This window comes from Diospyros lotus, chromosome 7 (genome assembly GCF_014633365.1).
Source record: "Diospyros lotus cultivar Yz01 chromosome 7, ASM1463336v1, whole genome shotgun sequence".
In the NCBI taxonomy this organism is placed as follows: Eukaryota; Viridiplantae; Streptophyta; class Magnoliopsida; order Ericales; family Ebenaceae; genus Diospyros; species Diospyros lotus.
In genome coordinates, this window is record NC_068344.1 from 17,607,260 (window position 1) to 17,679,348 (window position 72,089).

At 34.4% G+C, this 72,089-nt stretch overlaps 2 protein-coding genes across 3 annotated transcripts; one reads left to right on the plus strand and one right to left on the minus strand.

The window, feature by feature from the left end:
• Positions 1 to 43,714: 43,714 nt before the first annotated feature.
• LOC127806809 (protein RETICULATA-RELATED 6, chloroplastic-like) lies at positions 43,715 to 50,520 on the plus strand. Its single transcript, XM_052344332.1, has 7 exons — positions 43,715 to 44,381; positions 46,012 to 46,141; positions 46,567 to 47,091; positions 47,928 to 48,035; positions 48,432 to 48,980; positions 49,693 to 49,806; positions 50,068 to 50,520. The coding sequence occupies exons 1-7, from the start codon at positions 43,780 to 43,782 to the stop codon at positions 50,212 to 50,214; spliced, it is 2,175 nt and encodes a 724-aa protein (XP_052200292.1). The 5' UTR covers positions 43,715 to 43,779; the 3' UTR covers positions 50,215 to 50,520.
• A 4,171-nt stretch (positions 50,521 to 54,691) lies between these two features.
• LOC127806736 (putative 4-hydroxy-4-methyl-2-oxoglutarate aldolase 2) lies at positions 54,692 to 59,400 on the minus strand. Of its 2 annotated transcripts, none has more exons than XM_052344213.1 (2): positions 59,233 to 59,400; positions 54,692 to 55,429 (listed from the first exon to the last, which is right to left on the minus strand). In XM_052344213.1, exon 2 carries the CDS (start codon positions 55,412 to 55,414, stop codon positions 54,914 to 54,916), a length of 501 nt encoding a protein of 166 aa, XP_052200173.1. In that variant the 5' UTR covers positions 55,415 to 55,429; positions 59,233 to 59,400; the 3' UTR covers positions 54,692 to 54,913. The 2 variants fall into 2 exon arrangements, with proteins under 2 accessions (XP_052200173.1, XP_052200175.1); XM_052344215.1 differs by lacking the exon at positions 59,233 to 59,400 and adding an exon at positions 59,061 to 59,222.
• Positions 59,401 to 72,089: the final 12,689 nt, after the last annotated feature.

The window sequence follows — 72,089 nt, forward strand, 5'->3', positions numbered from 1 at the left end:
ACCCGTCACAGATATTTTTAAATATAAAAAAAATAATATTAAATAAATAATTAATATTTTATAAAATTAATATAAATAAAAAAATAATTTTGGAAAAAAAATTAAAGTAATATTAATATTTTAAATCAATAATATATTTTTAATTTCAAAAAATATATTTTTAATTTTTAAATTCATAAAATTAAAATTTATATTTATTAAAATTAAAATTAATATTTTCTTTTATAAGAATAAAAAAATTTAAAATAACAACAATTTTTTTAAAAATTTAAATAAAATATTAAAAATAACATTAAATAAAATTAATATTACTCACATTCACATTAAAAATAAAAGAAATTTAACATTAAAAAGAAAATTAATATTATTTTAAATCATAATATATTTTTATGAAATTAATATATTTTTAATTTCAAAAAATATATTTTTAATTTTTAAATTTATAAAATTAAAATTTATATTTATTAAAATTAAAATTAATATTTTCTTTTATAAGAATAAAAAAATTGAAAATAACAACAATTTTTTTAAAAATTTAAATAAAATATTAAAAATAACATTAAATAAAATTAATATTACCCACATTCACATTAAAAATATAACAAATTTAACATTAAAAAGAAAATTAAAATTTAATATTAATATTAAGATTACCCAAGTTTACTTCAATGTTTACAACATTCCACTACAATCAATCGTCATTATTATTAGCATTTTCATCTTCATCATTGTCACTCTCATCTTGATCAGCTACCGGGTCAGATCCACCTGGAACAGTCGACGGTCCAGCATCTGCAGTAGATTGTTTTGTCAATCTACTTATTACTATATTCATTTCTGACTGCCACACTGTCACTTGTTCTTGCCACTGTCGTAATTGCCGATTCTCAGCCTAGGATTCAAGCAACTCATCAGTTAATTGGGTGACTTTAAGTTTCATTTGTTGAAACTCTGGTGACATATGTGAAGATGATTGGCTAGATCGATTGGTGGTAGATGGATATAACAAATTAGCTTGGGAGCCCAGCCCGTATATTCGACCCTTTCTATTCCAACCACTAACAGCTTGATAGAAGATGTCGTGTTCATTAACTGTAGGCGATGAGGACTCTCCAGTACTTGTGGATGATGAAGATGCCTTTGCACTCAATCTTTCATATTTTTCCTATAAAATTAAAACATTCATGTAAATGAATTAAAAAATTATTTTAAAATAAAAATTTTAATTTAATTTATAAAACACACTTATAGCGATGGCCCTAGATCTGTCATCGACCCACACTTCTTCTCCTTGATTATCTTTCCTGGTGTGGGTTCTCCTGAAGAATTCAAACTTATTGGGCTCACGATTCAATTCAGTTGCCTGTATAAGAAATTAATAAATAATATAGTAAATAATATAGTAAACTTATAATTTAAATAAATTAAAAAATATATATAACTTAGCATAAGTAATTACCAGCCTTCTTCGAGTCAAGGAGAATGGAATGGACCCGCCAGTGTGGAGCGACCCACCGGTCTCGGAAGCACGATTTTTTTTATTTTGTGTGGCAATTTTTTTGTTGCTTTCTTCTGCCCACTTTGCATCAAGTGCCTTACGCACGTCGGGATCCATCCACATTGCTTCGTCTTCCCTATTTCTAATTCGATGCAAATGGCTCCTAAAACTTCGTCTACCAGACTTATTCCATGTGAGCCATATGCGATCATTCTCCTCGGCTTGCCAAAAATACGTCTTCTACATTAAGTTAAGAAACATATATATATATAAGAATTTAAATACAAACTTATATTAATAAAGAATTATAAATTAACTTACGTTAAATTCTTCAAGCCACATCCTTCGTATTATTTCTGGCACTTCATCCCAATGAATCCACGGTTCGGTGTATCGTGCCCTCCAAATCTTTCCTAATTTGCTTGGTGGGCCACTCTCAGGGATAAAACTGTCAAACACAATATATATATATATTCATTTGCAAGTAATAAGTTTAAAATAATAAATACGATACTCACTGATTACACTGTTCATCGCAAGATAAGTATTTTCGACCGTCTCCTTGGCTGATGCCAACCGGGTCAGTTGGAATGGGCTCAGAGTGTTGTGCAGAAGCAGATGATGAATTGAGTCCTTGCGGTGTCGGCATGAATGTGTATGGGGAATGTCTGTCTGGCATATAAGAAGTTCCCCCAACATATTGGCCACTCGGTGGTACAACATCTGGTGGGTAGAAAGTTGGTGGAACACCATAATAACCCCATGGCGGCATCGTGGTTCCAGGATATGGAAATTGATGAGGCATGGGAGCAAAAGGTTGTGAGGGTGGTGGTGGGGGTGGTGACTGGAGATTGAATTGTGTGGATTGAACAACAGGTGTGGAGTCAGGAGAAGAATATTGCGAACCAGAATTGGCATCTGGAGAAGGTGTGGTCCTATAAGATGTTCTACTTCTACCTCTTCCCCTACCCGAAGGTGTTGAATGTTCTGACATCTATTTCGATAATTATATATGTATGAAAAAAAATTACATTAACATCAAAGTCATCATACTAAAAGTACAGGTACACAAATTATAAATATTCATATTTCAAAAATACAAAGGTTATTAATTAGCATGCACAAAAAAAAAAAAAAAAACCATAAAACTATCAGTCATCTTCTTCTATATATTCATCAATGTCTTCTTGGTCACTATCTCTGTCATCAGATAATATATCTTCCTCGTCTTCTTCTGAAACAGATTCTTCATACATATCATTTTCTTCTTCCTCAACAATATTGGAGACATCAACTTCCTCTACTAGCCCATTATCATCTTGTAAAGTGCCTCCAAGGTCAATATTTACATCAATTACAGGCCGTTGCAATATTTCATCCTCTTGAAAAGGCTCTTCCATGTTAGCTTCAGGAGCATTTATTGTACCTCGTGCCTTTGTTTTAATTACAACCATCCAACCATTTTTTTCACGACAGTAATCAGGATAAGACGCGTAATACACTTGTTCAGCTTGTTGGGCAAATATGAATGGATCATATTTCCTATATCTTCTTGATGATCGAATGTCTACAATTCCATATTTATCATGAATTTTAGTTCCTCGTGGACTTGGATCATACCATTCACATTTGAACAAAATTACTCTTTTTATTGGTAAGCCTGCATATTCTAACTCAAGTATGTCTATAAGTTTTCCATAATAATTCATATGTGAAGCTCCACCTCCTGACGCAGACACGCAAACACCATAATTTTCTGTCGACCTACTCTGACTCCATTCAACAGTATGAAATTTGTATCCATTGACGAAATACATTGGCCAATGTTTCACGTTGGGAGTTGGCCCCCACCCTATGCTCTAAATTAGTGGGTCTGCAATAACTTCGCCACTCAAATTCACCTAACTAAATATTTTCATCAATTTATGTATACATAATTAATATTAAATTAAGAAATATCTTAAACTTTACAAACTTACATGATTATGGAACCAAACACAAAAATGCTCCTCGATTTGTTTGTTTAATTCTTCGTCACTAATTATTGGCGATAATTCACGTAATATGTTTGTGTACATGCTGAAACATTAAAATATATATATCAACATAATATGAACAAAATTATTAATATGAAGTCATAAATATATTAATATAATTAAGTTTGGGTTCTTACTCAATATAAGGTTCGACCTCTGGCGTATTTAGCAAGACATATAACTTTGCTGTTTGGAACTCATTCACATCCAACCATCTTTTTTTCATTGGACCAGCTGCACGACCCGGATAATTGAAGATAGAAATTTGTGGATGCGTAGATTCTCCCCCATCATCATTTCGAGGGGCTCTCGTCCTCCTTGATTGAATATTTGATTCAAAATAATATGAACCAAATGTGGCTGTCTCCTCAATTAAATATGCCTCACAAATAGATCCTTCTATGCGAGCCTTATTCCGAACTTTCTTCTTTAAAGTATTGAGAAACCTAAATCATTTTAAAGTTATCTTAATTTATGAAAAAGAACATAATAAATTATACGACAAAATCAATAAATTATATGAATATAAAATTTATTACCGTTCAAATGGATACATCCATCTGTATTGGATTGGCCCTCCGACCTTTGCTTCATAAACCAAATGTACCGGGAGATGTTCCATTGAGTTAAACCATCCAGGCGGAAATACACGCTCTATTTTGCATAGAATGATTGGGATGTTCTGTTCCATAACTTCCAAATGTTCAGTTCTTAACATTGTTGAGCATATTTCTTTGAAAAACTGGCATAATTCAGTTATTGGACTCCAAATTCGATCTGGTAATCCTGAAAATGCCGTTGGAAGTAACCGCTCCATAAGAACATGACAATCATGACTCTTCAAGCCAAACAATTTTCCATTCTTCATATCAACACATCTGCCCAATCTAGATGCATACCCGTCAGGGAGTTTAAGTTCTTTTATCCATTTCAAAATACTTAACTTTTGTTCTCTTGTGAAAGTATATTGAGCTTTAGGTTTCCAATATTTACCCCCACCACGTTCTACTAATTCCAACTCCTTCCGCCTGCAATATTCTTTCAGGTCCATTCTAGCTTTGCTATTATCTTTAGTTTTACCTTTCACATCCATGATTGTATTGAAAAGATTATCAAAAATATTCTTCTCGATGTGCATGACATCTAAATTGTGTCGGATAAGATTATCTTTCCAATATGGCAAATCCCAAAAAATACTTCTTTTTGTCCAATTGTGTTGCACACCATATCCGATCATAACACAATTTTGTTGTTCTAAGATAGACGGGACATTACATACTCTACCAAATACGTTTTCTCCACTTAAACGAGGAGGTGGACAAGAATTATCAACTTTATTTTTTCGAAATGCAGTTGTATTCCTTCGAAAAGGGTGATCCATTGGCAAAAATTGTCGGTGACAATCAAAATATGATGTTTTCCCACCGTACTTGAGATTAAAAGCTTTTGTGTTTTCCATACAATACGGGCATGCTAATCTACCTGATGTCATCCAACCAAATAACATTCCATATGCAGGAAAATCATTGATAGTCCACAACAGAGCTGCTTTCATCATAAAGTTTTGCTTTGTAGATATGTCATAAGTCAACACTCCTTCGTGCCAAAGCAATTTCAATTCATCAATTAAAGGCTGTAAAAATACGTCTATCTTACTTTTGGGATTTGAAGGACCCGGAATAATAACCGTTAAAAACATAAACTCTCTTTTCAAACATAATCCAGGAGGCAAATTATATGGAGTCACAATTACTGACCAACAAGAGTACAGGCGACCCGATTGACCATATGGAGTGAACCCATCTACACACAAACCAAGCCTTACATTTCTAGGATCAGTAGAGAAGTCAGGATGTGTCCGATCAAAATATTTCCATGCTTCACCGTCAAACGGGTGAGACAATACCCCAAACTCTCTCCAATTTTCATAGTGCCACCTCATGTTCGAAGTAGTAATGGTTGAAGCATAGATTCTTTGCAATCTTGGTATGAGGGGCAAATACCACATTCTCTTAAAAGGAATTTCTTTAAATTTTCCTATGCCACTTCTTGCAGACTTAAAACGAGGATGACTACAAAACTTACAACTCCTCTCAAATTGATCATCCTTATAATATAACATACAACTATTTGGACAACAATCAATCTTCTGACAACCAAGTCCAAGCTTAGAAACCAACTTTTTAGTATGATAAAAGTCATCGGGCACACGATTACCAGTTGGCATTGTATGTTGCATAAACTGCATGATTTCATTATAACAACCTTCAGGCATGTTGTAATCAGATTTAATGCTCAACATCCTAACTGCAGTAGAAAGTTCACTCTCTGCATCACAACCCGAGTATAATGGGGATTGTGCAGCAGATAACATCTCATAAAATGATTTTGTATTTTCATTAGGTGGTTCCTCAATATTGTACGACTGATGACCACTTTCGCTAAACGCTCCTTGCATTGTAGCAGGCGCATGTGACGGTCCTGCTGCATCCATTACCATTTGTTCATACGGATTAAACTGATCTCTAAAATTATCTTCTCCATAATATTCATTTACAATAACATTTTGAGGCATTATTGGTATTTCTTCCCCATGGTTCGTCCAATAATAATATCCTTTCATAAACCCATGCTTACAAAGATCCCTTTTCACCTCATTAACTGGTTTAAACTTCAAACACTCACATTTCATACAAGGACATTTCAACATTCCTAGCCTTATGAAACTTTCTTGAGAAGATGCAAGTTGAATAAACTCATCAACACCAGCATAAAATTCAGGAGTGATCCCACCCCTTCTTGGCATACACCGATTATCAATCCATCGACGATGCAACGGAGCTTCCATTTTCAATTCAAAAAATTGTATAACAATCACGATTCCTAATAGATATTTTATCCTGAAAACTAACCAAATTATATTTTATCATTTCAGACTGTCATAAGTAATTGATAAATATGAACAAAAAATAAATATAATAATAAATAATTTATTGAGATAAATTTTGCATCTTTTTTATAAATTAAGATAATAAATAATTAAGATAAATTTTAATATTTTTACTTAACTCTACATGTTTGAATTGAATTTTTTTTAAATATTTATTTAAATTTGTATTTCCTTTAATACTTAAACAATTATTATAATTTTTAATTGTTACATTTTTTATTTTATTTTGATTTGAGTAATTAAGAACAATATGGTTAAAATAATGTATCTAATATATTTTCTAAGTTAGCTATAAATGTCTCACTTTAAAATTTAAAATCCATTAGTATACTTATTTTATTTTATAACAACAAATTATATTACTCATTAATAATATTTTATTTTTAATATTGTAATAAATAAATATTTCAATTTAAATATTTATCTAATTTATTTCTCATGTAATTTTTAATTTTTAGTGTTTAATTTAAATAAAAAATTAAATTGTATACCTTTTTAAAGTCATTTTAATTTTTAAAATAATTATCTAATTTATTTCGTACATTATTTTAAATATTCTAATTTTACTTTTATTTATTATTTTTAATGTTTTAAACAAAAAAAAAATTAATTTTAATGTCTATACTTAATCTTATGGCAACAAAATATATGTTTTCATAAATATTGTATTTACTTTTAGTATTTTATTTTTAACGTATTTTATTTAAAATTACAATATTTTAAATTAAAAATCTGTTTTAAATTAAAAACAAAAAAATAAATATTATTAATATAATTACATAACAAAATAACTATAGAAATAATTTATAAACAATTAATAAAATTCACATTTTAATTTCTAAACATTACAAATAATATAAACAATTAAAATAAAACCTAAACTAATTTAAATAAAATAATCATTAAACTCAACATACATACTAAAAACAAAAATAAATTACCTATTAAATAAAACTAACGCAATTTAAACTTTTATTTCCTTTACTACTTAAACAATTATTCAAATTTTGATTTGTTACATTTTTTATTTTATTTTCGTTGAGTTATTAAAAATATTAAGGTTAAATTTATTGTTATAAAAACTAATAACTTTTCATGGTAAAATTTTATTTTGTATTTTTAGTCCTTAATTTTTAAGAAAATATATTCGGTAGGGTATTTTTAGTGTTTATTTTTTTATTGTATTTTATTTTTAATATTGCATTTCTTATATATTTTAATTTAAATATTTATCTAATTAATTTCTCATATTATTTTTCAACTTTAGTGTTTTATTTTAAATAATAATCTTAATCTATACCTTTTTAATTTTAAAAATAATTATCTAATTTATTTCATATGTTAGTTTTAAAATTTTTAATTAAAATTTTATTTATTATTTTTTATTTTTTATATTTTAAATAGAATTCTTTTATATTTTTAATAGAATTTTTTTAATTTTTTAATGTATACACTTAAATATTTTCTTATGACAATAAAACATATACTTTCTTAAATAGTAAATTTATTTTTAGTATATAATTTTTTATGTATTTTATTTAAAATTACAATATTTTTCATTAAAAATATATCTAAACTTAAAAAAAAAAATAAACATTATTTACACATGACGGGTTTGCTAGTCACATATCTAAATAACTAAATAATTAATTAGTTGTAGTTTAATTATTTAATTATAGTTATTTACATTTTAATTTTTAAGCATTACAAATAATATAAACAATTAAACTAAAACTAAACTAAAACTAAACTAAACTAAACTAAACTAATTAATATAAAAATAAAATAACTACAACTAAACTAACACAAAAATAAAATAACTACAACTAAACTAACACAAATAAATTATAATTAAACTAACAGAATATAATAAAAACTAAAATAAAATAAAAAAACATAAAATACTTACTTGAGAGCAACGAAATTAACTGAAGAAGAAGAAGAACCAAGGAATGTGAAGAGGATGAAAATGGGACAGTGAGAGGGAGGGAGGGAGGGGGGGCGTTAAGTGTGGAGAGTGGGGAAGGGGAAAGAAGAGGGGGGATTTTTAAAGGCGAGATTGCGACGGGACGTGTCAGTCCCGTCGCAGTCGCAGTTCTGCGACGGGACTGACGCCCCGTCGTAGATTGCGACGGGACGCGTCAATCCCGTCGTAGAACTGCGACGGGTTGTCTGTTCCCGTCGCAGTTCTGCGACGGGAGATTATTTTCCGTCACTATTTTGTGACGGGATACATATCCCGTCACAAAATAGTGACGGTAATTTTTGACCGTCACTAAACCACTTTAGTGACGGCTTTCCATCACTAAACCCGTCACAAATTAGTGACGGGAGCATCCCCGTCACAAAACCTGTCACTAAAACTGATTTTTCTTGTAGTGAGGCACTCCAAGAAGTTACTCGATTATTAGAAAATATTGCCCCACAAGTGGCACTGCCTTTAGCCCTAAGAAAGTTTTATGTCCAGCTCGATCCCTTTTGAGGGGGCACAAGAGGAAAGTTCTGAGACTACCTCAAAACCACAAAGAACTAGATCACAACCTACTCCTTCTCAAATAACTTGTACTCGAGACCCTTCTCCATCTCGAATTCGGGATAAGGAAGTGGAGGGAACATTGAAAAGGCACAAAGGAACCCAAAGGGATGCTTAAAAAGGGAAGTACCTCGAGATTGTTGAAAACACATCTACTGACAAAGAATAAGCTTTTCCAAGGGGTCTTGTGAAAAAGATCCACGAAATCGAGGACCTGGCAGCATTTAGTGTTCGCGAGGTTGTGGATATGAAAAGAATGATCGAAGAAGGTCTAAAAGCAAAAGAAGTTGTTGCCTACATTAGAAGATCAACCTAGGAAAAGAATTCCTTTCACCCTGGTCATCATGAAGAAACCTTTGCCAAAAAAGTTCAAGATGTCCCAGATTACTGTGTACTTGAGCAAAGGCGACCCCTCATGACCATATTCAGAATTATGAATCCCTCATAGTGTTACATTGATGGGAAGTTGAAATTATCTGTCGAGCTTTCCCTTTAACCTTGACAAATCACGCTTGAGCATGGTACAATAGTTTTCCTGAATGCTCCATATTCACTTTTGAACAGCTAATATCTAAGTTAATTAAGGCATTCATCATCAATAGTCAAGAAAAAAAGATGTAACTTATCTTCTCAATATCAAATTAACAAGCTAACAAAGAGACTCTTCAACAATATGTGGACAAGTTTTGCAATGCAACTCTAGAAATATGAGACCTGTAACTCGAAATAGCAATGGTAGCCATGCTTCAAGGAACTAGGTTCACTTCTCTATAAGAATATTTGGCCTTAGACTAGCCAACTACCCTAATAGACTTGTTTTCTCGAGCAAACAAGTATATTTTACAGCTGAATGAATGCAAATAGTCAGAAGAAATGAAGAAAGAGACCAGAAAATAAAAGAAAAAGACTTTGACGTAGAGATAAGCTAAAGGAAAGAGGAGGCTAAAAGACACGATGGTACTCTTCAACCCTAATTCACATAATATACTTTGCTCACACAATCATGCTCTAATATCTTGGCAGCTGTCGAAGGAATAGGCCTCATTAAGTTCCCTAAGAAGGCTAACAAGCCTATGGGAGGGGGGGGGGGGAAGGGACACATTCTACCAATTCATAGTACTCATGGTCACTCCACTAACAAATGCCAAGACTTGAAAAATCAGATAAAGACATTAATTAAGGACGGAGAACTAGTAGAATTTGTGGACACAAGAGTCTAAAGGGAAGAACATACTGACTACCATAAATGTTAGGGGCATAATTCAAGGTGAGAAAAGCAATGAAGGAACAAAAGGTTTTGTTAACAAATTTAAGAAACATGTTTTATCGCTCGAAAGCCAAAAGCTCGTAAAAGAATTCAAAATCCATGTGCCCTCCTCAAGAAAGTATCATGGGCAAAATTTAATGTCTTAGCCTTCATATAACTTCACAAACACAAGAAACTAAGGTGGAAGTAGCGAGTTTAACTAAAATTCGCTATCAGGGTAGCGAGTTTAAGTGTACCATTTCACTCTAGTTAAATGTACTTCTCGAAGCTCTAGTAAATGACACCCTTAATTAAAGATTACTTTAATCAAAGGTAATAGCTACTCCAAATGAGTGCAATTTTGTGCACCTGCTTCAACGCAAGTGCACAACACCTCCGTTGATTTGGAGGGCAGTTTTGTAAATTTTCCCTCCAAATTAACAGAAAATAAGGAAAATTCTATTTGTAACCACATTTTTTGCTCTTTGCAACTCATTTTTAATATTCCTAAAATATCTTGATATGAAAACTCATATTTGCCCTTCATTTAAATTGTTGACGGTCAACCACCCACCATTGCCACAACCACTTTACTCTATTATTCAAATAGTAGCAGCTATAGTGGATTGATATAAGACAGTAAAAAATTATTAATATTTTTAAAAATTAAAATAATTTCTCAATATTATCAAATAGCATGCATCTATATAATTTATATTTAAAAATAACATAATTTATAACATCGATCATTAGTTAAATCATATAATTTACATACATGACGGATGAATTAAAAAAATAAAATTAATTAAAAATTAAAAATACCCTTTGGGAGTGCCTTGAACCTTGGGGTTTAGGACATTCTCCACCCCAAACCTCAAAATTCGAGAGGGTTAAGGAATCCCAAACCCATGGATTCGAGAGAAATCAATTCTCCTGAACCCATAGGTTCAGAGGAATATATACATATTTTATATATTATAATACGTATGTATATAATAGTTTATATAATATAAGTATGTGTAATTATATATACATAATTATAACTATATATGTAATATATAGTTATAACTATACATATTATACATATAATATGTATGTGTATATATATAATAAAATTTTAGTTTTCTCATAAAATATGGTTATAATATATATAATTATAATATTACAAATTTAGCAGTATTATATGAAAATGACTTCATATTACATAGCCATACATATATATTACATACATATATATGTTGTGTTTCTCTCGAATCCATTGATTTAATTCATTCGTACTATATGTAAATTATGTTATTGAACTAGTGATCAATATTATAAATTATGTTATTTCTAAATATAAATTATATGGATGCATGCTATTCGATAATATTGAGAAATTATTTTAATTTTTAAAAATATTAATAATTTTCTGCTATCTTATATTGATCTAGCTATAGCTGCTACTATTTAAATAATAGAGTAGGTTTGCTGTGCATGGGGTGTATTTTGAGATATAGTGTTTGGAGAGTATGTTTGAAATATAGATGATTGCAAAAAATAATCACTCTGATTGTAAATAGCAAAAATTAAAATTTTACTTACGCTAGTTGTGGAGAGTAAAAATTATGGTTACAAATAGAATTTTTCGAAAATAAGACACTTTGGAGGGCAAATTTACAAAACTGCCCTCCAAATCAACGGAGGTGCACTCACTCCAAATGGTAGAAATTTTAATTTAAAAATCTCCCAATGTGATGCTAGAATTTCCCGCTTTAATACATGCTAAAATAATATATATATATATATATTATATAGGTTAGTGGGGGTGGCCACCCCTTCCTTTCCTGCCTCGGCCATGCAAAAAGTATATTTTTTTATATATTTTTTATTCTCCCACCTTCATCTTCAGCTTTCTCATTAACTTCACCTTTCCTTAGAAAAATCATTCTACCAATTGTCTTGATTTCATACAATTCTAACAAAATAGTTCATTCGCTCTAATTAGTGAATTTGAATCATTCCAATTATTATAAAATAATTACTTAAAAGTAATCCATTCACGCACGGCATTTAATTTAGTTCGATTACTTTTCTCCTTCTTTTTTGATGATTCGACTTCATTTGAATACTTTTTGAATATAAAAAATATGCGTGACATATGCTATGACACGAACATGAGAGTTAAAATTGTAACTAGAGATTCATAACCCACTTTGAGCTTTTTATCCTTAAAAAAATTGAATAACTTGAGGCTAAAAGTAATTAAAAAGAAACTAAAAAAATACAACATACAGGATATCCTTCTGTAATGGTTCAGTTATGCCTACTCCACTATCTTGACCCCTCACTGAGGATTTTGTCTAACTAACTTACTTGTATAGCTTTTAAAATAGGTTCTATTTCAAACCTTTATAACCAATGACTTTTAAATAGGATCGGTCACAACTAATACCTTTTACTATTTATACATATTTTTTTTACTTAAAAAAAAAAAAAACTAATGTCTTTTACTAGGGTAAGGTTTAACCTTTACAATCTCACAATGAGAATGTGAATAAAGGATGGAAGAGAAGGTATAGAATGAATAGGAATACAAACTCTTCTTTTGGGTTTACAAAGAGTCGAAAGAATGTAAAAGTATAATCTCAATCTCTCTTTTTCTTTTTGATGGATGTGAATAGTAGAGCACTTCTTGAAAGCTTTTGAATATTTGAGATATCAAGTTAATTACCAATATTCTTCTTTCTCTTCATGCTTTAGATGTTCTTTAATGCATATGCTGAACTATTTATTAGAGTGAGAAAATATTCTTAGTATTTAACTGTCATTTTTTATCTCTACAACATCTCAAAATTTAGTTAGAATCATCAAAGTTTATGTACAAATTGTTTGAGAAGTATTTAATGTTCTAAAAAGTAAAGACATATTGCATTTAATGCATTATAACAGTTATATTTTTCAAATTCTGTCAAACATTACTTGAGTACAAAGTGTTGTTTAATTGACTAAGTTTAATCCTTACTCAAGTACACATATTTTGTAATAAACTATTTTTCTGACTTACTTGATTACAAATTTACTTTTACTCGATTAAATTTTTGAGACAAAAAATTACAATATATACTCGATTAAAAAACTATATTTACTCGAGTACACATAAAACTTTACTTGATTAACATTTCAAGTACTCGATTACACAAAGGGTCTAGAGACTTAACACATTTCTGGAAGTTACATACTCGATTACTAAATAACTTTATTCAAGGACACTTAAATCATTACTTAATTACAAAAATTAAATACTTGATTAATTTTTGTACAACCAAAAACTTATATTATATACTCGAGTACAAAGCCTATTTAGTCGAATACACTAAGACTTGTAATCGATTATTTATTACACAATTTATACTTACTTGATTACAAATAATATATACTTGATTAAAATAACATACCTTAATTGATTTGGTTTCAAGACTTATCTAATAAGAACATTACTCAAGTATATAAGATTTTTACTCGAATATAAGAGTTAGGTTACAAAATCATTCGGCTATATGAATCTTTTTACTCGATTACAAAAATCAACCCTTTTAACCTAATAAGAGATATCACTATATTACTTGAGTAACACATATTTGTACCCGATTAAGAGACTTTTTTTACTCGATTGATTTATATATCTTACTCGATTTTTTTACACTTATATATTAACTTTAACACATTGTTTTCATCACTGTCACTTAATAAAAATTTTCCTATTGCCTCGTTAAATCAAAACTTTAACAAACTAACAAATTACTCAAACAATTAATATCAACAGTATATGTCTCGATGGACCCGCAAGTAACAATAGCATGTCATGACCACTAGAAATGATGCTAAAGAGTATGGCATGATCATGTAGATTACACATATTCTATTATGATGTTGTATGATGCTAAACATAACAACCTTTAGTATAACGATTATGTGTCATGTAAGCAGGTAATCAAACAATGTGGGATGAAGATAGGAGAATGTATAAACACACTCTAGTCATGATGTCAATGCATGTTCATAAGCATCTAAAATGGCTAAAGGCATACCCAGCCCCATCACCTTTCATCATTTAATTATTTTACCCCCTTAACTTAAATAAGGACATATTAGCCCCCTCAACTTCCAATTTTGAATCTTACAGACACCTGGGTCAACGCGTGTATTACACACGCGATTGAGGTGTGTGCAGCACATCACCTCTTTCTTCTTTTTTCCTCCTTCCCAGACTTTCTTGTCTCCGACTACCTCTCGCTCACTGCATCTCTCCTCCCACTTCCTGCCTCTCTCTCGTTCTCTCTATCGGTGGTAGCTAGCAGTGTCGGAGGCGTTGACTGAGGTTGAGGGGCCATCAATAGCAGCAACCAAGTGTGGGTGGGCAGATCTGGGCAATGGTGTCGATTGGGGTCGGGGAGCGGCGTGGGAGGTGGGTCGCGAGCAGATCTGGGTGTTGGGTGTCGATTGGGGTCAGGGGGCGGCGATGGCGTTGGGGGGCGGGCGATCATCTTCCCCTTCCGCAGTTGTCTTCTTCTTCGTTCTGTCTCTCTCTCTCGCTCTCTCTCTCTCTCTCTCTCTCTCTCTCTCTCTCTCTCTCTCTCGTTCTCTCTCTGTCGGTCTCTCTCGCTCTCTCTCTATTTGTATCTCTCGCTCTCATTATCTCTCTGTCGTTTCAGGCGGCTATTCGCTGTCGACGACCGTCGGCCCTATTCCTCTCTTGCAGATAGAGACACGTGGCACACTTTCATTGGCTTGGTCAATGTGGGGCTCATATCAGACTGCATGTGTAACTCACGCGCAATGTTTGTTGTAGTAAGGTATGTAGCCATTACAAAATTAATAGTTGAGGTACATAATAGGTTTAAAATTGAGAGTTGAGGGGGCTAATAGGTCCTTGTTTAAGTTAAGGGGGCAAAATGATTAAATGGTGAAAGGTGAGGGGGCTGGGTATGCCTTTAGCCCATCTAAAATTGTGGTTCATGTAGTCATGTAATAATGGTAAATACTATAATTCTTATATTCATGTGAATGGTAAAAGGCATAGCGTTTTTCCTTTTCTAGTGGATTAAAACTATTCCATGTTATGGAGTAAGCATTTTCATATAAGCATCTAAGTCATGGATAACATATTGTAACTTATAACAATTTTACTAGTTAATGTGGAAATAAAAAGTTTACACAACATGACTAGCTAGAGTACTTACTTGGGATATCTCTGGATGGAAGCTTAATCCTGTCCCTCATTGTGGTGCACCTTAATTAGATCCTATAATAATTGTTAAATTATTATTAACATCATGTTTTAAAACTGGTACAATAACTCAAATATTCAATCTCGCACTTGAGCAATATTATTAGTTTCTTGCGTTGTTATAAGGTCAATAAGCCCTGAGGCTATAGTCTCGATTCTTTTTATATCTTTTAAATAACCCATACTTGGGAATATGTGGTATACCCTTATACATATTTATATACATGTATTTCAATTTAATATTGTTAGCTTAATATGTTGGAGGTTATATAATAATAATCCAAACATCACACTATGATGTGGAATCCATTAGAAATTATAAATTTCTAATTATAAATGGCATACATCTCTAGTCGTCATCATATGTCAGACCTAGTAACTATTTGGTGATAAATAGTAACCCACTAGTGATGGATTTGGTGCAGAAATGTATGTTAAATAAAACTCTAGTTTGTTAAATAATTTAGTCTTAGTCTGTAACGGCACACCTCCTAGAGTCTTCGCGTGCATAGAAGATCTGTGAGATGGTCATTATTGAGTGATACCGAACAATAACACAACTACAACTCGCAAACAACCATTATTTAAATCATAATCCATTTTTTCATCACATAGTATCTCATAGTCGTTCTTACATAAACATTCATACCGTGAGCTCATTTGGCTTACAAAATACACATATATCCCAAAACATAAAGCATTAACCTTAAGACAAGTACAATGACACCCAGATCTAGTTTTGGGAGAGCTCTGCGCTTGCTATCCTGACTAGACGATCTGGACCCAACTCTATCGTACGCACATGCGATCTCGAGATACACTTACCTAGAAAGATGGAAATCAAATTTTGAGTCGCGAGACTCAGCAAGCTCATGAAAGAAAGGCTATAGGTTTAAGATTGGACTCTTCCCGAGACACCCTATGCAATTTATGCCAATGCAACCACGCCATTTCATGAGTCATACGTGCTTTACGTCTAAATGCATAACATAAAGTTAACTGCACATAAAGGAACTAGGGGCCCATATAAGTCACACGTTGGCACCCAGGTCCCGCATACAAACCTGTTGTAGCCTAACATAGGCTATCATTTCATCATTCTCTTGGACCCGCATTTTCCTGATATGGTCGGCTTTTCCTGACATTCAACATTTGACTTTTCCTGATACTCGTTACATGTTCTTCCTGATACCCATTATACCCTCATATGCTCTTCCTGTCATCCATCACATTGTCATATCCTTCCGCGATCTTGGTCTTCCCTTGGGCCACCCTCGAACTAATATCTAAGTCGAGTCGAAGCTCATCGAGTCGGTACTCCCGACACCTAGGCACTGGTACTTCCGCCCAGAATAATAGTAACAATAGAACCGTGCAATGTAACACATAAGAAATGCAATGGCTTTTATAGCATAAACGTGATGACAAGGCCCTTATAAACTAAGCATCGGGCCATGCTACGCCCACATAGGAATACACACATGCGACATGCTCTAAATGCATATGCTTACCTAGGATACCCAAATTGGCTCTTAGACCAACCGGATCATGCAAATGCTCACGCATCCCATTACACATAAAGCATGTTCCCACGTGAATGCAACCCAGTCCCCTGTAGCACACATCGTGATATGCACAAACCAAGGCAAGAATCTGGAGTACCAGTTCTTCTGACCCGTCTAGCGCTTATCGTAACAACCGATGACTGGCGCCCATACATCCAGCCATCAACTGCCACGACCCACGGTCGATAGTCAGTGGCTTTGTACCCATACCCTTAAGACACACATAGACACTATTAACTTTATACCTTCCCAGCTTAACTTTACACAACATTTCTCCATAACTTTTCATGTACATAACCGCATAACATCGTGATACCATTCTCATTCCTTCTTATTCACATAAAACCATCTCAACATACATAATAAATTATTAATATAACCCCATTAAATCATAAACAACTTTTCTAAGAACTTAGCCTAACGGGTACGACATCATTCCCAAGGGAAGCGGGGCGATACAAGACCCCGTGATGGACATAAGAAATGACAGCAAAGAATCATTTATGTAGCTTATTTAATCACCAATAAACTCATTATTAACATATAAGACATAAGGTAGTGGCCACGCGGATTTACGTTATTAATGCGTGGAACCGAGTTAAGGTGATGGAGGGTTTAAAATATGAAAAATAACGAAGACTCTGGCGGGAAATGAAGAACACAAGGGGAGGGTTAGGAGCTAGCCTGTAAGAGGTTGATTCTTGACTTTTCTACGCTCCCGATATGAAGTAAAACGTTTTGCTGCAATTAGTAGAGTTATGACCAAATTAATTAAATCTAACCGGATAATCCACATAATTTAGCCGTGAAAAATTCATAATTTAAATATACAACGCTCAATACTAATTTTACCCACTTACCTAGGTATTTTAAACACTAATTAATCTCAAAATTACCTTATTTTTCCTCACTTTTTCCTCTATCCCAGCTGCTGGCCGCGTGATCTTCTTCTCTCCATTCTTCTCCTTGCTTCCAGCCCTCTAAATGATCTTAAAATGGCCAAAATTTGGCCAAAAATGGCCTTTAAATATTGCAAAACGGGTTGGCTTGGGCAACAAGGCGAATGGGGGGCCCTCAGCGCGCCACGTGGCGCTCTTGCAACCGCACATGGCTGCCACCGCCTTGGGCCGAAACGACGTCGTTTCGGCCCACCCCTTTGGCTGAAAAATTCATCCATTTTTCTCACGCGTGCGCTACTCCCCCTCGGTCTCGATCCCTCGCCACGCCCACAGCTGCCCTCGCGCCCACCTTCAACATATATAAGCCTTCTATTAAATTTAAAGTGACTTTCAATCACTTTTCAACTTTTACACCAACACCCACAGCTTTCCAAAAATGCCACTCACACCTTACACTTCTTTTATTCCTTATTTCACTTTCACCCGATAATTTTCAGAATTTCACTAAATTAATTTATTTACCATTTTCATAAATATTCCCAAATAATTAATTATTCTAATTCTCATTTTCTCAAAACAACATAAACACACATTTTCTTAAATCTCCAAGTACTCCAAATAAATTAATATTTCCTTTTAACCCACAAATAAATTATCGCATTCTCATACATCCCCAAATAATTTAATTAATCACCTTTAATTCTTTATTTTCCTCAAAACCACATAAATAAATACCTCCTCTTAAATTCTCAAATATTCAATAATGTTCTCAACCATCGGTTTGAACAATTATTATTTATTTTCAAATTTCATGATATTACATAGTCCCTTAGACCTTTACCACTTAACTTAAATTTTGTCATATTTCCTTATTTAACTATTTTTTTTATCGCCTTAAGTTTTTCAGTTAACTAAGAGTTAGCGTCTTAATTAACAGTAATAACTAATATTAAATATCTCTAACACCTCAAATTAATTTATACACATTAAAGTAAACCTTTACATATCATCTCTTATAATAACCACAAAAATTAAAAAAAATGATAGAAATGAAGAGCTAGGGCAAACACCAAAAGGGTGGTGAATTGGTTATTTTAAAAATTGACTTTTAAAACTTTAAACAATGTAAAATATTTTCTAATGAAAGATTGATATGATAAACAAGTAAGGAATGAATAGGTGTTAAAAGGAAAAATAAATAACACAAACACATAAGAACACAAGGGTATATAGTAGTTCGACTTATGCAAGCCTAGTCCATTACTTTAATTCCTCAGTAAGGATTTTAAACTCAATCCACTAAAACCCCCTACTTAATCCAAATACTCTCTAGTCCAAAGACTAGAAAAATAAAACCTCCTATGAAATAGATAGTCCCTCAAGCTCTACAAGTTTGGAAAAATGAATACAACAGTAAAATGAGAGTTCTAAGAGTTTTGACATCTTAGTTATAAGTTCTTTTAATGAAAATACAAGACTTGAATGAAGATAAATACAAGAGAAGCACAACCTTTACACTTACAAAAAAAATTAAAACTCAATAACTTTTTTGAACACTTGGTAGTTAAATATCGAATGATCTAAGAGCCTTGATGATCTTTTAACCACCTATTTATAGTTGATGGTGGATGCTTCCAAAAATTAGACCGTTGCTTGATGGTTGGCATGCATTAAATGCTCCAAAAACTAGCCGTTACGAGATTCTATGACACAAATTATCGATAGAAAATAAAGGTTAGTCGACAGTTTTAACTTAAAAATGAAAACTTAGTCAACAAATGCAGGTAAGCTTTTGACATATGACTTTGCAAACATACTGTCTGTCTACAGTTGCTTGCCAAACTGTCGACAGTTTCAAGGCAATTGAAAATCATACTTTCTGACTGTCGACAAAGTGCTAGAAGACTGTCAACAGTTTCAAGCATTTTTTCAATGTTGTCGACAAATAGGCTAGAATGCTTCCAAAATGATTTCTTTTGATTTGAAAATATTAGTTTTTGAAAATTCATTTTGATAAACATGAACTAAATATTTCTTGGAAACCTAATAGATTCAATGAATCACATATACTTTGAATTTGATCTTGATATTTATTAACTAAGAGATTGATTTCTAAAAACATTTATTTATCACAAAGATTGATCACATATACTTGATAGCTTTGATAAGTGATTTTGATACTTTTAAGAATAGCTTGCTAGGAATGTTTTCATCATCAAAACCATAATTAATCACAAGAGTAAAAATATCAATCTATCAAAAAAATCCCCACATTGTTGGTGATTGCGATGGTAGTGGTGGCTGTAGTGGTTGGCATAGGATGAGTAGTGGTGATTGCAAAGATTTTGGTGTTTGAATATTTTAGAGAGAGAGATAGATATGGGATGACCGATAGTGAAAAAAATAGAGAAGAAGTTGTTGACTTCTTGGTGGGACTTAGAGTTTTAGTTATGGATGTGATGGAAACTAGGATAGTTGATGCCAACGAGGAGTTCATGGAGGCAAGCAGGGTATGTTAAGTTTGTGTAAAAGAATGACAACACACACCCAAGAGATGGGTGAATTGGATGTTTGTAATTTTTGAAAAGTTGTAAAAAATATCAAGAGAAATACGAAAATAATGAGCTAAATGCAAAAAGATAGAAAACAAAGTATATAATCGACACAATAATTTAGAGTGGTTCGGCTCAACTTAGCATACATTCACTACTCTAGCTCCCACACTAGAGATTTTGAAATCCACTAAATAATTTTTAGGTTGCAAACACAACCTTTTACACCAAGTAGCTCCCAAGCTAGTTCTTGTAGCACAATCTGCTAGGAAGTATCTAATACAATAAAGATAATTGAGAAATCACTCTCAAAAGCACCCCATTCTCTAAGAATCGAGCTAATACAAGGCTTTGAAGAAATCTTTAGAATGAAGAAAACAGACTTTACTAAAAATGAGAGTGAAAGATGAAGCACAAGAAAACTTGAGAATGTATAGTATCAAACTTGAAAGCCCAATAGTAAATCTTTCTTCTCAAGCTTCAAAACTTCTTCTATATATAGATTTTTTCATCCCTTCTTGAAGATATGGTCGTTAAAGATAAAAGGATTGAGAAATCCAACCTGTAGAGATCAAGTATAGTTATTGTTAGAATTTTTATGACAAAATCGGTCAACTGATTTGAGTAATCAGCTGACTGCTTTTCAAAACTTTAACTAGGTTGGTCAACAGTTTATAAAAACTAATTGAGAGTTCCTAAAACTTTTGACTGAAAATGACAAAGTAACAATCGATTACAAATGATCGAGAACATGCAAAACAGACAGTTGAAAGTTTAAATAAGCCAATGGATAGCTTTTACTCTTAAGATTATATAAAAATGAAAATGTAAGAACAAGTCAATAGGCTTAAACATATGGTCAACAGTTTTGATTTAACTTAAAAATGGATATTTCAAGACTCTTTTATTAAACTTTTGTGCAAACAATGATCATCTTCAAAATTAATACAACATGATAGAATTCGATGATAGGCTTGAAAGGTGGTGGTGGTAGGTGGAAAGGCGATGGTGGGTAGAGTAATGGGTTTGAGAGTTTAGATTTTTTTTTTTTTTTTTTAATTTTCGATCCACATTTCCTAAATTTGGCTTATTGCATGAGGGGATCCCTGGACTATTAAGAAATGTGATGTTTAGCTCTTCAACTAAAATGTTGGCATATTCTCTTCTTCAACCATTTTTTTTGTCACCTTAAGTTTTTTGTGTTAGTCTTCATTAAAGCATTAATTACACATACGTTACAATCATGTGAGAGGGATAAAGGATAGACAAGCAAGCAAATTTTAGGGGTTTTATATATATAAGAGGTCCCTAGACTATTAAGAAATGTGACCTTAGCCTCTTAACTAAAATTTTGTCATATTCCCTTCTTTAACCATTTTTTTTTTGTCACCTTAAGTCCTTTAGTTAACTAAGAGTTTAAGATTCAATTAATAGTGGAAAATAATATTAAATCTCTTTAACATGTCAAATTAATTATGCATATTAAACTAAACATTTATATATCATCCTTTATAATAACCACAAAAATAAAAATAAAAATTCCCTACATTGTTGGTGTTTGTGGTGTGAAAGTAATGATAGACACCTAAGAGGGGAGTGAATTGGGTTTTAAAAAACTTTTCTTTATTTTAAAGAGCTTTTGAATAAAACAGTTTGGCCTTTGGAATCTTTAAAAGATAAATATAAGAGATTTTATTAAAGGCTCAAAAACTTGGTGCTTTAAGAAACAATGATGCAAATATAATTTAAATGCATTGAGCTTTTACAATATCAGAATGGATTGTTAAAACATCAAACTATGAATGTTGAAAATAGAAATATAACTTGTTGAAAAGAAAGAAATATGTAAAGAATGTAGCGCATGAGGATTTTATAGTGATATAGGTTAACCAAGGACTTTAACAATCCACTATAGCTTTTATAGAATCAACTATAACCTCAGCTTTTCACAAGAGCAATTGTAACATTTACTTTTCATAGTCTCAGCAGTAACCAAATATAACAGTTTTTAAAGATTCAACCGTAACCAGGATCAAGCATAACCACTATATTTTCAAAGGATCAGGCGTAACCTCAACAAGATAAGAAAAGTTTACAATTTGGAACACTTAGAGAAACTCTTACAAGATAGAGTACAAATTACAAGTTTAGCTTCTCACAAAGAAAAGAGAGAGAAAGAATATGAAGAAAATAAGCATTGCTTCTCTTTTTTTCTAAATGGAGATGTAAGCTTGAAGAATTTTTTTACTCAAAATAATAGAAAGAATTCCAAAACCAGCAACCTTTATCTTCATCTTTATCTCCTTTTATAGTTGTTAAGGATGAAAATCTCCAAGGACAGCTTTCTTTTTTCATAAAATAATCATTCAAATATTCAAATATCATGCTAAATGATTTATGAAAAATATAGAGCTTTTTTAGAGCCTAAATCGTCAAGACAATGCATTAAAAGCACTTGTAACGACTAGTTTAATGACTCTATTTTTAAGATTCAACAGCCATTTACTCGACTAACTTATGGCTCTTACTCAAGTAACAAAGGACATACTCGAGCAAGCATTGGCAGCACTCGAGTAGAGTCATCAATTACTCGATTAAACTCGGCAGCTACTCGAGTATATATGCATTGCATGCAACTAACCGAGGGATACGTGAAATACTCGACTATTACACACTAATAATCTATTATACATCAACTTACACTTGATTGCTCATTGCTCATAAAAATACTCAATTAAACTCTGATCAAGCAAGCATATTCGACTAAGGAAGAGATATACTTGACTAATACAAGATTATACTTAATTATGCTTATCTCTTAGTCAATTAACAAGGTATAACACTCAACTATCATTTTAGTCACTCGATTGCTTTTGAGATAGCTGAAACCTTGCAATACATTCTATATTAATGAGAGCATTCACTTAAGTAGTATCCAAACATACTAAATTATACTCAATATCTTAATCGATTATCATTCAAACCACATATAATGTTTTGAATATCATGATCAAAACACTTTTTCACTAACATATAAATACCATAAGCATAAAATACAATTTTCTCATAAAGAACAACACAACACATAACTTAACATGAATATTAAGCTCAAATACAAAACACAATTGATGTTTGTGAAAGTTGGTTAAAACTAACTTTCCAAATATATTCACTTGGCTACATAGAAAGCCTTAGAGGAAAAATAAGATATTTGTTAAGTACATAGCTTTGAGAACAATATATAATACTCAACTAAGGGCTTCCTCTTTTCTAAATCCAAAATAAGAATCCTTTTACTTAGCACACAACATAACACACTTCATAGAAATACTATTACTTAAAATAACTTTTCATTCACATATCATGAAACACACATAAGTCAAATAACTTACTTGTTACTTGACTTATATAGAACACATAGAACATGGCAAATACGTTGAGTACAAGACGTGTTACTCAACAACAAACCACATCATTTAGCACAAAAATATTCTAGCTTAAGCATTATGATGAATCATAAAACAAGAGCACACATAAAGCATATTTCATAGAGATACAAATACTCAAATATTTCATTCATACTATCAAGTACACATTCTTTCAACACACAACATATATCACAAAGATGTCATAGCTTGATTGTCATGCAATCATATTTTTAAGAGCACACATATAAGATAAACAAGGCATCTATGATTTCTATTCTATAAGTTTTAAGCCAACATTCACATATGCTACAAATGCATACTTTGAGTACTTCTAGAATGATAGAAACTTTACAATACTGTTACTCAAATACATTGAATTTAAATATGAGCAACACTATGAAGCATTACTTAGAAAACATATAGCATTTAAAAACTTTTAAGCACTATTCTGACTACATCTAGATGCATGTTTTAAGATAGAACCACTTAATTGCATCTATATTCTCACTCGAGTGACTAACCATCACTCAACTACAAGCCTAAGAATATGAATTTTAAGCAACTTAACCAAATGTAGCATAAAATCAACAATCCTATAAAGCAATAAACATTTAACTAATAAAATCTCAAATGTTCTTTTATTAAATTTCAAAACATTGACAGTCTTAAGATTATGATAGTAAATATCAAATAGATAACTTAGGGTTTATGAAATAGAACTTAGGATCACTTGCCTAATCATTTACTTAAGAGCAAAGATGCTAGATACTTTTACATCAAATAAAAATGCACTACTCCTAGAATTATGAAATATTTCCACAAAATTTGAGTACTTAAGACATTTCTCAAACTTACGTTTACTCTAAGTGTCATGAGGATATATGACATTTATCCATGATACTAATGCATTAGGATACTTAATGTAAGCACCCCCACCCGAATATCCCAACCACCCGGTCTATCCGAATGAAGGCGCTTACATAAGGGAAGAGAAACCTACACAAGACAAAAATACCTTGGCATGCTTACATATAAAATACAACAATGGAAGCAAAATGATATACATGCATGCCCATGAGTACCCCGCTAGAACAGTGGTCACGGAGTATATAGAAATATACAGACACTTGTGCCAACAAATAAAAGATGCAAGGAACAACCCGGCACAGTAAAAAATGAAAGACAAAACTCATAGCAAACATCAAAGACAACGGGGGCAAGCTAAATGTACACCTACCGACACAGCTGGCTGCTAAGTGAAACGATCCTCGCCATCGGCCTTTGCTTTACCCTTACCTGGAATGATGGAAAGCAAGGTGAGTCGCAAGACTCAGCAAGTTTATATGAAAATGAAGGTTATAACATGAATAGAAGAGGTGATCACCCCAAATATAGACCCACATGTACACACAAGCCATGTGACGCAACAATACAATAGAGCCGCAGAATAAAAGCACATACCGGTCCTTGGGGCCCACATAAGACACCTGGCACCCAAGTCCCATACCAACATGCCGCTGCCCTGAAAGGCAACATAAATCTCCAACAAACCTGTGCGCATTGTCCCGGGTCGGTACTCCCATCACCCATATCCATGTTGGTACTCCCGACACCCGAGCCATAGGCTCTCTCGGAACGGTACTCCCGTTCGAGAACTAAATACTACCAGTAACCATGTAATGCACATAAATTGCAATGGCGTAATGAGCATCAACGTGATACATGACACTCATACATCCAAGCATCAGGCCATGCTCCGCCCATATAGTAAATCACACGCGATGCATCTGCTCGTGCTGGATGCAGCATAACCAAGCTAGAATGCTTGTGACCAAGCATAACCAAATCATGATAATCCCAACATGCAGCCCGTACCCATGTGCACGCCAAACCATGCAACAAGAATAAAATATAACCAGGCATGCTATAATCACATAACGGCAGAGCTAGTCAGCAGTACCTGGCACCGATCAGTGGTCAGTGACTAGGAGAGACCATCTGACGGCCTAAGATAGACCGTACGACAGTCACACTGTCACCGAACAGCCGATCCTTGCCCCCACTGCACAACCGCTCTAGCCTATAAATAACCAAAAATCCAATAATAATACCCGAACAGCTAAGAACCTAGCCCCGGGTGAGTACGACATCATTCCCATAGGCTTGGGGGTGGCACGAACCCCCGTAGGCAATCAACGAATAAAATCCTCGAGACAAGTTTAATAAATTAATTTTTTAAAACACACCGTTTAAAATTCCATAATTTATTAACAGCCGAAACAAACGAAGGGATGTCAAATAAATTGACAACAAAAGAATTGACGAGGTGGGTATAAAGAACTTGCCTTTACGAAGATATCCTTAGACTTGTTTTGACCCAACGCGGTAAAAATTATACAAACTGCAATATCCTAATTATTTGCCAAAATTAATAAAATTGGACCCTAAACAAAATTTCGACCATACAGAATATTTATTACTAGCTTGACTACATACCTGGCTAATCAAAACTTGAATTAAACTTGATTTAATCTGAATTTTTCACCCAAAATCTCCCAAATTTCTCCTGCGCGCACGCTGCTTTTCTCCCAAAATGTTTGTTGTTTCTGCCAAAAAAGAGACGCCCGAAATGGGCTTTAAATTCGTGCAAAAAGGAGCGAAGGAGGGGGCGCCACGTGGTAGCGCGCGGGCCAGCCGCTGGAGGCCACCACCATTGACGAAACGGCGTCGTTTTGGATGCCTTTGGCTGATTAAAATCAGCCAAAACCCAGCCCTCGCACGCGCAGCCCCCGCGCCTCAAACCCGCGATCGCACCCACGCCCTCACGCCCGCGCACCACCCGCTCTAGCCGCTGCCCTCACACATATAACGCGGCTCATTAAATTTAAAGGAGCCCTTGGTGCCTTTTCCAAAATCGCGCCAGGCCCCCTCCAAATTCCATTAATCACACACACACCCCCTATTTTAATTACACTAACGCCCAAAACTACCAAAAATCCCACAAATTAATTTATTTCAATTTGTTTTTATTCCAGAAATATTCTAATATAATTAATTAATTACCTTAATTTCTTATTTCCTTAAAATCACATAATTTATTTTTATTTATAACAATAAGTTATTTTAATATTCCTTTTAAATTAAATTACCCTGATAATGAATAATTAAATTAAATCGCAATTTACGGGTCGTTACACTTAAGATATCTCTTGAGATTCTAGAGCAACCCATCAACATTCAAGCATATTAAAAAAACATAAACAAGACATATTATGGTTATTAGCACAACCTTAACATGAAGAATAAAATAATTTAAACACTACAAATCAAAAACTCAAATACCACACAACTTAAGCATATGACCACTTACTCAAAAATATTGATGTCTTACACTTAAACATTAAATATGAATTATAAAATACATTACTCTTGAACATAAGGTAATGCTACCACATATATTACTTAGCATATAATAAGCTTCCACAAATATTCATGCATTATCTTTAGGATGACCCCAAAGAAAAGCATATACAAATATATCAATAAAACATATGGGTAAAACAATTTTAGCACATATAAGAACATTAATAGATAAAATATACCAACATATAAACCTATGAAGGTTCCTTGACCTTGTATATTGTGACGATCCGGGAATTTTACTCATCTTTTTAATTACAATTCAACCAAAATCACACATTACACCACAACAATGGAAGCTAGATAAATACGGAATAAACCACTCTGGGGCTTAATCATACATAACAACATAACGACCAGATAAATCAAACAAGCCACGCTATCTGAGCCCCTGATCACAACTCGCACCTCACGAATCTTTTAGTCAGGATTGCCCTGTACACACAATTATCTGCAACTAACATGCCAAATAGTCTAGCCACTGCGTCAGCTCCTACACCTTGAATGATCGTAAAAACAGGATGAGCCACAAGGCTCAGCAAGCATAACAAAATAATGGAGGTAAGGCTGGACATAGATCTCCCACACTAGAGTGCATCCCACTAATATAAGTAAAACAGACCAAAACCAGGAATAGCCATACCCAACATACGCCTCGTTAGACAATGATAAACCAAAAATACACCATAATCGAAGGACACATCACAACATAACAATAACAAAGCTGGGAATACAACCCTCACCCAGAATATACTCGCACAAAGTGCAATGCAACATATGAAAATGCCACGCCATACCGTGCAACAAGACACCCAATGCTCAACAAAAATATAACAATGCACAAAATAGTCACTAGGGCCCACATAAGAAATGCACATCCTGGCACCCAAGTCCCAACACACCAACCTGCCACAGCCATGAACTGGTTGGCAAAAAGTCAACGAGCCCAAAGCTCCACAACAAGATCCACACAAGCCCGAGGCTCTCATCACAATCACATACCGGAGTCCTCGAATCATAGCTATCTGGAGCCCAGCATCCACTCATAGGTATCAAGGGTCAACTCCATATCACAATCCACAATCATAAACCAAATCAACGGTAACCACGCGATGCAACAGATAATAAATGCAATGGCTTTTGCAGCATTAACGTGATGACAAAGCTCCCATAAGCCAAGCATCAGGCCATGCTACGCCCATATAAGAACTCACACAAGAAAAATGCTTTAAATGCACATGCGCGCCTAATTTACCCAAATTGGCACTTAACAGGCCAACCGGGTTAAGATAATGTGCACACTTCCCCGCACATACAAAGCATGACCCCTAATAGATGTAAGCCCAATCCCATACAATATAATGTCACGCAATATGCCACATATTGGCAGAGATGACCGACAGTGATCAAGTACCGGTCAATAATCCATGACTAGGAACAACCAGTCAACAGCCGCCCTCAACTCGATGATGGTTCGCTCTAGTGTCAACAAACAGACAACACGTTACCCCACCGGTCAATAGCTCACGCCGCCTGTCATTACCACTCATGCCTACAGGAAACCATAACCACTTCATGATAGGCACAACACCAAGGGTGGGTGTCTAGCGATACCAGCTTACCTGATCAGTCAATAGTCTATCGCAATAGCTGATAACTGACGCCCATACATCCAGCCATCAACTGCTACGACCCAACGATCGATGGTCAGTAGCTGTATATCCCACACCCTACAATTCACACAAATAAAACCCCAAGACTCCCGATTACAACAACTCATCCTAGAGGGTATCCACAACCACTACTGACTCACTAAGAACCTAACCCCAACCAGGTTCGACATCATTCCCAAGAAAGTAGGGGCGATACAATACCCCGTAAGCATTTATAGAATTAAACCCCAGAAGTTTCCTATTTAATTTAACTTAATAAAATTCTTATTAAATTCAGATAATAATTAACTATAACGTACACAATTAATTTCTATAACCAAATCAGGTTGAGCGAGGGCATAGAATTCATAAATCAAACGAGAATTACGAAGGGAGTGAAAAGCTTGCCTTAAATTAATTGATTTCAGTGATTATACGGTCACTCGCTGCTAAATTACTACACACTACAAATTAGTTAAATTCAATCAAAATTATTAGAATTACACCCTAAATAAAATTTCAAACTGTACAAATTAATTCACATAATTTATTTAACTTACCTGTATATTTAAACTTTAATTAAACTGCACTCTTTCAATTTTCTCTCCATTTCCATGGCTGTGCGCGACCTCTTCTTCTCCTAAATTTCTTCCCTGTTTGCTGTTAATTTGATGGCCGAATTCACCCAAAATCGGAGGTTAAAATGTAAGGGATTGGGCTGTCCAACGTGCGCCGCGTGGCAGCCCAATTGCACCGCCTCTAGCCCCCAAAACGACGTTGTTTTGAGGGGCCATATGCTGGAAAATTCTAGCAAAATCTCCTCCAGCGTGCGAATGCTCCAGCCCAGCTCGATCTCGTTTCCCTTGCCTGGCCACGCGCATGCGACCGCCCGCGCTGCTTGCATTCTCTCACATTGATGCACACTAAATTAACTTTAACGTGATCGCACAGCAGTTCCAGAAATTATATTTAAACCCCCATACTTTCATAAGTTCTCACATACACCCCATATAAAAATATCTCCTATACCCCCAGATTTCCAATAATTAATTTCCCACTTCTCAAATACAAAATAATTTAATATCTTCTTTTAATACAAATTAAATTAATATTTCCTTTAAACTTATAACCATTTAATAATCACTTGAATTACATCAATAGCTTATTCCTAATTAAATTAATAGTTATTAATTATTCTCAAATTATCGGGATGCTACATATATTCTTAAGATAACCTCAACATAGTTTATATCCACATATCTTATCAAGATAAGCTTAACATATGCTTAATAAATATTCTAAACAATTTTTCTCATATACAAGATATAGAACTACCAAGGCAAACTTGATATACCTCTAAGCAAAAAGCTAAAATAAAATTCACATAAAATGAAGTTATCAAAGCAAGCTTATGAAGACATTAAAGTTTTTGGCATAATACTGTCATCATCAAAACATCTAAAGCATAAAACTCAACATGGTGGTAATGGTAGTGATTGCAGTTGTCAACCTAGGATGAGTGATGGTGATTTAGAGATTTTGGTGTTTGAATATGAGAGAGAGAGAGAGAGATTGTGTAGTTGGTTACAGTGGTTCAACAATAAATATTTTGCGTCCACTACCTTGATGCCTCGTCAAGGATTTTCAAACTCTACTCTGAATGCCTAATTTGAGAGGCAAGCACTATCTTCTTTACAACTAGTTTTTGATTAGCTCAGCTATAACATTAATTTTCTTTTTCTAAGGACAAGCGATTACCTTTGCAATACTTTTTCACTCTAGGGTTGAAGCAACAACCCACATAATACAATACCATTTGGTTTTGAAGTGAAGCCTTTAGCTCTAGGTTCTCTCTTATGAATATGAATGAAAATATAGCACTAATGAGAGGAACACTCAGTTACACAAAGTAGGATGAATATTGATACAAAAGAGCTCCGAGCTTTTCTATTGTAGAGAATGCATTTGCAATGGAAGCTATTCTCTTTTCTTTTGATCTTTTCTTTTCTTCTCTCTTATTCTTTTTTACTTGTTCTCTCTTCTTCTTTTTAGTTTTGAGCTCCAAGCCTTATATATTAGGCTAGTTTGAATTTTGAATCTAGAAAACAGATAGTTTTTCTGTAACCACAATAGTTAGTTTCTATTTATGCAATGTAAATCAAGTTAGAGCAAGAAATAACAAATAAAACATGTATTTTTTAATGTTGTTAAGATTGTCATTAAATGTACATAGGTTAGCATTAAAAGTAGTCTAATAGGTAGAAAATTTGAATTTAAAGTTTCACGGGCCATATTACTCAAGTAATGTATGGGTGTTACTCGAGTAATGTTCTGAACACATTTTGAATTTTAAAACTAGAGTAAATGTTACTCAAGTAAGATTTACTCTACTCGAGTAAGATTTTAATTATATTTTGAACCTCTTGGTTTTTTCTTTACAAAATACTCAAGTGATGTACAACATGACTTGATTAATATTTTGAGCTCTCAGATCCTATATAGGTTACTCGAGTAATTTTTTTACCTGTTACTCAAGCAATGTACAACATTACTCATTAACTTTTTCTTAATACTCTACAAACCTCTATTTCTTAATGTAATTACTTGAATAATGAACTCTGATATCAAGTAATGTCTTCAATTGAATGTTAAGCTTAGTTTCATAGGCAATAATTGATTGACATATATCCAATCACTTGGTATGTCTAGTACTACATTCAATTCATCATTAATACATATTCCAACATACTTAACATTCCGTATATCATCTATTTTGTCATTAATGTTTTGTTAAACATCAAAATCAAACTATTGAGAACCATGAAACGGATTTAACACCCTCCTCCGATCACTTTTTTCATTATCTTAACTTCTTAATGTTAGTCTCTATTAAAGCATAAATTACACACACATTACAAGCATGTAAAGGGAACTTAAGATGATGAAAAAAATTATTGAAGAAGGGAATATGCTAAAACTTTAGTTGAGAAACCAAAAATCACATTTCTTAATAGTCTAAAGACCCCCTTATATATTAACTCAATAATTTATTATGGTATTGTATAATTGATTCATAATTGAAAGTTTTTTTTTTTTTATAAGAATTCATAATTGAAGGTGATATATATGTCCCGCAAACAACAAATAATTTGGATAGAGACCGGACTCAAGTGACGAATGTTGGTTTTTTCTCCCTAACTAAGCCCAAGGCTATGATGTGGGCTAATCTATCATAGGCCTTAGGGCCCAGGATTGATAGCAAACCAAATGTCCAATCCACACAAATGGCAGCCCAAAAAGGAGATGGCCCAAAAGAAGCTATGTGGCCTTATTTGAGGGGGTTTGGCCAAGCCTGGCCCAAGCAGCTCAGGCCATATTTTGGCCCAGCCCAAAGCCTCAGTGAGACGCCCATATATAAGCTGTTGGTTGACCTAATCTGCTCTCTCTCCCTTTTGCTCGTTCGGCCGATTCTCTCTTATCCCCTTTCTTGTTGCGATTCGAAACCCTATCCATCTGTTATGGCGATTTCAGATTGCTCCGTGTTTTCGTCGTCATCCTTTGAGTATTATCCATCCTATAATCCAGGTTTTGTTATCCCTCTTTCAGGCGGATTTTTTGTTGGTTTGATGGCTATATATACTCGTTGTTATCTAGGGTTTAAGTGTGGGAAAAACAGAGAGCAAGAGAGACAGGAAGAGAGGAGCCGAGTGTTGCCTTCGTTCTTTGTGAGCTTTGCCTTTTGTGGGTTCATCAGTTAGGTTTTCCGGGTATCTCACCGAAAGGGGTTTTGGGCTGGGTGTTTAGCTTCAGTTTGGAATCCGATCCTTGGTGTTACCTTGTGTGGTATTGGACGACTGAGCCTTGGAATCCTTATCCTTCAACCAAGGGAAGTATTGTTCTAATCCTTTTGATTTTGCTGTTTATATATATAGCTTTGTGCTTGCTTTCGCTTGTTAGGTGGACTAACCAGTGCTCTGTGTGCGAGGTTTTTCCCAACAAACTGGTATCAGAGCCTTCTGTGGTGACCGCGACCGAAACCCTAGTACTCGGATCCTAGAGTCTCTCTCGTTGATCCGACAGTACTAAGGCTCGTGGCCCTGCTGCTCGATCTCTGGTCTTTGAAGCGCACCTCCGGTGGTGGCGCGCGGCTCTCCTCGTCGGTATGCTCAGACCAAGGACGCTTGGTTGGTTATTTCTATTTCAGCTTCGGACTGAAAGTCAGTCCGCTCGGTGAGATCCTTCTAAAACCCTAGTTTATGTTTTCAGTACCTAGCAGGCCATCGTGTGGGGGTGGCCATTAGTTTGGGGGTTACCCTGTGGTTGGTAACCATTGTTTGCTGTTATCTCTAGGGTTCTGTGTGATTCTGTGTGATTGGTCTCTTGCCTGATTATCTGTTTTTGGTTGTGGATTGTTAAGCTACCAGTAATCTGTCTAAGTGTCAGTTTGTGCATCTAATTTTAAAATCTGTCTCTTGTGTGCTGTGTGCATCATGTCTTCTCAACACTTTGATTTAGGAGTTTTTAATGGTAAAGGGGATTTTGCTATATGGCAACAGAAAATGAAAGGTATTCTAGTTCAACAAAAGGTGTCTAAGGCTTTAACTGGTTTTGTCAAACCTAGTACATCTGAGGAAGGAAAAGAAATTGTAATTTCTGATATCACAGAAGAACAAAAAGAGATGGATGAACTAGCATATACTTCTATCATTCTTCATCTTTCAGATTCCGTTTTGAGAAAGGTAGGAAAATTAGATTCAACTAAAGAATTATGGAAAAGACTTGAATCCCTTTACCTAACTCAATCCACCCCTAACAAACTCTTCCTACTTGAGAGCTTTTTTAGTTTTAAGCTTGATCCCTCAAAAGATATTGATGATAATCTTGATGTTTTTAACAAATTGGTACAAGATATCAATAATACTGGTGAAACCCTATCTGATCAATACAAAGCTATCATCCTCTTGAATGCTATACCTGATATGTATAAGGATGTTAAGAGTGCCATTATGTATGGTAGAGATACCCTTACTCCTGACATTGTAGTAGAGTCTCTTAAAATTAAAGAAAAAGAGATAAAAGCTGAAAGAAATGATAGGAGAAGTGGAGAGGTTCACTATGTGAGGGGTAGGTCCCAAACTAAGGGTAGTGAGGGACAAAATAAAAACTACAAGAAAAAGGGAAGAGGAAGATCTAAATCTCAAGGAAAAACAAAAGGCAGAAAGTGTTATGGATGTGGTAAAACTGGACACTATATTAAAGATTGCTACATAGAAAAGAATAGACAAAAAGAAAAAGAAAGTAATGAAGCAAATGTGGTGTCTACTCAATGTGAATCTGGGGAAGTATACATGCTTGCTAAACCTGAAATTAACCTGTCTGTGAATTCCCATTTATCTGAGTGGATCTTAGATTCCGGTGCCTCATTTCATGTTACCTCTAATAAACACTGGTTTGAACACTTATATGAATCTGATCATGGTAATGTTGTTACATGTGATAATATTGCATATAAAGTGGTTGGTGTTGGTAATATAATTGTCAAATTTGATAATGGCTATGTGCTAACTTTAATTGGGGTTAGATACATCCCTCAAATGGGTAGGAATCTACTATCAATGGGAGAACTAGAAAAGGTAGGTTTTAAAGGAGAAGTAGGGAATGGCATGATAAAAATGAATAAGGGTGCACTTAGGGCATTTAAAGCTATAAGAAGTAATGGTATCTATATAACACATGCTGAAGTAGCTAGTGGCACTATTGCATCAGTTAACTCAGATTACACACAAAAATGGCACAATAGGTTGGCACACGTTAGTATCAAAGGGCTAAAGTATCTAAGTGATAAGGGTGTCTTTGGAAAAGATCAAGTGTCTGACCTACCATTTTGTGACCATTGTGTCTTAGGAAAACACCATAGGCTGTCTTTTTCTTCTAGCAGTCACAAAACCTCCAAAGTGTTAGAATATGTTCATGCAGACCTTTGGGGCCCGGGTAGCAATCCAACATTTGGTGGAAATAAGTATTTTCTCTCCATAATTGATGATTGTTCTAGAAGAGTGTGGGTTTACTTGCTAAAAGATAAAACTGAAACTTTTCAGAAATTTAAAAACTGGAAAATACAAGTTGAAAACCAAACTGGAAATAAAATAAAATTTCTAAGAACAGATAATGGCCTTGAATTCTGCAATGTCAATTTTGATAATTTGTGTGTTGAAAATGGAATAACTAGGCATAAAACAGTCCCATATACTCCTCAACAAAATGGAATTGCTGAGAGAATGAATAGGACTTTGTTAGATAAAGTAAGATGTATGATGCTTAGTTCTGGAGTGCCTAAGTCTCTTTGGGGTGAGGCTATTATGACTGCTTGCTATTTGACAAATTTGACTCCTTCTATTGTGTTAAATGGTGACACTCCTCATGAAAAATGGTATGGTAAATGTGCTGAATATTCAGTTTTAAGAACTTTTGGATGTGCTGCATTTATTCATCAAAATGAGGGAAAATTAGAACCTAGGGCTAGGAAGTGTGTCTTCTTAGGATATCCTGAGGGAGTTAAAGGCTATAGGTTGTGGGATAGGAACCAAGTAGGAATTAAAATTATTATATCCCGAGATGTCACTTTTAATGAACAAGAAATGCCTTGTCTTAAAGAAGAGTCAGATTTAGTGGATAAAAATCAGCAAGAGAGCACTAGGTTTGAGGTGGAGAAGATTAGTACCCAAATTCCCATTACTCAAATTGAGGTGGAGGATAACACACAAACCATTGAGGAAGAGGAAGAGAGTGTTTTAGAGGAACCTCAAATTGATCAAGGTCCTAAAATTGATTATCAATTGACTAGAGATAGGGAAAGAAGGCCACATAGACTCCCTAAGAGGTTAGAAACCGACTTTAGTCTAAATTATGTTAGTGATCAAGTTGATAGGGAGCCAAATACATATGAAGAGGCTATTAAGAGTGAAAATTCAAAAGAATGGATTAAAGCAATGGAAGAAGAGATGAGTTCTCTCCATAAAAATCAAACATGGAAATTAGTACCTAGGCCAAAAGATAAATCCTTAGTGGGTTGTAAGTGGGTCTATAAGATAAAGGAAGGGTCTAAAGGGGATGAGCCAATAAGGTTTAAAGCTAGATTAGTAGCAAAGGGGTTCACACAAAAGGAAGGGATAGATTACAATGAGATCTTCTCACCCGTTGTCAAGTACACCACCATTCGAGTCATGCTAGCATTAGTTGCTCACTTTAATTGGGAACTCGAACAATTAGATGTAAAAACGGCTTTTTTACATGGTGACTTGGAAGAACAGATTTTTATGTCACAACCAAGAGGTTTTGAAAATAAAAATAATCCTAATCATGTGTGTTACCTGAAAAAGTCCTTGTATGGTCTAAAACAGTCCCCTAGACAGTGGTACAAACGTTTTGATGTCTTTGTTCATTCTATTGGTTTTAAAAGAAGCGAGCATGATCACTGTTTATTTTTCCAGCAATCTGATTCTGTGTTTTTATTGCTGTATGTTGATGACATGCTCCTGATTGGTCCTGATTTAAAAGGGATAAATGAAATTAAACTGACTTTAGGTAAAGAATTTGACATGAAAGACCTAGGGAGTGCTAGGAAAATCCTAGGTATGGAAATAGAAAGAAATAGGTCAGATTCAAGTTTATTCTTGCATCAAACAGCATATATTTTAAAAATTTTGAAAAAATTTGGCATGCATGAATGCAAACCTGTGTCATTACCTTTGGCCAGCCATTTCACCCTATCTAAAGACCAATCACCTGCTAGTGAGGAAGAAGAAGCATACATGAGTAAAATTCCATATTCTAATGTGATAGGGTCTATAATGTATTTGATGGTATGCACTAGACCGGACCTAGCTCATGCAATTAGCACCCTTAGTAGGTTTATGTCAAATCCAGGTCTTAGGCATTGGGAGGCTGTGAAATGGTTATTGAGATATCTGAAGGGATCTTTCGATATAGGCTTAGTATACAAAAACACAAATGAAGAAATAAATCTAAAGGGGTTTACAGATTCAGATTATGCTGGTAATAGAGATAATAGGAAATCCACATCTTCCTATATGTTTACTCTGTGTAACTCTTGTGTGAGCTGGAAATCTCAACTCCAGCATATTGTTGCTCTTTCCACTACTGAATCTGAATATATTGCTGCCACAGAAGCCATTAAAGAAGCTTTATGGTTTAAAGGGTTATTAGGTGAACTAGGTGTTCTAAAGACCAATGTGGTAGTATATTCTGATAGTTAATCTGCTATTCATTTGTGTAAAAACCCAGTGTTTCATGAACGTACTAAGCATATAGATGTTAGACTGCATTTTATTCGTGACATTATTTCTCAAAAATTGGTTGAACTGGAGAAAATTATGTCTGAATATAATCCCTCAGATATGGGCACCAAAATTTTGACTTTGAATAAATTTAAAAGTTGTCTTGAACTTTTAAATATTGGCAAAGGTAACTGAGCATTCGTTCAATCTGTTTGATACATGCTTTATGTGCATTTTACAATTCGTTTGAGCTATGCATTGTTTTGCATTTTCTGTTAGTCTGCTGTGTGCTTTTATCTGCTGTGAATGTTTGCTGTTTGCTAGCTTAGTTAGGGATTAAGGTGGAGATATGTTGGTTTTTTCTCCCTAACTAAGCCCAAGGCTATGATGTGGGCTAATCTATCATAGGCCTTAGGGCCCAGGATTGATAGCAAACCAAATGTCCAATCCACACAAATGGCAGCCCAAAAAGGAGATGGCCCAAAAGAAGCTATGTGGCCTTATTTGAGAGAGTTTGGGCCAAGCCTGGCCCAAGCAGCTCAGGCCATATTTTGGCCCAGCTCAAAGCCTCAGTGAGACGCCCATATATAAGCTGTTGGTTGACCTAATCTGCTCTCTCTCCCCTTTGCTCGTTCGGCCGATTCTCTCTTATCCCCTTTCCTGTTGCGATTCGAAACCCTATCCATCTGTTATGGCGATTTCAGATTGCTCCGTGTTTTCGTCGTCATCCTTTGAGTATTATCCATCCTATAATCCAGGTTTTGTTATCCCTCTTTCAGGCGGATTTTTTGCTGGTTTGATGGCTATATATACTCGTTGTTATCTAGGGTTTAAGTGTGGGAAAAACAGAGAGCAAGAGAGACAGGAAGAGAGGAGCCGAGTGTTGCCTTCGTTCTTTGTGAGCTTTGCCTTTTGTGGGTTCATCAGTTAGGTTTTCCGGGTATCTCACCGAAAGGGGTTTTGGGCTGGGTGTTTAGCTTCAGTTTGGAATCCGATCCTTGGTGTTACCTTGTGTGGTATTGGACGACTGAGCCTTGGAATCCTTATCCTTCAACCAAGGGAAGTATTGTTCTAATCCTTTTGATTTTGCTGTTTATATATATAGCTTTGTGCTTGCTTTCGCTTGTTAGGTGGACTAACCAGTGCTCTGTGTGCGAGGTTTTTCCAACAACGAATCCCAATTATATTTATAAATGGGTACTTGAATTAAATACATACTTAAATAGACCACAATCAATAATGCATGGAAAAAAGAGCAAAAAGTAACAAAATCGAAGCAAAGCAAGGACCGAGTGGCCACCACTCGATCAAGAAGGTCCAAGAGCACAAACAGCAAGTGCAATACAATATAATATTATATTAAACAATTGAATTGGAGCACTTGGCCAATTGTGAAGTGTAGATTGAGTATAATATTATAAAGGCCACTATTGAAGATTGAATTGGAGATTGTGAAGGAGACAACTGAAGATTGAATTGGGAGATGGCAGAGGAAGAGCGGAGAAGGCGCACAGCGACAATCCACATGGCAAGCCGCAAAGCAGGCCCATTAGCTTGGCCAAACTATGTCATGTGGCCACTCGGTCATCAACAATTAAATATCCCAAGACTGTTGATGTCTAATCCTACAATTACATATTGCAAAGCCATAATCGAGTGGTGACTCGATCAACAACAAATTAAAATGGGCGACGTTTGGCCATTGAAGTTGAAATCAATGATGTGGCCGACAAAGCAATCCGTGAAGTGCAAGATGAGCACACGTGAGCACACAAGTAAAAAGCAAGCAAAATCAAGTAAAGTGGTGGCCAAGAAAGTGGGGTCTTGGCCACCACTTGGGTCATGGGTGTGGGGCACCACTTGGTCATGGGCGACCACCCACTCACAAAATCCTACAACTACTCTCGGGAGTCTTCCTTGAAGTTAACGGACCCTTTTGAGGCGTCTCTTGAATTGAATATATCAAAAATATTATAAGATTTTACAGAATATATCAAAAAATATGTCAAGAATATTTTAAGTATATTCTCATATCATGCCACCCGAGAAATTCGAGATGGCTGTCACATGTCTTCATTTCCCTCCTCTATAAATATGAGGTTTGTCTCATCTTTTAGGTACACTGATACTTGAATTTTATTTTTACACTCAAGCACTCAAAAATTATCTTAAATATCCGAGGATTTACGCGAGAATAGCCTTCCGTGCCTCTCATCATTTGTTCGTTTTGACAAATCTCTCAATCATGCATCCAAGGCCTCTTGATTATTTGAGGCCTCACGATCATCTAAGGTTTCTCGGTTATTTGAAGACTCTCAATTATTTTAGACTTCTCGATCATTTGAGATCTCTCGTTTATCAGCAAGTAGCCGCTCACCAATATTAGCAAGTCATCATCTTTCAAGATCATCTGATCATTTTTTGGCCTCTTGATCATCATTGCTACACAAATTCATTGTTATATTTTGTCAACAAGAGAAATTTTAAAGTTTGGTATGAAATTGATAGAATTAATGCTCTAAGAACCAGAAATTGCTCTGGCTTATGCTAAAAAATCAGTCCACGTGAATTAATTCAGCAAAAAATGGATCATTTATTTTTAATTACTAAAATATATAATAACAATTCGAGATATTTAAAAGAAGGCGATGTCTATTATTTGAATACTGTCTTTTATTTTGTTAATATATATAAATAATTTTGTTTAATTTTGGATTTATAATTTAAATATTTAATCTTAAGTTTTATTTTATTTTCATTATAAATTTGTGCTAATATTATTGTATAAATTATTCTAATTGTAGGATATATTATTCAATACACTTTTACATTTATTAAGTATTATGCAATATCACTCATCAAAAAGAAAGTATAATATGATATCTATAAAAAAAAATAGAATATTATGGGATAAACTTTATTCTTTTAAATTTTTATATCATAATTTAGTTAAAATATAATTATTTATTTCATACAATTACAACCAAGCTCAACCATAGTTCAGCTTCGATTTGACCACTGAACTGTGAATTTCTTTTTTTTTTAATTTAATATCATGGTTTGACTTTTTGATAATAGATAAACTCCTCAAAATTTGATATTTTTACCCCCCAAAATGAAAAATATCTGAAATGCTGCTAATTTAAAATTAAATAATATAGTAAGAAAAATGAGTCATATTATTTGTACATTATTTATGTATATCTTGAGCTACATAAATCACATAAATGACATAAATACCCCTCGCCTCACTTACCTCATCACCTTGGGTGAGGGTATTTTAGATATTGGTATATTATATAGCCCAAAATGTATGATGTACTAATAGTATTCTGTAAAAAAAAATATTAGACAACACCACGTCACAATCTAAGAATTGCCGGGCGCATAACATATTAGCTTCAATTTAAGTAATGTTTTAAAATTAGATCATACATTTTTATCTTTATTATATATATATATGTATATATCTTAAATTTCAGGATCAGTTGAGGTAATCCAAGAAGATGCCAAGATTGATGTGTATGTGGATCTAAGACTTAGTAAAATAAACTTAATAGAAGACTTAGAAAGAAAATTAAAGGAAAAACTCGAGAGAAAACACTAAGAAAAAAATGAAAATATTTAAAAAAGTTTGACAAAATAGATATTTTAATCCCTGTATTTACGTCTTTTTTTGTTAGTTAAACATTCAAATTTTTTGTTATTTCAAAGACATTCCATGAACTTGTAATTTTGAGTCAATTGTACCCTTAAATTTTTTATTATTTCAATTACACCCTTTAAACTATACAATTTCAAGTTAATTACAAATATTGAGAACAATGAATTCAAAAGATATAATTAAAATAACAAAAAGGTTCAGAAGTGTAATTGATTCAAAATTACATAATTCATATGTGTAATTAAAATAAAAAAAATTAAATACCTAAATAAAAAAACCATATAAATACAAAAATTAAAATATATATTTCATGAAGAAGATTTAGTCAAAATATTATGGCTTCATACAAGATATTGCCGGCTTTGGCTTTGAAGTTCACATGTGTGAAAGTGATTGACCGATTTGCATTCAGAAGTGCTATCTCAGAAAAAGGGAATGGTCCTCTAACTTAATTATTATAGGTTACAGCTTACCCTTATTTTGCATTAATGGAAGATTATCTTCTTCCAACATCAATAATAAGTTATTATGCAAGCTAGAATTAAGTCCTTATTAAGTGGATCCATATGTACTACGTACATTGATCATGGATTGGTCACTGAGTATGTGCTCTTTGAGCTTTAAGGGCAAGGTGCTCATAGGTATCTCGAGTTTTAAGTATAACAAATGTCTATTAGTAATTTTTGTAAAAAATAATGACAAGGTGTTAACGGGTAGGTTCAGGGCCTGGACCTTCCATGAGGCCCGTGAGGCAGCTGCCTCAAGGCCCATGAAAATTAATGCATTTGGGGCCTATAAATTGAAACCCTCTTTTTTGGTAAAGGCCTAGCCGCCCACGGTTTACCCCTTTCCCCTCGAAGCTTCACATTCGCCCTTGCCCTTCTCGCCTTCTCGCTCTTGCTTTCGCTGCCCTCTCTCACACAGTCGCTCTGTAAGTTCTTCCGTCCGTTGTCCTCATCCTCGGCTCGTGCCTCGCCTTTGCTGTCGGTTGATGGCTTGCCCTGCTCTCACCTCTCGCTACCTCTCTCTCCTTTCGTTGCTCTCGTCGCCCTTAACTCTCGCTTTCTCGCCTCTTGCTGCGCTTGCTCAGTCGGCGTCGGCGGTCGCTCGCCTTCGTGGTCGGTCACCGGTGGCTCGCTGCCTCGCTCTCAGTCGACAGTCGCTCCAGCCTCCAGATTTAGTCTCCGCTTGACCACTTGCTATCTCAGATTCGGACTATTCGGTCCTTAAAGCAGATCTGCTTCTCCAGAAGAATCCAGATCTACTTAGCTTACCTTCAACTTTCACTTTCAACAGTTAGTTTTTCTTTCACGAATCATTTTCATTTCATTTAGTTTGTGATACATTGGAGATTTGGATTATTTGATTATTTAAATGGATTAGCTATGTTGTCTATTGAGAAAAAAATGCTAAAACAACTTAATTATGTAAACTATATTTTTGCCTCCAAAACTGTAAGAAGCGTAGTTTTTAATTGATAATTTAGAAAATTTTCAATTTTATTCTTTGATATGGTATAAATATTTATTTATTTTATATTTTATTATAAAAAATAAAATTTAAATGTACTCTATGATTCGGAGGCCCACTTTTACATTTCGCCTCAGAACTCCCAAATCTCAGGTACATCACCGGGTAGGTTGACCCATTGAATGATAGGGATGAACTAAATTGACCGAAATTCAAATATCAAATAAATCAAACTTTATTTACTAACTAAATCGAGTCGGCTAAAGTTTTTTATCGTCCAAATAAATTGAACCAACGGAAGAAAATTTCTATTCAATGAATTAACTAAATAAATCGAATTTTAAAAATGATGCATATTTTTGTTTCTTAACTTGATCAAGCAAAATGAAAATATGTTTAGTCAATAACAATTCAAAATATCAACAATTTTAAGAAAAAGAAAATTGCCAAACAAATTATGTTATAACATTAATACAAAATTAAGTTAAAAATAATAATGTTCTATTATATTGCCGGTCGGTTCAATTAGTTTAGTTATTTTGTTGGATTAGTTTAGTTATTTTATTAAACTACTGGAACATAATTGAATTATACTGAATTAAAAAACTAACCAAATAGAATTAATAATTTTAATTGATTTAATTAGTTCACTTAAATGAACTTTCGTCCACCCATATTAGATGAAGTGTTGAAATGTGAAATTACATTTCAATCCCTACTTACAAGATAGGACCCATCATGAACTCAAAGGAGTCAAGACTCTCTCCTCTAGACAATTATCAGTGTCGTTTTTTGAATTATCATGGTGTTCTCTAATAAAGAATTTAAGTCAATTTCTATTTAGCATATTATTAATTTCGTAGATTTAATTAAAAATAAATATATAGCATTAAAAATAAAAAATAAAAAAGAATTCAGTAAATAACATTTATCATTATCACATGCACGAAAAATGTTACCCCATCATCTGAATTTACATTTTATGATGATATAATTACTCTGTGTCTGCTGCTATTATCAAAATTATTATTATTATTATTATTATTATTATTATATAAAATTAAAGGAAAAGGAAAAAGAATTTGCATAATGCCAAAAATGGATCTGCGGCAGGAGAGAGCAGACGGCGGTGTCCAAAGCAGGGCCACTCAAGCTCTTGAGCAGATTGGGCGACACGTAAGCAAGACGTGCAGGCGCTGATCCATGAAAATTCACAACATTTAAGTATGAATTTTTACAAATTTTGGGTCTGTGAATCAGCGCTGGGCTTCACCATGATTGGCTGACGGTTCGCCCGGAAATGAAGCCCCACACTCACACTCGTCCCGACTTCACCTCCACGCCGCCATGCCCCACTCTTCACTGCCGCCGCCGCCGCCAATTCTCCCGGACGAAAAGTCCTGTTCTGCCGCGGATTACGTCTTCAAAGCACATTCCCCTCACTGTCTCCGTTTCTCAGCCTCCGGCTCCGGCCGCCGGAAGGCGTGATTTCCTAATCACGCCTTTTCTGGCCGCCGGCGCCTGTTTTCTGGCGTCGGCGGCTGCGAGAGCGGAGGAGAGGGAGCTGGAGCCAGCGCCGCCAGTGACGGGGGTGCCTGCGGCAGCGAAGGTTGAGGGGAAGGGCGATGCGATAAAGTCGAGAGTCTACGACGCGACTGTGATCGGAGAGCCGATGGCGGTGGGGAAGGACAAGGACAAGGTTTGGGAGAAGATGATGAACGCTCGGGTGGTGTATTTAGGCGAAGCGGAACAGGTTCCGATTCGCGACGATAAGGAACTGGAGCTTGAGATTGTGAGGACTTTGAGGCAGAGGTGTTTGGAGGCGGAACGCCCACTTTCCTTGGCTTTGGAAGCGTTTCCTTGTAATCTACAGGAACAACTCGACCAATATATGAATAGAAGGTTTGATTTCACAGTAACTATAACCTTTGTGTCTCTACTGGAATATAGATAATCCGATTGCATCTCCTTATTTTCATGGAATGCTGTGAATCACTGTTCTATTAATCAAACGGTGGTGCTTGTAACTTTTTAGTGCACTTGGTTTAGGCATTCTGCTTATTCAAGTGATACAATGTATTGAGAGAGATCTTGCTGGAGAATTTCTAATTGGTGAATTCAATTGAGACGACTTCCTATTTTTGTTGCATTTGATTCGGTCATCTAACTCTTTTCTAGATAAAGTTGAATAGGCTATGTAGTGCATAAAGTTGATTAGTGACCTTTGCACGTTTGGGGAATATGATTTCTCGGGTAAATGCTTGCATACGTCTTTTATCCGAAGCAGGAGTTTGTATTGGGGAACATGTCTGGTAGAGTTTTAACATGCATTGGTTTTGATCATATCATGAAGAGTGAAGTTTCCTATGCTAGGGGGGTTGTTCGATATCCTGGCAAGCTTTGTGCCAAGCTGATAAGCTGATGTGTACTTGACAATTCCTGCAAAATCGATCCAACTTGGGTTGGCATACCATGCACTTTGGGTCTATCCTAGTAAGTTTGGATGGGCCCTTCAGTTTGTTAACATATACATATAATTCCTGCAAAATCTTTGCTTGAACCAACTTGGGTTGGTGTGCAATGCACTTTGGGTCTGTCCTAATAAGTTTGGATGGGCCCTTCAATTTGGAACATATACAATCTTTATGCTGAGATACTAATGCATTTGATAAGAAGTGCTTCTTAGACTGGCATATTGCATTCATCAAATGCATATTTCATTATGAGCATGGCTCAATTCGTGCAGTAAGCCAATAACATGTGCTTGTACCACAAGGACCACATGCCCTTATCTTCTTCTTCTAGTAAAATCTTTGTGTATACTTGGTGAGAGAAAAAAATGTTAAAAAAGCAATTCAGCAGCCAAATCTTCATTGTATTTGGCAAAAGAAAAAAATGTTAAAAAAGGAAATTTAGCAGCCCTTCTAAGTAGTATGTTTTGGGATAGATTGAAAAACACTTTTTGAGTTTTTTGAAAGGGTTTTTGTCTTTGAATTCCTCAAGTTTCTGACATATTTTCAAGTTCTGATCATCTCACCTCTTTGTCCACACCTGTGTATTGCTTAATTTAAACTTCTTTCTGAGAATTAAACTTCTTAAAGACTTAGGACGGGTTTCAGATTTAACATTTAGGCAACTAACAGTAATAAAATTATAAAAGGGTGGTGAACCCAGTGCTAGAGACTCCCTTAATGCATGCTCTTGGAAAGGTCAGACGTACTCAGCCTTACCCTTGCTTAGCAAAGAAGCTAAAAGTAAATGCACTAAGATTTATGCTCATCTGGTTGGTTATGATCCTATTCTTTCTTAAATACTCTCTAAGACTTATCTAAGCCTAGTTCTTCAGAATCAAATCATACATTCCACAAATTTAGTTATTTTTTCTATTTATCTGGTACTTTTGGATTTCCTGTTCTGGAGAAAGCTACAGTTTTTTGGTATTTATAGCCTTGGATAAGATCCCATATTCTGACCGTACATTTTCTCTTAATGCTGACCTAACTATGGTAAAGCCTTCTTTACTTGGTTGTAGGATTGATGGCGAAACTCTAAAATCGTTTGCATCACATTGGCCAACTCAGCGATGGCAGGAGTATGAACCACTTTTAAGTTATTGTCGTGATAATGGAGTCAGGCTTGTTGCTTGTGGTGTTCCACTTAAGGTGACTATGTATTTCCTTCGAAGCTATGTTCTGATATACTGGCAGATATCTGTATGGTCAGCATTGCTCTTATGTAAATATTAGAACAAATAATGTGACACATGGCCCACATTTATGCAATATGAGATTTATTCTGAAAAATAAATCTCATATTTCTTTAACAAAGTTAAATTCTCTATCCCTCTTTAACTACAGAAATCGTATTGATTTTTTTTATATGGTAAATTTTATGAGCATTTTATAGTTCACTATTAAGACAGATTTTTATGATACATAAAAAGAGAGTACTCCATTATAACTATTTAGCCTAGCAACTGTATTAGTTGATGTGTGAATCTTTTTCCTTCTAACCAGCCAGTTTGCAGAAATCTTTTGTAGTACATATAGAGATCTTCATCCTAATTCTGATGCAACTAGTTGTGTAGGTCTTAAGGACTGTTCAATCTGAAGGTATCCGCAGGCTCTCCAAAGCTGACCGTCAAATTTATGTTCCCCCCGCTGGTTCAGGATTCATATCGGGCTTTACACGCAGATCATCAGTTGATGTTAACTTCACTAACCAATCTGCTCCCTTTGGGCCAAGTTCATATCTGTCTGCACAAGCAAGAGTAGTGGAGGAATATACAATGTCCCAGATAATTTTACAAGCAATGGCAGATAAAGGAGCAGTTGGCAGCATGCTAGTAGTGGTTACTGGTGCGAGTCATGTTGCATATGGATCAAGAGGAATTGGCCTGCCAGCAAGAATCTCACGCAAGATACCAAAGAAAAATCAAGTTGTTGTCTTACTAGACCCTGAAAGGCAATACATAAGAAGGGAGGGGGATGTTCCTATTGCTGATTTCTTATGGTATTCTGCAGCCAGACCCTGCAGTCGAAATTGCTTTGATCGTGCTGAAATTGCCCGAGTGATGAATGCCGCTGGTAGGAAGCGAGATGCCTTACCCCAGGTAAACTGTCATTTGGATAGGATAGACTTCTATTGTGTTTATTTAACTTAGTCAAGCATTTAGTTCTCTTAGATGTATTATTGTAGAATTTTGAACACTTCATCTTTGAAGCTGAATGATTTAATAGATTCATGTTGACTGACATTTTATGTTATACTGGATTCTTTAATTTTGCAAGTGAGGCAGCTATTCTTTTGAAATTTACCTCCTTTTTTTTTTTTTTTTAAATCACTAGACTAACCTTTTTGTTTATAAAATATGCGATTTCAGCTTATCTTCCCCAGAACTAATATGATGGCAGTGCATGTGAAATGAAGCTGAAAATTCATATATAATTAATTTTACCTTTTTCAAGAAATTAAATATGGAAGTTATAATTATTATTATTTCTATTTCACTTGAAGTTGTTCTGTTCCACGTCTTTTCTTGATACATTATTACCATCAAACCAAATAACATTGTAGTATCCTTGAATGAGTTCAAACCTTTCTAATTTCTCTTTTTTTATCCGTCTTTTCCTTCGTTCGCATTTGTCCTTCTTCCACCTTTTTCATTTTCCTTTATGTGAGTAGGTGATCTCCTCTCTTGTTTAATGTGCTTTGAGAGCATGGTTAATGTTAATTCAATATCAGGTGGTAAGGTAATATAGTCTTGAAACTAAAGAAAATATGAAATGGTTGTTGATATACATAATAGCCTCGTCTATTTTTTTTCTTGGGGAATGATATCACACAGCCAAATACTTTGGATTGGCCTTTTTATTTCCTGTTGTTTCATTCTAATAACCACTTATGAAATTGTATGACAAGCAGAATATTTTCATGTGTTCTTATCAGGACATTCAGAAAGGACTTGATCTTGGTGTGGTTTCTCCTGAGGTCCTGCAGAATTTTTTTGATCTGGAGCAACATCCATTTCTCTCAGAGCTCACCCATCGGTTCCAGGTAAGCATGGTTTTGGCACATGTTGATATGTGATTCTAAAAGAGGGTGAGACTTTGTAGCAATAGTTAGGTTGTGCCTCTGGGACTAGGAAGGTAATGGGTACAAGTTGAGATGGCCTGTGCAAAACTAGAGTAAAGTTGCATACAAAGATGACCCTTGCTTGACCCTAACAAAGTGGGAAGTTTTGTCTGCTAGAGATGTACAATTTTTGGTATACTTCTACAGGTTTCTGACCTTAAAACTATTCAATGATGTATAAGTATGTCCAAAACATGTGCTTGTAGATCTTTCATTATTCACCTTTTTACTCACTGGTTATGCACAAATGATTGTCTATTGATGGATGAAAATACATCTATGGACTCAAAGCTGAGCAAAGGTATCTCCATGTTGCAGGGATTTAGGGAGAGACTATTGGCAGATCCAAAATTTTTACATAGACTAGCCATAGAAGAAGCCATATCGATTACAACTACCCTTTTAGCACAGTATGAGAGGCGTAAAGAAAATTTCTTTGAAGAGCTTGACTATGTTATTACAGACACTCTTAGAGGAACCGTTGTTGATTTTTTCACTGTATGGCTTCCTGCTCCAACGTTGTCCTTCCTTTCAGTTGCTGATATGACAGATGCAACTGATGGCGTGGAGGCACTAAAGGGTCTCCTTGGTTCAATACCTGATAATGCATTTCAAAAGAATATTGTTGGGAAGGACTGGAATGTGAGTCATAGAGTTGCATCAGTGCTTGTTGGAGGTTTGAAGCTTGCCAATGTTGGATTTATTTCCAGTATCGGAGCTGTGGCTGCCTCAAATATTTTATATACAATTCGCAAGTTACTGAATCCAGCAGTAGTTACCAATCAAAGGAATAAAAGGTCACCAATACTTAGAACAGCAGTTGCTTATGGATTCTTTTTGGGTATTTCAGCAAATCTCCGTTATCAGGTAAAATAAGTAGCTCTAGTTATGCTACCTTTTATTTTTCTTTTCTTTTCTTTCTTCCCCCCCCCCCCCCCCCCCCCCCTGTTTTAGTTGGTTATGGAAATTTAACATCAGATCTCTTTGTCCAAAAATTATGGCTTCCCCTCTCGGGCATGAAAGGATATGTATATGCCATACTTAATAATGTGTTCTTGAAATTGACCTCAGGATGATCTTCATCAGCCAGTGATCAGTCAATAAAAAACCTTCAATGACTAAGATATTCCTGTTCTTCAATTGGTGGTCATCGAACACAAAACTAATATCGGAATGCTCTTGAACTCTTTTCAGATAGAATGATTATGATTATGTTGTTTTTCTTTCTTACTATTAATAGCTCAACCCTGACCAGTCAAATCAATTTCTCATTCTCATCACTTCTTCATGTGATTCATCTCTCCAATGAAGTATTGAACTTTGGAAGCCCACCATAGCACTTGTAAAAGTGTTTGTAAAATCATCCTTATAAGCTATAATCTGCATGCATTTTCTAGGTGGTGCTGGCAAGATCACATATGCTATCGAATTTCCAGTCAATATTTGCGCATATATAAAATAAGAAGAGAAGCATGAGGTGTTAAAGCAGTCTATAGAAACCAGGGGGATCACTATTTTGTTAATTCCTTGAAACCTTAGTTATTATCTGGTATTAACATCCGTAAATGTTTCAATTCAGGTTATAGCTGGAATAGTAGAGCACAGAATTTCAGACCAATTTGCGTCAGAAGCATTTCTTGTTAATATGTTATCTTTTCTTGTTCGGACCGTCAACTCCTATTGGGGAACCCAGGTAAGATGCATCTTATTTTCAAGCAACTGGCTCTTGTCTTCATGCAAACAAAGAATTCCCAATTTACCAACATCTTCATTATTATGAAAAATTTGTAAAAAGCTTTGGGTTTTTTCATCAGTGGATGGGACCATCATTACCCGCTGCTTGTCATGCCAATCAGCCCCATCCAAAACTGTTTTTTCCCACCATTAATACACTTGAATAAAATATTTTATCTTCCTTAACATTGGTTTAATCTTAATCTCCTAACCGATGCAGCAATGGGTTGATTTCGCGCGGCTCACAGGGATACAAGCTAAGGCGCGTGAACCACCACCCTCGTACCAAATTCCCAATCCTCCAAATCCTGCATTAGATTGCAACGCCACAGAAGAGCCCAGCATCGATGAAATCAAGAATCAGTGAGGTGATATTTCAGCTCGAATCTGCATTAGATTGCCAGTATAACTGTTACACAGCAGCATCCTTGATTTATATTCTCTGGTATTCTTTCATGGTGTCGAATTGTACAGCTCTTGAAATCATGTTTTAGCCAAGCATACAGGAACGAATTAAAGAGATTATATATTGGGGCTTTAGGATGGGAACACTGATTGAAATGTTTTGTATTCTTAAAACACATTTATTCTTATAGGGACAATGTTGAGACTATACTTCTTTCTATTCCAGGGGGATCTTAATTGCCAAAAATTAGCTGTTTTGTCTATAAAACCACTGTTTAGCATTCATGAGTCTTTGAATTTCTTTGATGTCTCCATATTTTAAGATTAACTATATTCAGGGTCAAGACCACATGAGATGGGATGGACACTGATGCAAAACTCGAATCAAAGAAATAAGAGTAATCCTGATTACTCAAAATTAGTATTTGTAGGTTATAATATTGCTTGTAAAGACAACAACAGATAATAAAACATTATGCTCATAAATTTTAGAAACTCCATGTATTTCACATAACATGAATAAAAAAAAAAATGTACATTAATCCATTAAGACTTGAAGCCGTGAAAGACACTGCCAGTTGATGAAGGAACAACAAAATTTGATTTCTTCCCCCCCCCCCCCCCTCAACCCTAACCTTGATGGTAAATGAAAATAATACGATAATTTGTTTTTTTGTACATGAGGTAGGGAGAAGATCAAATTCCTATTTATAATCGTAGACTTACCTCTCGTCAAGGCTTATTAAGAGTTGTATTTTTATCTTCAAAATCAATGAAATTTTGACAATTAATTATCTTATTGAATCATTTAATTATTTCATCAAATAAATGTAACTATATTTGATAAAATATTTCTTAATTATTATGTGAATCACGAGATAATTTTTACATTCTCTCACTTAGCTCATATAAGATTACTCTCACAATTTAATAAGATAAACGTAATGTGTACAAAGATTATAATAAAAGAAATTTCACTTTTGCTATAACATTTATTGTTGGCAAAATATAACAATGAATTTGTAATATGAGAAATTTGATCTTGATAGTCTTGTGTGATGGTGATCAGAAGACCTAGGGGTCTTGTTGCAATGATCAAGAGACCTGGGAGTCTTGATCATCATCACACAAGACTATCAAGATCATTTTTCCTATATTACAAATTTATTATTGTATTTTAATTATAATAATTGACGTTGTTTGTGGGAAACAAAATGAAAAGTCAAATATGGATTGCTATTGATGGCAAACACTAGAAACAATCGATGAATTTTCTCCTAAGGCGTGGAGACTCGCCCATTTTGACAAGACTCTCAACATCCAATGGAGCACACTTACCCTCAATAGACTCTTAGTAACAAGGGAGTACTCAACCAACTTCCCTGGATCCTCAACAGCAAATGAGGACTCAACCACCCCTATCAAGCTTTCAGCATTTGCTAGAAGTTAATCAACATGGACATTATGATCAAATCAACATGGGCATTATTATCAACCCAACACTTCACAACTGGATCTTTCCACAGTCTCTTGGGTAGAATATGAAGCTCTGCGACAATAACATATAGAAGGGATGTAAGCACTACGAGACATGGCGATGATACTTTAAAACATGATCCCCAATATGGCATGATTTGCAACATTGAGGAGATTCATAGCTAAGGCTACCCAACTGTGGAAAGCCCAACAAAGAGATGTGGAGGTCAATTATTATCAAGGAAGCCATGCCTGACACCCATTCCCGGTCCTTTTCTTGCTAAGGAAATCAGTCAAAATTCCCACCATGAGGAGTTAATGCCTCTCCATGACAAGATGGAGAATAGGAGCAAAATTATCGAGGAGATAGGCGGAGCCTATGAAAGAAAAGATGCTAAAAAACTGTGGCAAGCACGTTGATAGGAGGAAGTAAAGCCCCCCACTAGGGGTTTGACGCCAAGGGATAGAGGGACATGTAATCACACCACAATGAGCATGCAAGATGATATGAAAATGGTGGTTGAGGAAATACTTGAACATAAGAGATTGGTCCCAGCCACAGAAGAACAACCAAGAAGGAGGTCCTGGATCATTGAGAACATATTGGGAAAGTCACTATCGAAAAAATTCAAGATGCTGCAAATAACCCCCTATGCCAGTAAAGATGATCCTGACGATCACATTCAAAATTATGAGTCCCTAATGATGCTTAAGCTTGTGATGATGAAATTATGCGTCAAGCATTCTCACTGACTTTGACAGGACATGCTCAAACTTGGTTCAATAGCTTTCCCGAAGCATCTAACTTCTTATTTGGGCAATTAATGGAAGAATTCACCAAAGCATTTGTTATTAATAGTTTAAAAAAGAAAAATGCAACATACCTCCTTAGTATTTTGTAGGGAGGCAAAAAGACCATTTGTCAATACGTGGATATGGGGACTATATAAAATCATCTCTTAAGCTTACATGATATTTTGAGGACTTATGTCATATGTGTAGTAAGTGTTCCTACTATAGTCAAAAGATTCTTGAGATTACTCATTCTAGTTTCAATGAATTTTATAATGACCGAGGATCAATTGGTTTAGTAAAAGAAGGTTGTTCGTGTTTGTTGGAAGCCACGATCAAGTGCACAAATAGTTACAAGAGAAGGCAACGGAGTGATAACAAGTTAAGTGAATGCTATGAAGATTCAAATTGCAACTTAAATACAGACAAGAAAACTACTAAGATGCATAAATAGGACTAAAAAATTTAAATTAAATGAGAATATCAATAATAAAAAAAAATTAATGCTTGTGATGTAACAAATAAGATTTTTTTTTTGGGTTTCTTTATCTCTTTCTCTCTCTCTCTTTTTGGCTGACTATGAAAGAAAATTAAATGTACCTAAAACAATTTATTAAGGATACCCAATAAATAATATCAGTCAAGCTTGCAAAGTGAAGAATGCACCTTTAACCAAAGCAAGGTTGAATTTAATTTTGGTTAGAAGAAATTATTCCTACTATAGGCTAGACTTGGCTAATCAGTGGCTAGGATCATAAGAAGGGGATGTGTTGCGACAACTAGGCTGGCTTGGCTAATGGGTCAATAAGTGAAAACTTTGGGCTAACTTAATCAAGTAACTTGAAGAGCTAGGTTCTTGGTTTTCAAGGGAGATCTGGGTCTTGGTAAGTAGGTAATGGGTCTTCAAGTCGGGTTAGGGTCTGAAATCGGGTTATGAAAAAGACTTGCTGTGGAGTGAGTAGGCAACTAAGGATCGGATGTGGCCGTTAGGGGTGTGTAAATGATCTTTTCTATTATTGAATTGATCAAAATTAATTAATCAACTTAATTGAATTGGGAAAATAAAAGCGAATCGAATGATCGATTAAACCAAATAATCAAACTCATCGATAACCAACTTAACCAAACATAAATCATATAAATCGAATTGAAAATCGAACTAACACAAAAAATTAGAAAAAAAAAATATAACTTTTTGATAGACCGAAAAAATCAAACTAACCGATTGAAAAAAAAAAAAAAATCGATTGTAAACTTTTAAGTACCAACTCAAGAAAATAATTTAAAAAAAAACGACGAAATTTATATTTCCGTTTGGCTATTCCAATAAAGAAAATTAAATCAAAATTTAAAAATTGAACTTCCTAAAAAATACATAATCAAACCGAACCATTAAAAGAAAATGACTAAACTGAATTGGTAAGTTCAATCGATTTAGTTCAATAAATTCGATTAAACCAATATCTGCTCTCCCTTAGTTGTGGGATTCTGATGAGGTCGCAACAAGGTGTTGCAGTGACAGAGGACTACCAACCCTGGCGGACAAGTGTTACGTCAGTTTCATTGATGATAACTGATTTCGGCGAGGTTGTCGCCTAGAGCTCCAACTTCTCTAGTGAGGGTTCTGCTAAGTGTAGAAAGCTGCTGATATTGGCTTTAGGTGATGGCTTGGATGGTAGAAAGCTAACGGTGCAGTTTACTGAAACCTTGAAGAACTCGACAATCCAGATTGTGTGTTGGAATGAATGGTGATAGAAAGACAAGACCTGATGATTTTCAATACAAATTTTAGAAAATTCCTAAAATCAATTCAGGAATTTCGATTGTATTAATTAATTTGGAACTCCAACTAAACAAATAAAAGTAATTTTAAATTATTTAACATTAATATTAATATTTAATATTATTTATTAAAATCTGATCTACACACATCGCTATGAAATTATCTATAAGAAACTAATAAATAAAATAATGACTAAAATCTATTTAGATAGAAAATTAAATTTGATGCTTGTTTTATATTATTTTATAATATTTAATAAAATAAAAGGACAACTTTAATCTTATAAAAAATTTTAAAATTGTGACTAGAAAAAATATTATTGTTAAATAAAATGATAAATGACATAATTATCTTAATATTAATAATTAAAATGACAAAAAAAAAACAATTCTATTTGGATAGATTCTATCCAAATAAATTTATTGTTAATTTAGTCTCATCAATCTATGGCACAACAGAGTTCTATCGTATGTTTCACAGAGCAACAAGCATTAGATCAAAGCTTCCAAACAAACATACACACATACATTACAACAAGCAAATGGCATCCAGCACCAGCAATTGTGGATGGCTCCTCACCAACTCTCTTCAAGCAACAACACCCTCATCCTCAAACGGACAACTCTATCTTGGAAACCAAAATTCCGTCAGTGTCGGCGTAGAGCCATTCCCCATCGCAGATTCTTGTCCCTGCAATTGTCACCGGAACATGCTTCTCTCCAACACCCTTCTTGTTAGCTTTCATTGGGTGGGAAGCAAGAGCTCTCACTCCGATATCACAACCATTGATTTCGTCCACATCCCTAATACAACCGTTGACTACTATGCCCGCCCATCCGTTATTTTGAGCCTGCACAACAGGGTTGCCCCCTAATATTGCACACCGCTGGCTGCCACCGCCATCCACAACAAGAACCCTTCCATTTCCTTTCTCTTCCAGAAACTCCCGAACCAGAACATTGTCTTCGAACACTTTGAGCGTGACTATTGGCCCGGAAAAGACCTGGCGGCGGCCATATATCTGGAAAACTGGCTGCAGTGCCCGGAGTTCACCACTCACAATGAGCTGTGGGTTGGCATCACAAAATTCAGCTGTAGTAACCAGTGCCATTGTTATCCCAACCACCTTTAGGGAAAAGATGTTTAGATTTCAGATTAATGATGGCAACAAAGAAAGTTATACTAACAATAATAATTTCTTCCAAGAAAATAATAAAAAAAAAATACTAGCAATAACATATTAAAGCGAATGATTAATTTAGAGAATAAGAATAATTTCTTATCAAGAAAACAACAAAAATAACACAAACAGTAACAGCAACAAGAGCTGCTTCTTTTTTAAAACATATTAAAGCAAAGGTTTAATTCAGAGTAGATGTCAACATGATGACTGGCTACACCCAATGTTCTTGCCAGTCCATGGCATATCATGATTCATGGGTATTGACGGCATCCCAAACATATAATAAGGACATGCCAATTTATTTTTGATAACTACTCAAGAATGCTAAGACATGGAATCAATATTCATAACTAACCTACCAGTCTCAAGACTGTTGATGATATGCCCAAATTTGCCAGCCTAAAAAGCTTTCCTGAAACATGCATATGATATGACCCAATGCTCCTATGCAATAAATAATCATGACTTGTGAGGAAGAGGGAGGATTTGCAGCATGGGCCAGCTCATGGCATCTAAATTGGCGGAGAAAAAATGAACAAGTACAGCCATTGCCAAAAGCAATAAAATTGAACATAGACACAAAGTCTCTGTACGGAAAATAAACTGTCATATCAACCTTCAACGTGAATTCTGTTAGTTCTTTACAATCCTACAAGAATAAGAAAGTGCAGTGTAGCATCAAGGAGAAGGTTAAATCCCATGGGATACACCCTTTGTGTGTGTGTGTGTGTGTGTGTGTGTGTGAGAGAGAGAGAGAGAGAGAGAGAGAGTATACATTTTTCCCCTTTTGATAAATCATTCTATTCACATAAATGCCCACTGACTTTGAATTGTGCATATGGATAAGGAAAGAGCTTGTAAATTAGGAAGCCTACATTTTTTTATAAAGATTTTGCAAGCAATTAGCCTCAAGAAAAATTCACCTATAAAATTAACTATATCTGTTGCGTGCAGACAGACCTTTTGCAAGCTATTACTAGTATGGTAGATAGGTCAGTCCAAGTGAAGCTAAAATATAACTAAATTGAGGACATGTGCTTAAAACTCAAAGAAAAATCATAAACAAGAATGAACATGATGCATAAGGGAAATTAATTTTCTTGCTTCCTTCCTGCTCAGTGAGAAGAACATTAAAATTTGGTGCTAGGGCTGAACAAATGAATATTCCCTAGTCCAGAGACATGTTTACAGACCACAACTAGAATCATAGATCTTTGATGAGCACTGGTAGAGATCTGACATTCAGCTAACTTCAGAATAGGAAGGAAACGGAGAAAAAATTCATTGATAATTCAACTTTCAACGAACTCTTTATACCAAAAAGAAGGCAAGAATAATAAGCTAGAATTATGAAGGGGCACCTTAAAATCTAAAAGTTTCAAGATGAGAGATCAAAAACCAAATGTATGGAATATAAAATCGGTAAAAATAGAAATTAGATGATGTTGCGGCGAGGCTCAAAGATCAAGTTATTCCTAAAAAAGATCAGTTCAGATGTCTCAAATAAATTTTTTAAAAGGAATGGAAGATTATTAAGGATGTTATTCATAGAATCAAGACAAAATGGTTTTAAGTGAAAAAATGCATCCAGCATTTTATAAAATCATAATACCCCTTTAAAACTAAAAGGAAAGTCTCATCAAATGGCTATAAGACCATCTTTATTGTATCTCTCATAATGTTGGGTAATAAGTACCCATATGTGCAAAATATAAGCACAACAGTTTGCACATTTAAAATAAGTGGATGGAATGGGAGAAGTTTATAGCAAAAGAAGTAGAGTAAAACCAAAAAGAGGTGGTGAAAAACCCCTAAACATGACAAAGTATAATAGCCCCACAAAAGAAATGATCATGGATAGAGATGGTTAGAAAGCTAGAATACATGTAGGCGATCTCACTTAGTATTGATTAAGGCTTGGCATTGTTCTTATTGCTATAACTCTTTATAACAAAAAATAGTTGGTTAATCCAAACAAGGAATAGTATGACTTTAGAGAACCAATTCATCCAGAGCTGCAACCGGATATAATTTATAAAAAAGAGTGGCAACATCAAAAGTGCTAAGAATTTATAAAAATTGCTCCTACAGAGCACTAGACAAGACGTTTAACAAAGGTCTTTGTTTACCATCACTCCAGCCACCAATGATAGTGCATCCACTCATAGCTCAAATGGTCCGAAGGGTTTGAAACAAGTTAAGCACTTTCTTTAAGTCTCTAAACAAGGAACTTGAAGTTCGTGATAACTTTAAATTTTATAGCATTCATCAATAGCATATACAATATCAAATACAGGCTAAAAGTAAATGAATTCTGGTGCTTATCAGAATGCTAATATTATTAATGAATTATTCCATGAAGCATATAGGCCTAATATAAAGCTTCTTAGCTACAACAGCAACTTTTGATGGTTGACCATCTGGACTGGCTCCTGGGGTGAACAATGATGTAGTGCACAAGCCGCTTTTCCTTTCCATTTTTCTGCCAATGTTTTTATTCTCACAACATCCACCTTCAACAATCCCATTCTTTTTGTAAATTGATTTTTTCAATATTGCAATCATCTCTATTGTCACCCTCGAGTTTGAAAACATCCAGACCCTGGGATTAAACTGAACATAAGTTTCTTACTGTGATTCTTTCTCTCTAATTTTTCAAAGCCTTTCTCAGATAGCTTAGCATCATTTTTCTGTGCTGCAAGATGTTGCTTCATTTTATTTACCCCTTCCACCTTTTATAATCTTCCAAAATTACGAACATGCATATGACTTTTTCCATCATTTGTTCCATTTACCCCTAGAGGATGAACTTGAACTTCAAGGAATGTGATATTGAATTAGATGAGTCTATGCCAAACCACTTTTAAAATAAAAAATAAAAAACAAAAACAAGAATGGTTACCCAAAATTCAGAAAATATTAGTGCTTGGAATGCCCGTGAAAGTTGAAGAAAACTATAGGATTGCTGTAAAATAGATAGATAAATTTGAGTTCTAAACTTAAAAGAGCATAGCAGTATAGATAGCAGAATAGAGAGAAAGAAAAAAAAAAAAAAGTAGTTGTTTCATCGGAGGAAATCTAACTACGTTAAATCGCACATTAACTTTATTGGTTATTTAATTTGAAACAGTAATATAATTTATTTTATTCCAACTCTAATTGACTATTAACTTGGCTCGTGACTAATTTATTATTTTTGTTTATACATTATAATTACTTATTGATCTCACAAATTTCTGCGGGTCTCTATCCGGGAAGGCCACTGTTTTGGCTTGATCAAACACGCCTCTAGAGTAACAAACAAGTCATTTGACTTGAAACAACCAATCAATTCAATCAAACACACACACAAACGCATATTTTCACAAGAAATAATCTGCAAAACAGGTCCAGCAAGTCCAGTTAATTCAACAAGTTTTACCACCACAAAAAGTCAAACAAATGAAAAAGATCTTTAGGTATTCGCTCAATGAAGTTGTCCAAACTCTAAATCATCAAAAACAATCACAACTACAGGAAATTGCAACAGACAGATTCCACAGACCACGCTCTTAATTTCCAAAGATGCAACTACCTGGCCGATCGGAGGCCCAAGCTGGAGAGGACGAATACAAGAATGAACGATTTAAGTAATCGGGAACAAGTAGAAGGTAAAGGACTTAGTCGATCGGTCCTATCTCCAGTTCAGGTGTACGAAAAGAGAACGATGAAGACGATCTACAGAGAGAGGAGAAGAAAGATCAAACCTGTAAAACGACTAGATTTTAGGCTGCGATGGTGGAATCGTTTCTGGTTCGCCGAGTGGCCCACACGGATGGAAAGGTTGGTTTTCCTCCAAGGGGAAGAAGAAAGATGTGATCCTAATTACCATTTGGGGAATTTTAAAGGCGAGAAGAAAGGGTCGGATCTAATGGACTGAGTACGGACCATTCTTTCATATACAGATACAGTCATTGAATTGGTTTGAGTTTTGTAGTAATTTTAATTTGAATTAATTTTAATTATGTATGTAAAATTAAACTTAGAATTGAATCAATTAGAAAATAAAATTAAATCAATCCAACTTAATAAGAGTAGGGTTGATTCAGTTGTGCCTCAACCCCAACTTACATACAATAATCTTAAATTTTAAGAACATGAATTTTAAAAAATATAAGGGTAAAATGCATCCATACAAGTTTTGAAATGATCACTCTTGCACGGTATTTGATGTTCGTGTCCTCAAGTATGTTAAGGGAGATAAATCACAGATTGAGCATTTGACTCTTTTATAGGACGAGAATCGAACTCGCAACCCACCAAATTCATACTGACATATTATTCATCTGATCGTTCGACATATGCTCTAGAAAAGTATCCGTACAAGTCTTATAGTTTAGATCATTGGTCTCGGCACGTACTTAGTTTGGAAATGCTTTAGTTAGTCCCTAGAGTTTAGTTTTTTTTTGGGCAATGCCACCCATCTACTACTAATTCAGTTAATTAACCTAAATTATTTAATTAAATATTAATTCAGTTAAAATAACTCTTATCTAAATAAAATAAAGATAAAAAATAATAAAAATAAAAAAATAAATTTTGGTTGGAATCGTTGGCGATAACCTCTAATAATAGGTTCTAGAAAGAACCTACTATTGAAACCCATTAACAATGGGCAGGGTTTTAAAATATATATTGTTAGTGTTATATGCTTTAATGTTATATTTATATGACATCTCGTATATAATGAGATACTTAAATGATAATCTTGCAATAAATAAAATAGTCATATTTTCATTCATATATCTCTAATTATATATATGAATGTGTTCCTAGATATTTTGATGATCTTATTCTTAAATTGTTAGGAATATATAACAAAGATCTATAATATAAGAATTCTTAAAGTGATTCTTAGTCTTAAGATTATATGAGCTACTACATTTGATTAGTATGAGATACTAATGATAAAGGATGGTGAGTCATATGACATATTACATGAGATGCAAATAGTATACATATAAGTAGGTGTTGATTGAACATCTACTAAATATAAGTGTATAACATATCACATAGCTGAGATGATTAATGATTTGTTATTGACCTTTGATTATTTAACTAGTCCTCAGACTAAAGGTGACAATTCTTTTGCATGTTGATGTCAGAGATTTACCGTTGAACAAAATTGCCCAATCAAGATGTAAGAATGTTTTCTGTGTGATCTTTGTTCTGTTGGTGTATGGAGGTAGGTGATCGTTGATGGGATCATTAATCTCCGGTATAAGGTGAACATCCTATGTAATCTTAGTTAGTTTGTGATTGAAAAACCCTTAGCCAGAGTGTGTATCATCAAAAAAGAGTTTCTGATGTCGGAAAGAGTTCCGATGTGTCATCTCAATTACACCATACTAGATCTTGGCATAGTTACCGACTTTTGTGAGTTTAATCAGTCCATGACTCTCACTCGGTTGGGATGTTAGTTAGTAGAATAATTATAGTACACGATAATCAAATGCCTCTAATAGGTTTACTTGAAGTCTAATTTTATTTCTATTAAGATCATCATGAAACTATGCTAGATGTCACTTAGGATGTCTCGAGGTGCTTTAAGAAAATAGAGAGTTTTTCATAGTAGATCGAAGTGTTCAATTGACATCAAAGAATTTGGCGTGTCCTGATTGTTGCATGGTTATGAATCTCGAATGCCACACACAAGCTAAGCATAACATTGGATTAGTGATGCTTCGCTGACATGTGTTCTTAATCATCATTAACAGTTAATGATGATGGATGTTTGTTAAGAGTTAACAAAAGGATCAACGGTCCATTAAGAGTTAATAGAGGGGGACCATTAAGAGTTAATGGGGTATTGTTAAGAGTTAATGGGCATGCCGTTAAGAGTTAATGGGAGGTCTTGGTTCCATTAAGAGTTAGTGAGAGGACTATTAAGAGTTAATTAATAGTAGGCCTTAATGCAATATGTCAAAACTTGAGATAGAAGGAACAAAGGAGTCAACAATTGTTCATGGACAGTCAACCTGTTGTAGCATAACCTTTCGGAGGATCTAAAGGCTGAAAATGGAAGGCACTTTCTGTGAACATTAGGAAAACTAACCATCCTCGAAAGACCCAGAAAACCTTTCGAGGGTACCTCATCCAAAGGCCCCATATACCTATACCCACATTTTTGGGGCTTCTGCACCCCGAATGGTACATTTCGGTCATTTGATTGTAACCTAGGGACTTGAAGACTCGTGCCTCTCACCCAAAGGTCCTACCATGAGCCTTCGTGCATGCATGCCATGTGTCCTAGTCCTTCGCCTGCTATAAATACCCCTCAGTCCCACACCTTCGGGACCCAGATCCAAACCCTAAAGACCCAAACTTAAGTAAGATCCAACACCCCAGATCCACTGGCCAAAGCCTTTTGAAGGTCCTTTACCCTTCCACAGAATCACACCCCTTCTGGAGACACTATAGCATACCTTGCATCTCATCCGCATAATAATGACATCTAACTTAGGGATCGGAGGGTTATCGTGGGAGAGATCTCCATGTGCTTTCTGACCATTCTTGTGTTGCAGACTCGAAGACCAAAAGACCTTGAAAACCCTTTTGATCGCACATCAACTCTCCCAACAACAGAGACATTTCCAAATGCACCTTAAGGAGCTCATTGCACCTTCCGGAGACACAAAACTCTCTTGGAGAGGAACCCCTAGGATCACAATTGAAAGCTTTTTGGGTTTTACCTTTCCTAAAAACCCTTTCAGGTCTTGTTGTTAGCTGCACCCCCTTCCTCAATCGAAGACCCTTCTAGGTCCACCATGTTCCGAAGACCTTTCAGGTACTAACTCACTCGAAGACACCTAAGTTAGCTCTTGTGAAAACCAATCGGGGCTTCACTCTTGCTCTCTCGAACTACAGATCAAGCAACTTCCTGGGCCATCGCCAACACTCATTAGCCTAGCCTTAGACCTTACTTCTCTTATTCCCTCACTCGGCTCTACTGATTTGCCTCTAAGCTGCTAGTGTTAGTACCCTAATGCTAGATTTAGATGGCATCTAGCAATTGTAATTAAGGGACTAATGATGTAATTCTTGCAAATATAATAAAATATATTTTTATATTTTAAGGTCATATTTTCATTCATACATTTCCAATCAGTCATATGAATGAGCTCTTAGATTTCACGTCGAAGTCTTATTCTTAAGTGTTAAGAATATATAACTAAGACTTTCAGATTAAGGATTTCTTAATATAATTTTCGGTCCTTAGATTTCTCAGAAAAGGGCTATGACTAATCAATTATGGACTAACACATAGATTATTACCTTTGATTAGTTTGAGATACTAATGATAAATGATGGTGAGTCGCATGTCATAATCCATGCGATGGATATAGTAGACATGTTGGTAGATATTAGTTAAACATCTATTGAATGTGACACAAGTGATAGATCACATGATTTAGATGATCTATGATTTGTCACTGGTTTTGATTGTGTTACTGGTCCTTAAACTAGAGGCAACATAGTTGTCTTGTATGTCGGTGCTAGGAATTTGCCGTTGTTTAGAACCATCTAGTTACTTGGTGAGAGATGCACTGTGTAGTCTATGTGCAGTGGCGTATGGAGGCAGGTGATTGCTAATGAGATCCATTGACCTCCGGCATGAGGTGAACATCCTATGCAATTAATGGTAGTTTTAATTGAAGAAACCCCTGGCCAGGGTATGCTTGATTGGAAAGTGTTTCCAATGTTAGAAGGAGTTTCGATGTGTCATCTCAATCAAACCACACTGATCTTGGCATAGCTATCAAGTTAGTGAGTTTGATCACTCCATAACTCTCACTTGATCGGGATATTATTTGATGGAGGGATTATAGTACACGAAAATTGTAAGCCCAAATAGGCTCCACTAACAAATGACTTGAAAAATCAGATAGAGGCACTAGTCAGGGATGGAGAACTAGTAGAATTTGTGGACACAGAAGCCCAAGGAAAAGAACATACTGATTGTCATGAAGGCTAGGGGCACAATTCAAGGCGAGGAGAGCAATGATGGAACAAAAGGTTATTTTGACAGATTCAAAAAACATGTTTCATCATGTAAAGACCGGAAACTCACAAAGGAATCCACATAACCCCCCTTAGGAAAATATTATAAGCAGGATTAAACGTATGTACATCATTCATGAATAAAATAACTTTTATCTTGTGGTAGTTCCCTTTTTCTATATTTTCTTATTCAGGAACCACTACAAGAAAAATCAGTTTTAGTGACGGGTTTTGTGACGGGGATGCTCCCGTCACTAATTTGTGACGGGTTTAGTGATGGAAAGCCGTCACTAAAGTGGTTTAGTGACGGGCAAAAATTACCGTCACTATTTTGTGACGGGATATGTATCCCGTCACAAAATAGTGACGGAAAATAATCTCCCGTCGCAAATCAGCGACGGGAGCGAGATGTCCCGTCGCAAAACTGCGACGGAACATCAATCCCGTCGCAGTTCTGCGACGGGACGAGTCAGTCCCGTCGCAGAACTGCGACGGGACTGACTCGTCCCGTCGCAATCTTGCCTTTAAAAATCCCCCCCTTCTTTCCCCCTCCACACTTAACGCCCCCCCTCCCTCCCTCCCATTCTCTCAGTGTCTCGCCCCCCCTCCCTCCCTCCCTCCCTCCCGTTCTCTCACTGTGCCATTTTCATCATCTTCACATTCCTTGGTTCTTCTTCTTCTCCAGTTAATTTCGTTGCTCTCAAGTAAGTATTTTATGTTTTTTTATTTTATTTTAGTTTTTATTATATTCTGTTAGTTTAATTATAATTTATTTGTGTTAGTTTAGTTGTAGTTATTTTATTTTTGTGTTAGTTTAGTTGTAGTTATTTTATTTTTATATTAATTAGTTTAGTTTAGTTTAGTTTTAGTTTAATTGTTTATATTATTGGTAATGCTTAAAAATTAAAATGTAAATAACTATAATTAAATAATTAAACTACAACTAATTAATTATTTAGTTATTTAGATATGTGACTAGCAAACCCGTCATGTGTAAATAATGTTTATTTTTTTTTTTTAAGTTTAGATATATTTTTAATGAAAAATATTGTAATTTTAAATAAAATACATAAAAAATTATATACTAAAAAAAAATTTACTATTTAAGAAAGTATATATTTTATTGTCATAAGAAAATATTTAAGTGTATACATTAAAAAATTAAAAAAATTCTATTAAAAATATAAAAGAATTCTATTTAAAATATAAAAAATAATAAATAATAAATAAAATTTTAATTAAAAATTTTAAAACTAACATATGAAATAAATTAGATAATTATTTTTAAAATTAAAAAGGTATAGATTAAGATTATTATTTAAAATAAAACACTAAAATTGAAAAATAATATGAGAAATTAATTAGATAAATATTTAAATTAAAATATATAAGAAATGCAATATTAAAAATAAAATACAATAAAAAAATAAACACTAAAAATACCCTACCGAATATATTTTCTTAAAAATTAAGGACTAAAAATACAAAATAAAATTTTACCATGAAAAGTTATTAATTTTTATAACAATAAATTTAACCTTAATATTTTTAATAACTCAACGAAAATAAAATAAAAAATGTAACAAATCAAAATTTGAATAATTGTTTAAGTAGTAAAGGAAATAAAAGTTTAAATTGCGTTAGTTTTATTTAATAGGTAATTTATTTTTGTTTTTAGTATGTATGTTGAGTTTAATGATTATTTTATTTAAATTAGTTTAGGTTTTATTTTAATTGTTTATATTATTTGTAATGTTTAGAAATTAAAATGTGAATTTTATTAATTGTTTATAAATTATTTCTATAGTTATTTTGTTATGTAATTATATTAATAATATTTATTTTTTTGTTTTTAATTTAAAACAGATTTTTAATTTAAAATATTGTAATTTTAAATAAAATACGTTAAAAATAAAATACTAAAAGTAAATACAATATTTATGAAAACATATATTTTGTTGCGATAAGATTAAGTATAGACATTAAAATTAATTTTTTTTTGTTTAAAACATTAAAAATAATAAATAAAAGTAAAATTAGAATATTTAAAATAATGTACGAAATAAATTAGATAATTATTTTAAAAATTAAAATGACTTTAAAAAGGTATACAATTTAATTTTTTATTTAAATTAAACACTAAAAATTAAAAATTACATGAGAAATAAATTAGATAAATATTTAAATTGAAATATTTATTTATTACAATATTAAAAATAAAATATTATTAATGAGTAATATAATTTGTTGTTATAAAATAAAATAAGTATACTAATGGATTTTAAATTTTAAAGTGAGACATTTATAGCTAACTTAGAAAATATATTAGATACATTATTTTAACCATATTGTTCTTAATTACTCAAATCAAAATAAAATAAAAAATGTAACAATTAAAAATTATAATAATTGTTTAAGTATTAAAGGAAATACAAATTTAAATAAATATTTAAAAAAAATTCAATTCAAACATGTAGAGTTAAGTAAAAATATTAAAATTTATCTTAATTATTTATTATCTTAATTTATAAAAAAGATGCAAAATTTATCTCAATAAATTATTTATTATTATATTTATTTTTTGTTCATATTTATCAATTACTTATGACAGTCTGAAATGATGAAATATAATTTGGTTAGTTTTCAGGATAAAATATCTATTAGGAATCGTGCTTGTTATACAATTTTTTGAATTGAAAATGGAAGCTCCGTTGCATCGTCGATGGATTGATAATCGGTGTATGCCAAGAAGGGGTGGGATCACTCCTGAATTTTATGCTGGTGTTGATGAGTTTATTCAACTTGCATCTTCTCAAGAAAGTTTCATAAGGCTAGGAGTGTTGAAATGTCCTTGTATGAAATGTGAGTGTTTGAAGTTTAAACCAGTTAATGAGGTGAAAAGGGATCTTTGTAAGCATGGGTTTATGAAAGGATATTATTATTGGACGAACCATGGGGAAGAAATACCAATAATGCCTCAAAATGTTATTGTAAATGAATATTATAGAGAAGATAATTTTAGAGATCAGTTTAATCCGTATGAGCAAATGGTAATGGATGCAGCAGGACCGTCACATGCGCCTGCTACAATGCAAGGAGCGTTTAGCGAAAGTGGTCATCAGTCGTACAATATTGAGGAACCACCTAATGAAAATGCAAAAGCATTTTATGAGATGTTATCTGCTGCACAATCCCCATTATACTCGGGTTGTGATGCAGAGAGTGAACTTTCTGCTGCAGTTAGGATGTTGAGCATTAAATCTGATTACAACATGCCTGAAGGTTGTTATAATGAAATCATGCAGTTTATGCAACATACAATGCCAACTGGTAATCGTGTGCCCGATGACTTTTATCATACTAAAAAGTTGGTTTCTAAGCTTGGACTTGGTTGTCAGAAGATTGATTGTTGTCCAAATAGTTGTATGTTATATTATAAGGATGATCAATTTGAGAGGAGTTGTAAGTTTTGTAGTCATCCTCGTTTTAAGTCTGCAAGAAGTGGCACAGGAAAATTTAAAGAAATTCCTTTTAAGAGAATGTGGTATTTGCCCCTCATACCAAGATTGCAAAGAATCTATGCTTCAACCATTACTGCTTCGAACATGAGGTGGCACTATGAAAATCGGAGAGAGTTTGGGGTATTGTCTCACCCGTCTGACGGTGAAGCATGGAAATATTTTGATCGGACACATCCTGACTTCTCTACTGATCCTAGAAATGTAAGGCTTGGTTTGTGTGCAGATGGGTTCACTCCATATGGTCAATCGGGTCGCCCGTACTCTTGTTGGCCAGTAATTGTGACTCCATATAATTTGCCTCCTGGATTATGTTTGAAAAGAGAGTTTATGTTTTTAACGGTTATTATTCCGGGTCCTTCAAATCCCAAAAGTAAGATAGACGTATTTTTACAGCCTTTAATTGATGAATTGAAATTGCTTTGGCACGAAGGAGTGTTGACTTATGACATATCTACAAAGCAAAACTTTATGATGAAAGCAGCTCTGTTGTGGACTATCAATGATTTTCCTGCATATGGAATGTTATCTGGTTGGATGACATCAGGTAGATTAGCATGCCCGTATTGTATGGAAAACACAAAAGCTTTTAATCTCAAGTACGGTGGGAAAACATCATATTTTGATTGTCACCGACAATTTTTGCCAATGGATCACCCTTTTCGAAGGAATACAACTGCATTTCGAAAAAATAAAGTTGATAATTCTTGTCCACCTCCTCGTTTAAGTGGAGAAAACGTATTTGGTAGAGTATGTAATGTCCCGTCTATCTTAGAACAACAAAATTGTGTTATGATCGGATATGGTGTGCAACACAATTGGACAAAAAGAAGTATTTTTTGGGATTTGCCATATTGGAAAGATAATCTTATCCGACACAATTTAGATGTCATGCACATCGAGAAGAATATTTTTGATAATCTTTTTAATACAATCATGGATGTGAAAGGTAAAACTAAAGATAATAGCAAAGCTAGAATGGACCTGAAAGAATATTGCAGGCGGAAGGAGTTGGAATTAGTAGAACGTGGTGGGGGTAAATATTGGAAACCTAAAGCTCAATATACTTTCACAAGAGAACAAAAGTTAAGTATTTTGAAATGGATAAAAGAACTTAAACTCCCTGACGGGTATGCATCTAGATTGGGCAGATGTGTTGATATGAAGAATGGAAAATTGTTTGGCTTGAAGAGTCATGATTGTCATGTTCTTATGGAGCGGTTACTTCCAACGGCATTTTCAGGATTACCAGATCGAATTTGGAGTCCAATAACTGAATTATGCCAGTTTTTCAAAGAAATATGCTCAACAATGTTAAGAACTGAACATTTGGAAGTTATGGAACAGAACATCCCAATCATTCTATGCAAAATAGAGCGTGTATTTCCGCCTGGATGGTTTAACTCAATGGAACATCTCCCGGTACATTTGGTTTACGAAGCAAAGGTCGGAGGGCCAATCCAATACAGATGGATGTATCCATTTGAACGGTAATAAATTTTATATTCATATAATTTATTGATTTTGTCGTATAATTTATTATGTTCTTTTTCATAAATTAAGATAACTTTAAAATGATTTAGGTTTCTCAATACTTTAAAGAAGAAAGTTCGGAATAAGGCTCGCATAGAAGGATCTATTTGTGAGGCATATTTAATTGAGGAGACAGCCACATTTGGTTCATATTATTTTGAATCAAATATTCAATCAAGGAGGACGAGAGCCCCTCGAAATGATGATGGGGGAGAATCTACGCATCCACAAATTTCTATCTTCAATTATCCGGGTCGTGCAGCTGGTCCAATGAAAAAAAGATGGTTGGATGTGAATGAGTTCCAAACAGCAAAGTTATATGTCTTGCTAAATACGCTAGAGGTCGAACCTTATATTGAGTAAGAACCCAAACTTAACTATATTAATATATTTATGACTTCATATTAATAATTTTGTTCATATTATGTTGATATATATATTTTAATGTTTCAGCATGTACACAAACATATTACGTGAATTATCGCCAGTAATCAGTGACGAAGAATTAAACAAACAAATCGAGGAGCATTTTTGTGTTTGGTTCCATAATCATGTAAGTTTGTAAAGTTTAAGATATTTCTTAATTTAATATTAATTATGTATACATAAATTGATGAAAATATTTGGTTAGGTGAATTTGAGTGGCGAAGTTATTGCAGACCCACTAATTCAGAGCATAGGGTGGGGGCCAACTCCCAACGTGAAACATTGGCCAATGTATTTCGTTAATGGATACAAATTTCATACTGTTGAATGGAGTCAGAGTAGGTCGACAGAAAATTATGGTGTTTGCGTGTCTGCGTCAGGAGGTGGAGCTTCACATATGAATTATTATGGAAAACTTATAGACATACTTGAGTTAGAATATGCAGGCTTACCAATAAAAAGAGTAATTTTGTTCAAATGTGAATGGTATGATCCAAGTCCACGAGGAACTAAAATTCATGATAAATATGGAATTGTAGACATTCGATCATCAAGAAGATATAGGAAATATGATCCATTCATATTTGCCCAACAAGCTGAACAAGTGTATTACGCGTCTTATCCTGATTACTGTCGTGAAAAAAATGGTTGGATGGTTGTAATTAAAACAAAGGCACGAGGTACAATAAATGCTCCTGAAGCTAACATGGAAGAGCCTTTTCAAGAGGATGAAATATTGCAACGGCCTGTAATTGATGTAAATATTGACCTTGGAGGCACTTTACAAGATGATAATGGGCTAGTAGAGGAAGTTGATGTCTCCAATATTGTTGAGGAAGAAGAAAATGATATGTATGAAGAATCTGTTTCAGAAGAAGACGAGGAAGATATATTATCTGATGACAGAGATAGTGACCAGGAAGATATTGATGAATATATAGAAGAAGATGACTGATAGTTTTATGGTTTTTTTTTTTTTTTTTGTGCATGCTAATTAATAACCTTTGTATTTTTAAAATATGAATATTTATAATTTGTGTACCTGTACTTTTAGTATGATGACTTTGATGTTAATGTAATTTTTTTTCATACATATATAATTATCGAAATAGATGTCAGAACATTCAACACCTTCGGGTAGGGGAAGAGGTAGAAGTAGAACATCTTATAGGACCACACCTTCTCCAGATGCCAATTCTGGTTCGCAATATTCTTCTCCTGACTCCACACCTGTTGTTCAATCCACACAATTCAATCTCCAGTCACCACCCCCACCACCACCCTCACAACCTTTTGCTCCCATGCCTCATCAATTTCCATATCCTGGAACCACGATGCCGCCATGGGGTTATTATGGTGTTCCACCAACTTTCTACCCACCAGATGTTGTACCACCGAGTGGCCAATATGTTGGGGGAACTTCTCATATGCCAGACAGACATTCCCCATACACATTCATGCCGATACCGCAAGGACTCAATTCATCATCTGCTTCTGCACAACACTCTGAGCCCATTCCAACTGACCCGGTTGGCATCAGCCAAGGAGACGGTCGAAAATACTTATCTTGCGATGAACAGTGTAATCAGTGAGTATCGTATTTATTATTTTAAACTTATTACTTGCAAATGAATATATATATATATATATATATTTTGTGTTTGACAGTTTTATCCCTGAGAGTGGCCCACCAAGCAAATTAGGAAAGATTTGGAGGGCACGATACACCGAACCGTGGATTCATTGGGATGAAGTGCCAGAAATAATACGAAGGATGTGGCTTGAAGAATTTAACGTAAGTTAATTTATAATTCTTTATTAATATAAATTTGTATTTAAATTCTTATATATATATATGTTTCTTAACTTAATGTAGAAGACGTATTTCTGGCAAGCCGATGAGAATGATCGCATATGGCTCACATGGAATAAGTCTGGTAGACGAAGTTTTAGGAGCCATTTGCATCGAATTAGAAATGGGGAAGACGAAGCAATGTGGATGGATCCCGACGTGCGTAAGGCACTTGATGCAAAGTGGGCAGAAGAAAGCAACAAAAAAATTGCCACACAAAATAAAAAAAATCGTGCTTCCGAGACCGGTGGGTCGCTCCACACTGGCGGGTCCATTCCATTCTCCTTGACTCGAAGAAGGCTGGTAATTACTTATGCTAAGTTATATATATTTTTTAATTTATTTAAATTATAAGTTTACTATATTATTTACTATATTATTTATTAATTTCTTATACAGGCAACTGAATTGAATCGTGAGCCCAATGAGTTTGAATTCTTCAGGAGAACCCACACCAGGAAAGATAATCAAGGAGAAGAAGTGTGGGTCGATGACAGATCTAGGGCCATCGCTGTAAGTGTGTTTTATAAATTAAATTAAAATTTTTATTCTAAAATAATTTTTTAATTCATTTACATGAATGTTTTAATTTTATAGGAAAAATATGAAAGATTGAGTGCGGAGGCATCTTCATCATCCACAAGTACTGGAGAGTCCTCATCGCCTACAGTTAATGAACACGACATCTTCTATCAAGCTGTTAGTGGTCGGAATAGAAAGGGTCGAATATACGGGCTGGGCTCCCAAGCTAATTTGTTATATCCATCTACCACCAATCGATCTAGCCAATCATCTTCACATATGTCACCAGAGTTTCAACAAATGAAACTTAAAGTCACCCAATTAACTGATGAGTTGCTTGAATCCCGGGCTGAGAATCGGCAATTACGACAGTGGCAAGAACAAGTGACAGCGTGGCAGTCAGAAATGAATATAGTAATAAGTAGATTGACAAAACAATCTACTGCAGATGCTGGACCGTCGACTGTTCCAGGTGGATCTGACCCGGTAGCTGATCAAGATGAGAGTGACAATCATGAAGATGAAAATGCTAATAATAATGACGATTGATTGTAGTGGAATGTTGTAAACATTGAAGTAAACTTGGGTAATCTTAATATTAATATTAAATTTTAATTTTCTTTTTAATGTTAAATTTGTTATATTTTTAATGTGAATGTGGGTAATATTAATTTTATTTAATGTTATTTTTAATATTTTATTTAAATTTTTA

What these genes read in the sequence shown, in the direction of transcription:
- LOC127806809 (XM_052344332.1), top strand. Translation starts at nt 43,780, where the DNA reads ATGAAGCCCCACACTCACACTCGTCCCGACTTCACCTCCACGCCGCCA. An exon ending in GACCAATATATGAATAGAAG is followed by an intron (nt 44,382 to 46,011) that starts GTTTGATTTCAC and finishes ACTTGGTTGTAG; the next exon opens with GATTGATGGCGAAACTCTAA. An exon ending in ACTCCTATTGGGGAACCCAG is followed by an intron (nt 49,807 to 50,067) that starts GTAAGATGCATC and finishes TAACCGATGCAG; the next exon opens with CAATGGGTTGATTTCGCGCG.
- LOC127806736 (XM_052344213.1), bottom strand. Translation starts at nt 55,414, where the DNA reads ATGGCACTGGTTACTACAGCTGAATTTTGTGATGCCAACCCACAGCTC.